General features: G+C 38.2%; 1 protein-coding gene across 1 annotated transcript; it reads right to left on the bottom strand.

Moving 5' to 3' along the window:
• Nucleotides 1–12,038: 12,038 nt before the first annotated feature.
• LOC139309900 (vomeronasal type-2 receptor 26-like) lies at nt 12,039–60,497 on the bottom strand. The gene is made up of 8 exons (XM_070934087.1): nt 60,222–60,497; nt 55,323–55,532; nt 53,036–53,088; nt 28,852–29,125; nt 27,425–28,219; nt 24,411–24,623; nt 23,233–23,359; nt 12,039–12,949 (listed from the first exon to the last, which is right to left on the bottom strand). Exons 1-8 carry the CDS (start codon nt 60,495–60,497, stop codon nt 12,039–12,041), a joined length of 2,859 nt encoding a protein of 952 aa, XP_070790188.1.
• Between the last annotated feature and the right edge of the window lie 1,368 nt (nt 60,498–61,865).

Below are 61,865 nucleotides of genomic sequence, written 5' to 3' on the forward strand. Positions count from 1 at the left end.
ACTGTAACGCTCTCTACATGGGGCTCCCCTTGAGGAGCACTCGGAGGCTCCAACTGGCGCAGAGTGCAGCTGCGCGGGTGGTGATGGGAGCGACGTGGCGCTCCCATGTAACGCCCCTCCTGCGCGAGCTGCACTGGCTCCCGGTGGTCTTCCGAGTGCGCTTCAAGGTTTTGGTTATCACCTTTAGAGCGCTCCATGGCTTAGGACCTGGTTATCTACGGGACCGCCTGCTACCACCAATAGCCTCCCACCGACCAGTACGCTCCCATAGAGAGGGGCTCCTCCGGGTGCCGTCGGCCAAACAATGTCGACTGGCGGCCCCCAGGGGGAGAGCCTTCTCTGTGGGGGCACCTACTATCTGGAACGAGCTCCCCCCCGAGATACGGAGGATTCCGGATCTGCGTACCTTCCGTCGCACGCTTAAGACGTTCCTATTCCAGCAAGCCGGCCTGACCTAAACTTCTCCGCTTTTAAATGGGAATTTTAAATTTGGTTTTAAATTATTGGGGTTTTAAATATGGTTCAGCCAAATTTATTTAATTTGTTTTATCTCTATTTTAAATTTTGTATTTCCATGTTTTATTTTTATGGCTGTTCACCGCCCTGAGTCCTTCGGGAGTAGGGCGGTATACAAATTCAATAAATACAAATACAAATACAAATCCCAAAATCACGGCATTGCAGAGATCTGCCACTTTCCTCAAGATAGTATTAAACGATAATTCGCCTCCAATATCTTTTCACATATTCATTTATTTTTTAAAATCCCTGGCTTCACTGTTGCTTGGTTTAGAAACTACTATTTCTACGAGATCTGTTTCTTTTCTTTTTCTTTTGCGGGTTGCATTTCCATCCAGATTTCCTTCCTGCAAGTTGTATATCAGCTGATCGGTTGTCATTCTGCTTTATAAATTGATCTTGTTGGTTTTGTTTTATTATCTCATATGTCTTTTCCATCACTTGTATATCAACTAGTTGATTTACGCACTTGTCTGTAACTTGATAATTCATCACATTAGAATCAGATGACACTGCTCTCAAATTTGTAGACAGTCCAGCTGGGGTATCCAAGGAGTCCGAAGACAGTTTATCTACCACAGCCTCTGTAATTTGATGTTTTCCCTTTATTTCCAGCTCCTTTTGCTTGTCCTGTGTTATGCCTAAAGATGTTAAATTTATTTTTAAAATTTTTTGATAAAATTCTTCTGCTTTTTCGACAGTATTCAGTTGGTATCTTACTCCTTGGTATCTCAATATTAAACCAACTGGGACGTCCCACCTAAATAGAATATTCCTTTTTTTTAACTCATTCACTAGAAAACCAAATTTCTTCCTCTCCATTAACATCTTGGGCGGGAGTTCCTTAAAAATCCAAATCTTTCTTCCACGAAGTTGCAAAGTAGAATTATAAGAATTCTGCACAATATTATTTCTAATTTCTTTGTCTGTAAAATAAATCACCACATCTCTAGGCAGTTGCCTTTGTTTTGCCAACCAGGAGTTTATTCTATAAATTCTGTCAATCCTGCAAAACACTTCATCAGGTTGAACCTTTAAAATCCCAGCCAGAATTTCAGAAGATATCTTCCTTAAATCATCTCTGTCATTTTCCTGCAGACCTCTCAGTCTAATTGCATATTCTGTAAAATTGTGTTGGATCATTAAAACTTCTCTTTCAATCCTCTGTTGTACAATTTCTTCATTACCAGTCTTTTGATCAGCCTCCATTTTAAGTTTGTCTTCTGAACTATTATCCTGAATGTTTGCCAAATCCTTTTTAATTTTTTGGATCTTGTCATCCAAATTCTCCTCAGTTTCTTTCATTTTAGACTCTGATAATTTAGTATTTGCTTCCAACTGAATCACAGTCTCTATGAGTTTCTATGTAGACTTTAAGAAAGATAATCCACTGGGATTCTTTTCATGAATCTAGGATATATTACTATTGAATAAAAATATTATTTTGGCTAAAATAATCTACAAAACAAGAGCTTTCTATCATTGCTTCATTTTCCTTTTGCACAGAAGACAATTTGACTAGACACAGAGCCTCTGGTAACTTTCACAAACGTGTAGCAGAAACCATCAAAGCAATGGGGATGGTGTCATGAGAGGATATGACTGCTTTGATCTTTCCTCACTCTGGATCCTAAGCCATAGCAATGGCATCTGAAATGGCCACAGTGAAAAGCAATACTTGAATTCAATAATTGCTTTCATGGTGTGGAGACAATAACTTCATCCTTAACACCAATAAGTCTTTCTATAACTGTCTGGTTTGGTTCTTCAACCCAACAAGACAGACACAGACTTCAGAGGATAATTAGAACTGCAGAAAAAACAATTGCTACCAACCTGCCTTCCATTGAGGACCTGTATACTGTACGAGTCAAAAAGAACACTGTGAAAATATTTACAGACCCCTCGCATCTTGGACACAAACTGTTTTAACTCCGATCCTCAAAAGAACGTTATAGAGCACTGCACACCAAAACAACTAGACACAAGAACAGTTTTCCCCCAAAACGCTATCACTCTGCAAACCAAATAATTCCCTCAACACTATCAAACTAGTTACTAAGTCTGCATTACTATTACTATTACTATTAATCTTCTCATCGTTCCTATCACCCACCTCCTCCCACTTATGACTGTATGACTGTAACCTTGTTGCTGGTATCCTTAAGATTCCTAATAGGATTTGTTGCTTATTTGTTCCCTATGACTATCATTAAGAGTTGTAAATTATGATTCTGCTGAATGTATCTTTTCTTTTATGTACAAGGAGAGCATATGCACATTCCTTGTGTGTCCAATCACACTTGGCCAATAAAGAATTCTTCAACTTCACCTTCTTCAATAAGACTAAGGAGCTTATATAGGCCAGTTTTAAGTTTTTGGGGGTTATCATAAAAGAGGACATGACCTCGGACGCTCATATTGCAGCACTGGTCAAAAGCACTGGTGAAAAATTGATGGTGACCTCCTACTGCTGCACGGTAAAGAGTATTTTTTTTTTCAAAAATAAAAGATTTTTATTGAATATTTTACATTTTTAAAACCAAAAATATAATAGAAAAAGACAAAAGACAAAAAAAGAAAAAGAAAAAGAAATCTATACATACACCAAACGGTAAAATACAAAAGATAAATAACAACATTATATAATATTTTACAACTTTCTGCATCAACAGAAAGATAGAGAGTATTTTCACCTACTGCACCTGTGTATGGTTTGCCAATTGCACAGTGGCAGATAGGACAGCGCTCCAGAGGGTTAGCATCATTGGTTGCTCTCTCTCCTCTTTGGAAGAGCTTTATAGCTCCCGCTGCATTAAGAAAGTTCAAAACATTCTTAAAGATCCATCTCATCCTTGGCTCCCTTTTTTTTTTGAACTATAACCATCTGGCAGATGGTACAGGATAATAAAAACAAGGGCAAATAGGCTGAAAAACAGCTTCTATCCCAGAGCAGTAACTATATTGATTTCTACTGTATAGTGTTATACTAATGCAGTACAAGTGGATTTCAATTCAATTGTATAGAATGTGAAGGATGTGTGTTTTTGTTTTATTTTTATAGTTTTCTTATCTATGATAAACACTGAAGATGGCATTTAATTTCATTCTACGAGGCGCAATGAAAATAAAGTAAACAGAAAAAAGGGGCTTCCGGTTTGCTCTTCGTAGCCACCAGACGGTCTCTCGGGACCGCCAGCCCCTTCGCCTGTAAAGAGCCGCCTGTACAGCGCAAAGGCGGCTCGAAAAACCCCATTTCCAGGAGGAAATGTGGGATAGAGCAGGTGAGTGTAGGTAGAGCTCTCCGTAGCCCCCAGGGTTTTTTTTTTTTTTACTCTTGGGGGCGGGTGGAGGAAGCTCCCTATAGCACTCGCCGCCCGCTCCGGGTGTTGGGAGACTTCTGCCTTTTTGCAGAACAAGGCTACGAAGACAAGCTTCTTTATTATTATTATTATTATTATTATTTATTAAATTTCTATACCGCCCTTCTCCAAATAGGACTCAGGGCGGTGCACAGCCAAGATAAAAACAAAGATAAATACAAAATTTAAGAACAATATTAAAATAATTAAATGTTTTGGCCGAAATTAAGATAACCCAATTTAAAATCAATTTAAAATTTAACTCAGGCCAGCCCAGCTTGTTGAAATAAATAGGTTTTCAGGGCCCGACGAAAAATCCGGAGGTCTGTTATTATACGTAACTCTGGGGGAAGGTTGTTCCAGAGGGTGGGCGCCGCCACAGAGAAGGCTCTCCCCCTGGGGGTCGCCAGCCGACATTGTCTGGCGGACGGCACCCTGAGGAGGCCCACTCTGTGCGAGCGTACTGGCCGGTGGGAGGCTAAATATCTTCTTAAGATATTTAACAGATTAACTAAAGATGATGAGATTTGGATCTGGACCTGTGACCCTAAATTGCAAGTATTAATACTTAGTTCGCAAAGGATATTCAACAAAGTAAAAAAGACCTTTTAAAATGGCGATTGCCGAAACTGGAGCAGGGAAGCTGAAAAGAGAAAGTCCTTCCATTTCTTATTAAGTTACAAAGTAGCAGAATAAATGCTCCTGGTTACATTTGAAGGGATTTGAGCTGGACCTGTGACCCTGAATTGCAAGTATCTCACTTATTTTATAACAATTATTGAAGAAGGAAAAGGAAAAGGAAAAAAGAATCTTTAAAAAGGGCGATTGCCGAGGCTTGAGAAGGGGCTGAAAGGGAGAGTCCTTCCGTTTCCTATTGAGATACAAAGTAGCTGAATAAATATTTTTGGCTACACTTGAAAATAAAGCTCTACTTTTGTGTTTTTTCTCTTCCTGGAGATTTGATATTGATCTTGGTTGGAAAGAAGTTTTTTTTTTTTTCCTCTGCTGCCTCTCTTTTCTTTTTTTTAAAAAAAATAGTTTGTCTGTGTTGAAACATGGCATTAAAGCCGGACAAACAAGCAATGGGGGGGGGATTCCCCCATTAACAAATTACGTGACCAAGTTTTAAAGCTCCAGTCTCAGAAAACTGATTTTAATATAATTGAATTTCTTTTGGAGGAGATTGTAAGAAGGGATGAGATTGTGAATCAGAACTTTGAAAAATTTAAGCAGGAAATTAAAGAATTAGTGCAATTAAAGTTTGATATTCTGGATCAAAAGATTATAAAAATGGCTAATGGTTTTGTAGGATTTATGACTAAGTTGGATGAAAATACTAACTTATTAGAGTCTAAAGTGGAAGAAATTGAGGACAATTTGGATAATAAAATACAAAAAATTGAAAATGATTTGACAAATATTCAAGACAATAACTCAGAAGAAAAATCTAAAATGGAGGTTGAACAAAAGTCTTGTAATGCAGAAAATTTACAACAACGGATTGAAAGAGAGGTCCTAATGGTGCATTACAATTTTACAGAATATGCGATCAGACTCAGAGGTTTGCAGGAAAATAACAGAGATGATTTAAGGAAAATATCTTCTGAAGTTCTGGCTGGGATTTTAAAGGTTCAACCTGAGGAAGTGTTTTGTAGGATTGACAGAGTGTACAGAATAAACTCCTGGATTGCAAAGCAAAGGCAATTGCCTAGAGATGTGGTGATTTACTTTACAGATAAGGAAATTAGGAATAATATTGTGCAAAATTCCTTCAATTCTACTTTGCAATTGTATGGAAGAAAGATATGGATCTACAAAGAGCTCCCCCCCAAGATGTTAATGGAAAGGAAGAAATTTGGTTTTCTGGTGACTGAGTTAAAATACAGAAATATTCCATTTAGGTGGGATGCCCCAGTTGGCATAATATTGAGATATCAAGGAGAAAGATACCAATTAGATACTGTTGAAAAAGCGGAAGAATTTTATCAAAAAATTTTGAAAATGAACTTAACATCTATAGGCACAATACAGGATAAGCAGAAGGAGTTGGAAATAAAGGGAAAACATCGAATTACAGAGGTTGCGGTAGACAAATTGTCTTTGGATTCTCTCGATACTCCAGCTGGATTATCTACAAATATGAGAGAAGCGGCATCTGATTTCAACGTGATGATTCACCAAGTTAAAGACAAGTATGGAAATCAATTAGCTGATATGCAATTGGCAAAAAAGAAATATGAGATACAAAAACAAAACCAACAAGATCAACTTATAAAGCAGAATGAAAACCGATCAGTTGATATACAACTTGTAGAAAGGAAAACAGGATGGAAATTAAACCCACAAAAAGAAAAGAAAAAAAGAAATAGGTCTCATAAAAACAGAAATTTCTAAATTAAGCAACGGTGAAGCCAGTGATTTTAAAAAAATGAATGAATATGTGAAAAGATAGTGGAGGCGAAGTATTGGTTAATATCATCCTGAGGACAGTGACAGACCTCTGCAATGCCGTAATTTGGGGATGTGAAAAGAGCCTTAAACTGTTGGATTTGAATTATCTATTTTGGATTTTTTTTCTTGTATTGATAAATATATTATAACTATTCTGAGCTATAAGGCAAGAGAGCTACGTTGGGGCATGCAGAAGATCTGGTTGTTACCCATTACGATGATGGGAATTAATAATCCTGATGAAAGCCACAATTACAACTATATGGAATACAATCATAATGTCACTCGGGTGGTTGTTTTTACTTTTATATATATATGAGGATATTCATTACTGATGGGGGCAGATGATGACTGAAGACTTTGAACAAACTGTTGCACCAGGATGCTACGTTACCCAATTATGGATGAGGGACTCAACAATCCAGTGGAAGGACATCAAAGAAGATATTATATGGATTATAAATTTAAAGTTATTGTCTTTTTTTTTTTTTTAAATAACGGAATATATACATATATATATATATATATATATATATATATTAGCAGAGTGGGCAGTGGATTGAAGATATTAAGAATTGTTGTGCATGATAATTTTGTAGGAAAGTGGGTGGAAATATGTTAGTCTACTGATGGATTAGCTTAAGAAAAGGGATGTTTAAGTGATATATTTAGGGTAGTGGAGGAAATGGATAGAGTTGAATAAATGTTAAATTAGGATTTATGGGGAAGGCTGCTTTGAAATGTTATATTAATATACACAAAGAATAAATGTTAAAGTAGAATCTATTATACAGTCTTAAAGTGGAAGGTTGCTTTGAAATGTTGTAATAATACATAGATATAAGTTTTGGGGAGGACAAAAAGGGCAGATTATTGCTAAATTGGGAGTTATAATAATATTATGCTAAACTAGAAGTTATCATACAATGTTATAGCAGACTGCTTTTTTTTTTTTTTGAAATGTATGGTAAAAGGGGAAAGTAACAATATTAATAATATTTTTAGTAAGTAAGGGTCAGTATATAGAGGAGGGAGTAAGGCGATGGTAAAATATTATGTAATCTGTTATGAATTAGGTTTTTGGTGTGAAGAAGTCACGGGGGGGATGGGTGGCGAGGGGGGGTTAGGGAGGAGGGGGGGAAGGAAAAAAGGGGAAAAAAATTGTATTTGAAAACTTTTTCAATAAAAAAAAAAGAAAATAAAGTAAACTAACTAATATAAACAAAATGGTTGGATCTATTGTTCCATTCACTTGACCAGATAGAGAAACACAAACACACACACAAACCTGTGCCACTTTGTAGGTGCCTACTAAGGTTGACATCTGGATGGAGATATCACTGGCAGCTGCATCAACAAGAGCCAAAAGGTTGTCCTTCCTTCCACAGCTGTAATTGGGAACATTGGCATCTCCGGTAGAGAGCATGTCCAGCAAAGCTTCTGAAGTGCCAATTGTGTTAAAATAGTCATTCTGGATGTTGTAGCCAAGGGTGACATTTTGCAGGTATCGTTGAGTCTTGATGACCTCTTCAATGGTCATAATGAAGCGGAGGATTCTATCCATATCATTAAATGTCTTACTGTAAAACAACGTTCAAGTTTATTTATTTCTCTTTGGATCCTCACGCTAATACTGGTCCATAACAATGGGCAAATAATAGTCACCCATTTTATTATTGTTCAGAAGATGGAATTGAGATTAACAACCACCAGGGTTAAAAGTTACAAATATATCATTTTTGTAGTAGTGCTGACTTTCATTTCTCCAATAACTCAGTTTCAAACTAATTGAATCATTAGAGTAGAACCACCATAAAAAGAAGAGGCTTTTTCATAGATGCCCAGGAAAAGCGATTCTGCAAAGAACTCATCCTCTCTTTCTATAAGAATCAGGGAACGGCTATCAATGAGATGTTATCAAAGTATGGAAAAGGGTTGGGCAGAGGAAACTACAGCTCTTTCCATCATTATTTTAAAGAAAAACTAGCATTCAAGTGATAAACTCTGCATTGGACGGGGGGGGGGCAATATGGAATTCTTACAGGTATTTTCTTTGCCTCATCTCTGGACTTGAGTCTCTTCCGCAAAAGAAGACAAAAGAGGGAAGCCGTGGAAATCAAAAGGATTCAGAAAATTAGAAAGGTCCTGTAACATAAGAGTTAGGGAAATAAAAAGAACAGAAGTGTAAATGGAGGGAATGTAAATCCATCACACACATTAATGACTTACGAGTGAGACTTTTTATTTGGAGCCATGTTGAAAGACAACATTTCACGCAATATTCTCGTGGCACAGAGGACTACACCAATCAGATGGTCTCCTTGTCTATAATAGCTCCATGGATAGGTTTCATCCCGGTGCTCCAAACTCAGTGGGCACTTCAGTCTAAGCTTCCCGGAGACTTGCTGGGGCACCAGAAACATCAGAAGGATAAAAAAGAGGTCCATAATTCACAGGGATGAATCAACCCCTTTCCTATTTCTAAACAAGAACATGAAGAGTTAGAAGTACACTCTACAAGATGGAAATGTCAGGGGCTTTCCCAATATAGATAGAGACAAACTGGCTTTTGTCTTGAAAGGAAAGCAGTGTACATTCAAAAGCATAGTCTCTGCCTGTCCCAAAACTTGTGCCACACAGCCTGTGATTTGATGCATATATTCTTTCCTGATGCAAGACTTTGCATGTTGCTTCAGTCTAATGTTTACATCAAAGGTAGTCACTGGAGAAGCAGCAGCAGATGTTCCAAACTCAGAATTATGATCATTACACTGAGAAACAACTTCTCCTCTTGGGATCCTAAACTACTTCACGGTCCCATCTGCAGAGGAGAAGCTGGAGAAAAGGATGTTAATGAAAAATCCCAGATATGTTGTAAATCAGAGGTCCAGGCTTTTGCTCTGTTTCATGAAGTCTCCCAAGATGTCTCTAAGATGTCTCTAAGATGTCTCTCCCGACTTCGTAGAGAACTTTATTTTTTATACAGTTTTACACAAGCAGATAAAAGGTAGCACAGTAACAGTATTCTGATTGGATAGAAGTTATTCACCCCCCTCTCAAGTTGCCATTTTCTCTAGCTTATATCAGATCATCCACATCCGAGCCAGTAATAAAGTAACGCAGTAAGCAGGAAAGACCCACAGATCACCAGCCGGCAGTGTGCTGCTACAGCCTGGTACCGTGACCCTTGACCCACTGACCTACACAGATACACCCTTGGAGACCCTGATCTCTAGTGGTTATCCTTCCTGTCACGACTCATCCAGAAAATAGATGAAGATATATCAGCAACCAGGTAACTTTTGCTGTCCTTCAAGATGGTCTCTCCTCCAAAGTCTCTTGGGCAAAGTCATCCAGAGCTATGGAGGCACTCAGTCCCTTGAACCCTGTCTAAAGTTAAGACTAGGGCCTCTTTGTGATTTTCTTTTATTTTAAATCTTTGTTTATACATCTTAAATTGGAGCTGATTTTAAAATTCCTGAAGTATCTGAAGTGAAATTCCATTTCCCATCTGTTCTAGAAATAGAACAGATCAGAAATGTCAGATTTTGGATGAGAGGTGACTAAAAGACAGGAAAGTGATATCTTGTATCATTGAGTAAATAGGGAGAAAGTTAAATAAAGTTAAAGGAGGGATTTAAAGTTTCTTTTTTCCCTTGACACTCTCTGTGTTGTCTTTCCCTATTCATGTAAGACACTAAAATCCTCTATATTTTGAAGTTTCTTGGTTTGTCAAATAAAGAGTGGGCTGTGAGGTCTGCAGGTGAGATGGTGGCAGTGCCTAAAGTGTAGCCCACATCCACCCAGAAGCTAGTTTGAGGGGACCAATTATGATTAATGGTGATCTAAGTGATATCTAGAAGGGGACAAGAGAAGGTTTTTCTTTGTCTTGAACTGTTGACTTGTCATGGGCAGGATGAAGTAGAGCAGAAGGGAGGTTCCGTTAGGTTAGTTGCCTAGCAACAGAACAAAGATCCCGATCAGTGACAGTTGGCTGCAGCAACTGTCAACTTGGAATCTAACCTGGCAGCAGCCATTTTTTTTTCTATTCCACATGGAAGATTCAGAAAAATTCAGCCCTGCCCACCATGGAGGAATTGGTTGGTGAAATGGACAGAATTTGTTGAGATGGGCAAATGGATTTCTTTTACAGGTAATCCTCAATTTACGACCTCAATTGAGCCCAAAAGGTATGTCGCTGAGTGAGAAATTGGTTAAGTGAGCTTTGCCCCATTTTATGACTTTTCTTGCCACATGGCTAAGGGAATCACAGTCAGTTGTCAAGCATCCGAATGTAAATCAAAATGTGTGTTCAAATGCTGCAAAGATCATAAGTGTGAAAAATGGCCATAAGTCACTTTTTTTCAATGCCATTGTAACTTTGAATTGTCATTAAGTGTTGTAAATCAAGGACTACCTGAATGAAAGGGCGATGTACCTTTATTGGTGACTGAAACACCTTTAGTGTCTTTTTGCATAAAAAGTCCACAAAAATCCTCGTACGACTTATTCTTTTAATGATTGGACAGGATAGACTATAAAAAGAAGTTAGTTACAATGTAACAAGAGAGAGAGAAAGAGAGAGAGAGAGAAGTTAAAATATAATTGTACTTATAATTACTGTGAAGAATATTGGAAGTTACTTCTTTATATTTCTATAGCTTTATTTATATCATTCTGTTTTTTTTTTAAACCAGAATTTTTTTCTTGGTGCGCTTTTAGCTTTTATTTGTTTTTTTTCTCTCTGTTTCTTTTTGGTTCTATTCTAATCAGTTCACATTAGCTTTTATTAGGAGAGCTCCACCCAGTGCTGCAAAGACCTCTACTTCTTTTTTGCCATCCAAGAGATCAACCAGCATTTCCACCTCCTTCCAAATGTCCACCTGGGTTAAATTCTTCATGACAATTATTTGAACCCCAGAAGGACTTGGGATGCTGTGCTGGACCTGCTCTCTGCTGGGGAGGTCAAGGTTCCTAACTTTAGCTGTAGAAGGCAGAAAGAGCTTTTTATTGTCCTTGAAGGGACCGAGACTGACACCTTCTCTCAGATTGCAGCCCTGTTTGCCACCTACAAAATCCTACAGGTATGTGGGATTAACATTAAGTTCTGTGTCCTACATGGCACAGGGATCGGTAGAAAGAGGTGCAATGACAGATCAGAATGAGCAGATAAGCACTCCCACCGCCCACATTTCTATCTGCAAGAGGAGAAATCATTTGCTTCTTCATAACATCTACCATCTTTATAGTAATTTATAATAATGAGCCATGATGGCACAGTGGATAGAATGCAGTATTATGTTGATGGTGCTGAGATCTTGGGTCCAATAGGAAAAAGAATCCCAACTGCAGATAAATTAGCATACAACTAAAATAATGACATTTTTACAGCCCCCACTGCATTTATACAATTATTTCTGCCATATCAACAAGGTTCCCATTGTACAAACGTCATGTTTAAAATATTTTGGTGGGGGCATTTTCAGGGCTCAGCTAAGGGCACAGGATAGATCTGATGATTCAACTACTCAAAAGAGCTAAGTCTCCATCTTGCAATTAGCTGGAAAAGGAAGGAGGACACTATTTTCTGACTGGCCTTTAATTTTTCCAAGCAAAATCATTGGTCCACTCATGTATGGATAACATCTTGCATCATATTCAAGGTTTCAACTCTTGGAAAATTTTGAGAGCAAAAATTCTTATGTTTCACATTTCTGCATTTGTTTTGGCCATAAGCTGCTTCTTTGTATTCAAGTCTGGCCTCAGAATGATAATGTAGCACTTGGGGATGAAGATGCAGCCCAGCAGACCAGCACTGGAGGACAAGATGGAGAAGACCTGAACGGCCACCATGTATTTCCCTTTGGTGCTCAGATAAGTGGGCACAAAAGTCATCCAGACACTGCAGAAGACCAGCATGCTGAAGGTGATCAGTTTGGCTTCGTTGAAAGCTCCAGGCAGATTCCTGGCTAGGAAAGCCAGTGTAAAGCAGATGGCAGCCAGGAAGCCCAGATAACTGAGGGTAGTGTAGAACATGACAACAGACCCTTCGTTGCATTGCAGGATGATCACTCCAGGCTGGGAGTGAAAGTCAGAGTCAGGAAATGGAGGAAAAGCTCCAAGCCAGATGGAGCAGATGATAATTTGCAGAGCAGCGGAAGAAAGGATGATGGAGTTGGCCCAGCTCTTCTTCAACCACCTTTTAAAGCGGTTTCCTGGTTTTGTGGCCAGGAAAACAAACACAACTGTGATTGTTTTGGCCAAAAGAGAAGAAATAGCCACTGAGAAGATGATGCTGAAAACCATTTGTCGGAGAAGGCAGGTGGCTTTCCTTGGTTGACCCATGAAGAGAAAAGGCGTCAAGAAGCAAAGCAGGAGGGAGACCAGGAGGGTGTAAGAGAGGTCCCGGTTGTTGGCTTTGACAATGGGAGTTTCTCGGTATTTCATGAATAAGATTAAAACAAGGCCTGTAGTTAGGAACAAGAGTAGGGCAACAGAGATGAGGATGAAGCCCAAATATTCTTTATAAGACAAGAAGGTTGTTACTTTGAGGAGACATTGAACTCGGACCTCATTTGGATATTGATCATCTGAACACTTGGTGCATTTTTCTGTATCTGAGAAAATAAAAAGACAATACTTCCTTAAATTTCTGTCCTTTACATTTCAAGGAATACCTTCTTGAGAGAACAGCAGCATTTTCCAAGATGTATTTCTTAATATCTCCTCAGGAAGAAGGTAGGAAGAACATCATTTTCTAAAACATATAAAGCTAAGGTTCTATGAAATTGGGGAAAATCTTATGACTTTTTCTTTGCTTTCCTGTGCAATCTGCAGACTTTTCATAGTAAACCAGATTATTACAGGTAAATAATCAATTATAAACAATCATATTATTTTACGGCACACTTTTGGGGTCCTTCCAGATGGTACTTCTTAGTACTCTGAGCACTGGGCTTAGAGTATGTCTATCTTCTGAAATGTAATTGGCTGGCAGAGAAAGCTAATCCTGCAAATTATCTGGAATGACTATGGGACCAGAGGTAATATTGGTGTAACGAGATGCATCAGTAATTGTCCACACCACCTCATTATGAATCAGTGATACCTTCCAGTGATCCAAAAGGGGAGGCTTATTGAAAGAGCATTGCAATAATCCTTTCAGGAAATGGACCTAAGACAATTCTCTCAGTTTCTATAAATGTTCATAGAAAGATAAATGTGGAAAGGCAGATCCAAACTAAAAAATGGAAGAGGTATTTTGTTTGGCAATAACAAAACTTGTCCAATATGCCATATTCTCCAATCCTTATCAAGGTCTCTACTATTTTTCATTTTGATAAAAAAAAGTTGTGCAATTTCAAAATATACAAAAAAATCAGTTGAAGTTAATTTTATCCTTTAACTTTGACTTTAGTGAAAATTGTGAATCCACTTCCACAAGGGCTGTCCTTTCCTCCAGTGTCACCCACCTTCCTGAGTGGAGATGGTCCCCTCCGGACAAGGAACACAGTCATAACAGCAAAATGGCTCTCCTTCTCGCTTCTGCTTGACAAATCCAAGATGACATTTTTCCACACATTTGGACTGAGGAAGAGACTAAATAGAAAAACAATGAATTCCAAAGAAAATATGTTAGCACTAACCATCCTGACATGCTGACATGCTCTTGAAATAAGAGTAAAAGTGACTGCTCAGTTTCTTGTACTGTAGTGATGTGAGATAGAGGCCTCAGAAAATGTAAATCAGGAATCTTTTGCTGCAGCACATATGAGCCACATGTGGGAATGTCTAAGGCCCAGCTAGGTATCCAAGATAAGATCCTTTCTGCTGAAGAACTACAATTAGGTAACAACAACTGCCATAGAAGAACAAAATCATATTTGTTATTAATTAAATTTGGAGCCTCCATTCCCCCCTCCCAGTGATTTAAGGTAGTTAACAAAATCAACAATTGTATTCAAGGGGTTGTAATGGGTAACTCTGGTCAGGTCTGGGTTGCTTAAAAATGTCTTTCCTTGCTGTTTAATGGGACACTGACCCAATCATTGCAAAATTCCAAAGTTTATTTCTTACTGGAACCAAAACCATTCAGTCTAAACCTGAACTCAGGGACTGGTCAACAAATATGCCTTCTTGTTTGGTATTTGAGGACAAGGAAGAAGCAAACCATAATCCCTAGCATTTGAAAGCATCTCTTATCATTTTCATGCAGCTTCTCCATTTCAATACTTATTTATTTATTTGTAATTAAATTTATATTATATTATATAGCTACAGTACATAGGCTTAGCCCAATTAAATGGGCTAAAGGGTCAAAACCCTTTGGAAAATAGAGAAAAGACATCAATATTTCTTCTACCCTGTTGTGCAACTTTAGCCATGACATATGATCTTGGTTGATAATAATTCTCTGCCTTTCCAAAGTCACCAGTTGGTCTTTCATGAGATTCTTCTTACGAAGAAACACCCAGCTAATGAGCTTCAGATCAGCCTTTACATCAACATTTTGGTCCAAGTACAATTTGAAATTGGAAAAATTGCAGAACTCATTCTTCTTCAGATAGGGATGAAACTAGAATGGGAATATCAAAGAATTTCAAAAGCAACAATTTTGGTAACTGATCACTTTTTTGTCTGTTCTAAACGGAATCTTTTTTTTACAGTCATCTAATTTCCAAATATTCTTAGTAGGGAGAACACATTGCTATCTTCAAAAAATGGAAAACCAGCAAAGTTTGTCAATTATATTTTGTCAATATATGTTCTGAAAACAATATAATTGACAAAATTTGTCAATCATAGGAAACTTTCTGAATCAGGTCACAAATAAATTGCACAAACATAATAATTATGAATTCCATGGGAACAAGCAATTAGCCTACATTAAGAGAATATCTATCTATCTATCTATCTATCTATCTATCTATCTATCTATCTATCTATCTATCATCTATCTATCTAATCTATTTATCTATCATCAAATTTGTATGCTTCTCATCTTGCAATGCAAGACAATCATGCATATCTGAAAGTACAAATATCCCATCAACTCTTTTTACACTTGAGAAGTTATGGTGGATCCTGTCTGAGTTTCCATCTCGGCCTATTATTCAGTTGTGGGCTCCTCTTCCCCTTCTATGGTTACACATTTTTAAAATATTGTGAGAATGCTGGTGATGTAACTTGATTTTAGCAAAGGATTAATGAACTAATTTGTGATGTGATAATTAGAAACCTACTTAAATGAGGAATTGATGGTATAATAGATGGTTTAACAATTAAGTGACTAAAACTGACTTTGAAATTATATTCTTTTAAAAAAGATGAAGCTTTCAAAGAAACCTTTATGATTTTGTGATAGAGAAAAGTACATAAGTAAAATCCAGTAGAAAAATATCTTATTTCAGCAACTACAACAGACTTGAGCACCTCATATAAGAACAAAGCTGAAGATAGGAGCTACAATGTTGACCTTTTATTAGCATTTCATTTGAACTTTTCCCATATAGTTAAATACATATAGTGGTCACTGATCATAATAAATTAGAATTGGTAATATATTAATTTGATTTGATAAAAATCATATAATTAATTTCACGATAATGTCATTCATGATTTTGATGAAAGGGAATTGAAAGGCTAACAATTGATAGCTGATATTAAATTTGGTGTCTAAATGTATAACTTAGAAACAGATATAAAATGATGTTATCAAAATGACCTGAAAAATAATAATCCCTGAATGGAATAGAAAGATAAATGTGGAGGGACTTCCGGCGGCGATCTCAGCGCGTTAGGGACGAAAGGGGCGACCTCCGCTCCTGAGTTCCTAACAATCCCGCATCTGGAGCCGAAATAGGCGCTATTGATCTCGTAGTGATCAATAGTTTAAAGGGGAACATCTTAGGACCTCAGAGGAGATCGCAACTTCTCTGAAGGTACAAGATTAAGCCCTTAATCCAGTGTGAGGAAAAACCAGCCTTACGGGACTGGCCAGAGGCGCTGATAACTGTATAAGAGGGAAGCGAAGATTGAAAACTATAAGAGGTCATCAACAGAAGACTATTATCTAGAAAAACCCAAAAAACTACCTGATAATAAGAAGCAGCGCTGGTGGAAGAGAAACCCGAAAAAAGAAAGAGGATAAGCGGCGACGGAAGATAGATCGGAACGGAGCCATTTTGAAAGTAAAGTGACAGCGCAAAAATCTGAACAGCTGAGTGTACAGTGAGAGCGGAAGAACGGAAATCTCTATGAGCACTGCGACGAGAATAGTGAATAATTTTAAAAGATTTTGATACTATTATTGGACTTTATGAGTGTGGACTGGATTGAGCGGAGACAGTTGGACAAATAAGAACAGAACGCGCAGCATTGGAGCGAGCGGAGAGAGCGTGTGCAGTGTGGAGCGCCGGAGATCGAAGGAGAGGAGAGGAACCTGGACGGATCTCTACAAATTGATTTTACCGATGTGGAGTGGCCAGAGTGGATTTATAAATTAATCGTATTGGACTTTACTGATGTGGAGTGGCCAGAGTGGATTGAATTAGATAATTCGACGAAGGAAAAGTTTGTGGGAGAGTGCGGAGAGTTGGGACAAACCTCGGTAAAACTTGGAGTGGATTTATACAAACTATCTTTTAGTAATATTTCTTGCGAAGATTAGGACACAAAACTGATACAAAGTGTGAGGGACTTTGATTATTTGACTACTAGAGACTGAACTGTTTGGATTGAATAATTTAAATATTGACTAATACCTGATGAACCAGATGATAAGGACTTAAATAGAGGATATAACATTACACTCTTGGGATTGGACTCTAACAACAGGAATACAGAGGACTACAGATTAAATTGGATCGTGGAATAATTAAAGTGAATAGGGTGACTCAGACCTTTGGAACCGTATTTGGTTGGAAGAAAGATAAGTTTACATAACACTAAGAAAGATAAGAGACTATAATCAATGGACAATATATATATGCTTAGCTCGATTTAAGTCTATTCTATTATATATCATAAGATACTAGACTCGGAAAATAACCTTTAATAACTTATTAGTTTTCTCTGAAGTAGCTTGTCTAATTTGTCTATTTGAAATTAATTAAACAATTATAGCATATTATCTTTAATTATATTTAATCAATTTATTCATATACAGTAAATGACTTTAAATAATTAGATAGAATTATAATAATTAAATTGATATTGATACTATTTTAGAACTATTATAATAAAATATATTTTATTTTGTAAGTAATTGAAGAATAAGGTAATCAATGAATTGTTAGAAGTTTACTTTTTCCCCGTTGTTTCCCCCTTCTCTTGCTTCCCCCCCCCCGCCTTCCTTTTTGCTGCTTTCCCAATATTGTATTACTAATCAGAAATACTCTGAAAAAATCTTGTAAAAATAATCCTGCATCCAGGTTATAAACTTTAGACGTGAGAATTTTATGAAATTGTGGGCAAAAATAATAAGCAAAATAGATATGGCAACCTCAAACATACCAACTACTATTAAATCAACCAAGAAAATACCCCCAACCCAAACACTATTGGTGGCTTCCCCGGTCCAACAGAAGACAGGGGAAACAACAGATAAAGAAAAGACCAACATAGGTATTCAAAACATCCAAGCTGCCCTTGCAATGATTCAGGAGGGAATGAAAAGGATGGAAGATAAGATGACCCTGAATCATGATGAAATGAAAAAGAACCATGAACAAATGCGATTGGATGTAGGGGAAATTAAAGATGAGATTAGAAATATAGATGAAAAAATAGAGAAAATTCAACAAAATATAACCGAAAACGAACAGAGAATCCATAAAGTTGAGGAGAAGGCGGAAGCCACAGCTACCAGGTTGGAACAGATGGAGAACCAACAAGCAACAAGAAGTCGAGACACAGAAGATGCACTGACATTTCTCGAAATGGAAAAGGCATCTTTCTACTTAAGATTTCAAAATATAGAAGAACAGAGAGAGGAAGACTTGGGTGAAATTATGGTTGGAATCTTGGCAGAGGCGACACATAAGGATAAAGATGAAATAAGAGGTGGTATTGACGAAATTTACAGGGCCTTCACAAACTATGCCAGAAGAAACAAACTCCCTAAAGAAGTACACATCAGATTTACAAAAAAAACAATGAAAGAAGAAATATACCGAAAGATGAGAGAGGAGACAGTCATGTATAAAGGGAGGGAAGTTCTGACGCTAAAACAAGTACCGAGAAGGGCCAGGGATAGGAGAAGAGAATATAACTTCTTAACCCGACAGTTGAATAAACTCAAGATTAAATTTAGATGGCTTATACCAGAAGGAGTACTCGTTTCTTGGGAAGGAAGAAAATTTCGAATCGACACCATAGAAAAAGCCCAGGACTTCGCAGACCAACATTTAGGATATGAAGGAGAACAGGAGAGCAGAGGAGGCAGAGAAGATTCAAACCCCAGTGACCAAGAAGAGCAACCAATAAATAAGGAGGACAAGGAACGGAAGAAGGGAAAGCTGGGGAAGGAGGAAATGACGGGGATCACACAAAGAGTCACAAGAAACACATCAAAACTCAAAATAACAGACAAATAAACAACACCAGGAATGGAAGAAGAACTAAAACTCATCTCTATAAATATAAATGGACTAAATTCACCAAGCAAAAGACATCAGATATTCACTAAACTGCAAAAATTAGGAGCAGATATAATCACCTTACAAGAGGTACACATAAAAAAACAACAGAAAAAATTACTCGAAAATAAAAAATTAGGAGTAATGTACACATCCTTAGGTGACTGTAAAAAAAGGGGAGTGGTAATATATGTTAGAGACCATATAAGAACAAAGCCGATATATGTGGACAAAGAGGGTCGAGTCTTAATAATAGAAGTGAAACTGGAAACAAAAACAATATTGTTAGTAGCCATTTACGCCCCAAATGGAAACCAAATAGATTTTTATAAAAAATTACACGATAAATTAAAAGAACTGGATTATGAAAATATCTGCATTGTCGGTGATTTTAATGCAATTGTCAACACACGAGAAGACTATTATAGTAACAGGAAGAACAAAATCAAAAGGAAGACACTGCCACAAACATTTAAGAACTTGGTACAGGAAATGAGTCTACATGACACCTGGCGAGAATTAAATACTACAACCAAACAGTACACATACTTTTCTGGCCCACATCAATCGTGGTCAAGATTGGATATGGCATGGATGACACCCCAACTAAGTAAAGAAATACATGACATAGAAATTATGCCTAACACATGGGCTGACCATAACCCTATCAAAATAATTTGGAAAGGCTCCCGAAAACAGAAAAGATGGAAAATGGATACAAGTATTATAAAGGAAAAAGAGTATCTACAAATGATGGAAAAAGAGATTAAGATATTTTTCCAAATTAACACAAAGGACCATATGTCGTTACAAAATTTATGGGACACGACGAAAGCATATATTAGGGGCCTAACCATTGCATACGTGGCAAAGAGGAAAAAAGAGAAACAAAGAATCAGGAATGACTTATTGGAAGAAATCAAGATAGAAGAAACTAAATTACAACAGCACCCTAATAATAGGATAGCACAGCAAAAACTTAATTTGGCTAAACACAAATTGAATTTGACCACAAAAGTTGATTTGGCACAAAAAATAAAAATGGCAAAACAGACCAACTTCGAACACGCAAACAAAACTGGACGCTGGTTAGCCCATAAGTTAAAAAAGCAAACAGACAAAAGAATTATACACCAACTCCAGGACGAATCAGGAACTTTATTCCATACACACGTAGATAAGAAAAACATAGTCAAAACATTTTTTCAGAATCTCTATCGGCAGGAAGATGTCCCCGAAGACCAAATTCGAAAATATCTTAGTAAAGTGAATATCACACAATTTGAAGAAGACCATAGAGAGACCCTGAATCGCCCCATAACAATGACTGAATTGATTGAAGCTCGTAAAAAACAAAAGAACAATAAAACTCCAGGACCAGATGGAATTCCTACTGAATTTTATAAACACTCCCAACAAGAAATAGACGAAATATTGCTACAAGTCTTCAACGCAGCACTATTGACAGCTGAAATCCCAAAATCATGGACAGAAACTATTATTACGTTAATACACAAAGAAGATTTAGACCGGACCCAAGTTAGGAATTACAGACCCATCTCATTACTCAATGTAGACTACAAACTATTCATGTCAATATTAGCGCAGAGACTTAAAACAATAATTCATAAATATATACATACAGACCAAAACGGCTTCATACCCAGGAGGCAGATTAAAAATAACTTGAGAACGATCATAGATATACTGGAATACTACGATAAGAAAATAGATAAGGAAATAGCTTTAATATCTCTCGACGCCCAGAAGGCCTTTGATAATTTAAATTGGTCATTTCTTACATCACAACTTGAATTAATGAATTGCGGAGAGAAATTCCTTAAATTGATAAGAAAGATTTACTCCTGTCAAACAGCCAAAATTGCAATAAATGGTGACATGACGCAAACTTTTGACATCCAGAAAGGCGTACGACAAGGTTGTCCCATGTCACCTCTATTATTTATAATCGCACTGGAAGTTTTATTAACGGAAATTAGGAAGGAAGAAGACGTGGAAGGCCTTAAGATTCGGGGAGAGGAGTATAAATTGCTTGCCTTTGCAGACGATGTGATCTTCATATTGGAAAACCCAATACGATCTGGAACCAGGTTGATGACAATGATAGAGGAATACGGGGAAGTTGCGGGCCTCAAAATAAATAAGCAGAAGACGAAAGTATTGACGAAGAATATGACCCAAACACAACAGTCGAAATTAGAACAAGAATTAGGACTTCAAATAGTAAAGAAAATAAAATACCTAGGTATTTGGCTGACAGCAAAAGCAACTACAATTAAAGAAGATAATTACACCAAATTGTTAAAACAAATTAAAAAAGACTTAGAAATTTGGAGTAGATTACAACTCTCGTTGATGGGCAGAATTGCCTCAATAAAAATGAACATATTACCAAGAATACTATATTTATATCAAGTGATCCCAATACACCCCGGAAGAGATTTCTTTAAGAACCTCAACAAAACAACAATGAACTACATATGGCAGGGAAAGAAGGCCAGAATTAAAATCAAAGCTCTACAGGATTCACGGGACAAAGGAGGCCTAGCAACACCAGATTGGGAACTCTACTATAAGGCATCAGGATTGACCTGGATTAAAGAATGGATGAAACTGGACAACAAAAGAACTTTATATTTAGAAGGCTTTGACTTAATAAGAGGATGGCACGCTTTCTTATGGGACGGATCGGATAAGAGACACATGTACTTCCAAGGTCATATAATTCGAGCTTCATTATTCAAGATCTGGCAGGATATCAAGAGAACTCACTATACTAAAATACCAAAATGGTGGTCCCCGATGGAAGCATTGATATATCCCAACACTCTCGAAATAGGAAAAATGATGAGATACCAAGACTTATTGAACCATGAAGGCGAACTCATCTCAAGACAGCAACTCCAAAACTCCGGCATAAATATCGATTGGTGGCCCTATACTCAAATACACTCAAGACACATAGCAGATAAAAAGCAATATGGAATCTCGAATAATTTGAACGAATTGGATAAGATTTTACAAGGCCCAGAACAAAAAATGATAACCAAATTATATAACTTCTTACTTAGATATAAATTACTGGAAGAAACAGTAAAAGAAAATATGATAAGATGGGCCAGGGACATAGGGCACAACATCCAACTGGCAAACTGGGAGAAATTGTGGAAACAGAACATCAAAATGACAAGAGCCATACCCTACAAAGAAAACCTCATAAAAATGTTTTACAGATGGCATCTAACACCAGCCAGACTAGCCAAAATATATCCAAACACCTCCCCACGCTGTTGGAAGTGCAAAATAAAAAAGGGGACATACTACCATGCCTGGTGGAAATGTACAAAGGCCCAACAATACTGGAAGGACACAAAGAATATCATTGAAGAAATAATAAACCAACAAGTAGAAAACACTCCAGAATTTTTTCTATTTGGAATGATAACAACACAACACAACAAAGAGACAAAATACCTCATCATACATATTTTGACAGCAGCACGACTACTGTTTGCGCAAAACTGGAAATCAGATCAACTCCCAACCAAAGACAAACTAATCTCAAAGATAACAGAATGTGCCGAAATGGATAGACTGACACTAGAACTCCAAGATAAAGAAGAAAGTGAATTCTATCTTGTGTGGCACCAGTGGTATCAATGGCTGGAAAAGAAAATCAGTACAAATATAGATGAAGGAATATAGGGTAGAAAAAATAAAACCGGAAATAAATAAATAAAGAGGAGATGCAAGATTATTTCTAATCTAAAACATCTGAATTGACGATGTATCACGTATATATTATATTATAAAGCAATATATATTTTGATGATGACCAAAGCATATATGTAAAATGTGGTGTGGGTAGGTTGGTGGTGGGAACTTGTTATGTCTTTGTAATGTCTTTTTTGTATTTTTTGTATTGTCTTCATATATATGTTTAAAACTCAATTAAAAAAAAAAAAAAAAAAAGAAAGATAAATGTGGAAAGGCAGATCCAAACTAAAAAATGGAAGAGGTATTTTGTTTGGCAATAACAAAACTTGTCCAATATGCCATATTCTCCAATCCCTATCAAGGTCTCTACTATTTTTCATTTTGATAAAAAAAAGTTGTGCAATTTCAAAATATACAAAAAAATCAGTTGAAGTTAATTTTATCCTTTAACTTTGACTTTAGTGAAAATTGTTCTGGATGAATCCACTTCCACAAAGGCTGTCCTTTCCTCCAGTGTCACCCACCTTCCTGAGTGGAGATGGTCCCCTCCGGACAAGGAACACAGTCATAACAGCAAAATGGCTCTCCTTCTCGCTTCTGCTTGACAAATCCAAGATGACATTTTTCCACACATTTGGACTGAGGAAGAGACTAAATAGAAAAACAATGAATTCCAAAGAAAATATGATAGCACTATCCATCCTGACATGCTGACATGCTCCTGAAATAAGAGTAAAAGTGACTACTTAGTTTCTAGTACTATAGTGATGTGAGATAGAGGTGAGGTTATGAGAACGTGTCCCTCAGAAAGTGTAAATCAGGAATCTTTTGCTGCAGCACATATGAGCCACATGTGGGAATGTCTAAGGCCCAGCTAGGTATCCAAGACAAGGTCCTTTCTGCTGAAGAACTACAATTAGGTAACAACAACTGCCATAGAAGAACAAAATCATATTTGTTATTAATTAAATTTGGAGCCTCCATTCCCCCCTCCCAGTGATTTAAGGTAGCTAATAATTAATATCAACAATTGTATTCAAGGGGTTTTTAGATGAAGTGCCGTCTTACAAGCCAAAGCCCAAATCTAAATAATATTTCCTTTTAAATTGTCCATCATTACTTCAGATATTAGGAAAGGCTTTTCTTTGAGTCAAAATCATGTTTTATTACTTAGTTTCCTGGGTCAGGGCATTATCTCTCAGCAGTCCAATCATTTTGACACCATGTTGACAAAAAAATTCTTGGACGTCCTTCATAGGAGCAGAAGGCCTATTTTGCTATCTCAGAGAAGTGAGAGATTGTAATGGGTAACTCTGGGCAGGTCTGGGTTGCTTAAAAATGTCTTTCCTTGCTGTTTATTGGGACACTGACCCAATCAGTGCAAGGTAAATCCTAATTCCAAAGTTTATTTCTTACTGGAACCAAAACCATTCAGTCTAAACCTGAACTCAGGGACTGGTCAACAAATATGCCTTCTTGTTTGGTATTTGAGGACAAGGAAGAAGCAAACCATAATCCCTAGCATTTGAAAGCATCTCTTATCATTTTCATGCAGCTTCTCCATTTCAATACTTATTTATTTATTTGTAATTAAATTTATATTATATTATATAGCTACAGTACATAGGCTTAGCCCAATTAAATGGGCTAAAGGGTCAAAACCCTTTGGAAAATAGAGAAAAGACATCAATATTTCTTCTACCCTGTTGTGCAACTTTAGCCATGACATATGATCTTGGTTGATAATAATTCTCTGCCTTTCCAAAGTCACCAGTTGGTCTTTCATGAGATTCTTCTTACGAAGAAACACCCAGCTAATGAGCTTCAGATCAGCCTTTACATCAACATTTTGGTCCAAGTACAATTTGAAATTGGAAAAATTGCAGAACTCATTCTTCTTCAGATAGGGATGAAACTAGAATGGGAATATCAAAGAATTTCAAAAGCAACAATTTTGGTAACTGATCACTTTTTTGTCTGTTCTAAACGGAATCTTTTTTTTACAGTCATCTAATTTCCAAATATTCTTAGTAGGGAGAACACATTGCTATCTTCAAAAAATGGAAAACCAGCAAAGTTTGTCAATTATATTTTGTCAATATATGTTCTGAAAACAATATAATTGACAAAATTTGTCAATCATAGGAAACTTTCTGAATCAGGTCACAAATAAATTGCACAAACATAATAATTATGAATTCCATGGGAACAAGCAATTAGCCTACATTAAGAGAATATCTATCTATCTATCTATCTATCTATCTATCTATCTATCTATCTATCTATCATCTATCTATCTAATCTATTTATCTATCATCAAATTTGTATGCTTCTCATCTTGCAATGCAAGACAATCATGCATATCTGAAAGTACAAATATCCCATCAACTCTTTTTACACTTGAGAAGTTATGGTGGATCCTGTCTGAGTTTCCATCTCGGCCTATTATTCAGTTGTGGGCTCCTCTTCCCCTTCTATGGTTACACATTTTTAAAATATTGTGAGAATGCTGGTGATGTAACTTGATTTTAGCAAAGGATTAATGAACTAATTTGTGATGTGATAATTAGAAACCTACTTAAATGAGGAATTGATGGTATAATAGATGGTTTAACAATTAAGTGACTAAAACTGACTTTGAAATTATATTCTTTTAAAAAAGATGAAGCTTTCAAAGAAACCTTTATGATTTTGTGATAGAGAAAAGTACATAAGTAAAATCCAGTAGAAAAATATCTTATTTCAGCAACTACAACAGACTTGAGCACCTCATATAAGAACAAAGCTGAAGATAGGAGCTACAATGTTGACCTTTTATTAGCATTTCATTTGAACTTTTCCCATATAGTTAAATACATATAGTGGTCACTGATCATAATAAATTAGAATTGGTAATATATTAATTTGATTTGATAAAAATCATATAATTAATTTCACGATAATGTCATTCATGATTTTGATGAAAGGGAATTGAAAGGCTAACAATTGATAGCTGATATTAAATTTGGTGTCTAAATGTATAACTTAGAAACAGATATAAAATGATGTTATCAAAATGACCTGAAAAATAATAATCCCTGAATGGAATTTAAAAGAGAAACAAGTACAAAGTCTTCAACATAGAAGAAGAAAAATGTGGTTTTACATTATATTCTGTAAACCACCTTGAGTTGCCATGGGCGAATAGCCGGCAATATAAAGTCAATAAATAAGTAAGTAAGTATGTGCATAAGTAAACAAATAAACAAACAAACAAACAAACAATAAATAGAAATGTAGAGCAAGAATGATGAATTATTTACGAGACCACCTTCTGCCTCCGATAACCTCCCACCGGCCAACACGCTCCCACAGAGAGGGTCTCCTCGGGGTGCCGTCTGTCAGGCAATGTCGGCTGGCGACCCCCCGGGGAAGAGCCTTCTCTGTGGGGGCACCCGCCCTCTGGAATGAGCTGCCCCCAGGGATACGACTAATCCCGGATCTCCGGACCTTCCGCCGGGCCCTGAAGACGTTTTTATTTCAGCAAGCCGGGCTGGGTTAAAAATTTTTAATTGGTGAATTTTATGGGTAACGGGGTTTTAAATTGGAGAAGCCTAAGATAATTTAATTCTGTTTTAATGTATTTTAATATTTGTATTGTGTGTTTTTAATTTTGGCTGTTCACCGCCCCGAGTCCTTCGGGAGAGGGGGCGGTATAAAAATTTAATAAATAAATAAATAAAATAAAATGAACAATATCAAACTTGATAAAAATATTTATGAAAATGATCTCAGAATAGTAGTTGATTACAAATGTAAATGTGAATCAGCATGTGATGTTAATGGAAAGAAAGCAAATGCCTCCATGAGTATATCAGGAAGTGAATGTTGGGTTTTTGGGGAGAGATGGATGGAAACTAATCAAGGAAAGGAGCAATCTCAAATTAAGGAGAAACTTCCTAACAGTGAGGACAATTAACCACAACTTCAGAAGTTGGGGATGCTTCATCACTGGAGGTTTTTAAGAAAAGACTGGACAACCATCCGTCTGAAATGGTATAAGATTTCCTGCTTGACCATGGGGTTGGACTACAAAATCTCCAAGGTCCCTTCCAGCTCTATTCTGATTGATTAATTGATTGTTTGATTGATTTTCCAACTAATAGAAGCTCTTAGGTGGAGAATAACTGAAAGATGTTACACAAACACTTAAGATCCATTCAATGTTATTTTAGACAGGGGTATGGAAAAAATGAATTAGGTTACAAGAGACAAGATTATGACTGAATAAGAGGGAAAAAGTCTTAAAAGAAGTGAAGTTTTACTGTTGAGCCAGAGAAGCAGAGAAATTCAGCCATCTCTTCACTGAATTTCTTAATGGAAGGACCGAGCAGCCATGAGTCAGAAAAGATTTAACTGGAATTTCTGCAGGGAAAAGAGGTTGGATTAGATGATCTAAGGGGCTCCTTCAGATTTATTAAGGTAAAATTCTATGATGCTAATCACAAACCCATACATGCAGGAATTTATTTAAAAATGTACACATCATTTAAATATTAGTAGTGCTTAATATCAATCTATTTGTCATAGTTCCCATTCTTGTGAACATTATTGCCTGAGTGATTAGATTGGCAAAACATGTTGGAGTCCTGTAACACAATTAGATTGATATGGTCTCCATCTTTTCCTTTTGAATTCCTTTACCAAAGGAACTAAGTCCTTGTTGGAAACCCATACCTGCCATGGCTGCAGCCTTGGAGTCCCCAAACTCCCTTTGCCCTCCTCCCTTCTCCTCCTGGATCTGGAGGAATACGCTGCATTCAAGGCATGGTCCAGAGTCTTAATGGCACTGTAAAAATGGTGAAAATTCGTGCCCCACACCATGTTCTTTTTCTTTTGGGTCCCCAGTGGTGATTTCTCAGTGCATCTTTTCCGGCCTTTGACAGAAAAGACATGTTTTGAAAAAGAACAGACATATGACTGATGCCCAGAGGGTGGATCCAGATAGAAACCACGTATAAAGGAATCCTTTATTGGCTGCTTTTTTCCCTCAAAATAAACAGTCCAGATACTATTCACGTATTTGAGAGCACTGTGGTCTCTCAGTGGATGTAGTCCAATGAGTGTTGTGATCCAGACTTTCCCTTCAATATGTCCTGGCAAACGCCTAAGTATTAAGTGAAAAGGAAGAATTCTTTCCAAAACGGCACCATATTCCATGTAGTGAATGTAGACATTGACTTGTCTCCATTTAGAGAGGGCATTGCCATGGAGTGCTGTAAGTCGGGTTGTTGAGATATATTGTGATATAACAACACAGATTCCATTCTTGACAAGCAAAGGAGTAAAGATCCTCATGAAATTCTCTCCATTTTCTGTGTCTGAAGCAAAGAGACCAACCAGAGTCCATTTGAAATAGAGGAGCACTTGGACAATTCCTGGGTAGAGGATCCCTTTTTTGGGAAAAAGCTGGTGATAAAAGGGCAATTGACTCTTATCATGCAGCGAATCTGAAAATAATTCAAAATTGATCTGAAAAAGCAATGAAGAATTGGTACATTTGGGGTGAGATCAGTTCCAAAATATTAGCTTTAAACAAATCCAACTTGGTTCTCATAAACTTATTAGAATAGTTTATTATTGATTAGTCATTAACCCATATGAAAATAAAGAATAAAAACAATATAACATTAGGAAGACTGTGTATAACCGTGATGGTCCACCTATGGAACGTGTGCCAGAAGGGGCACATAGAGCCCTCTCTGGGGGCATGAACGCCATCTCCAGATGCTCTTCTGGTTTCCAGCGCATATGTGGTTTCTGGCATGGATTTCTGGCCAGCTGGTCTTCAGAAAATGGCCTGAAAACAGCCCGAAAAATGGCCTGAAAATGGCCTGAAAACAGCCCCCCAAACACCCAAAAAACAGGCAAGTGCATGCCGGCCAGCTAGTCTTCAGTTTTCCAGGATATTTTTTGAATAGTTCAGCTGAAAAAAAATCTTTCACAATGGTTTTATTTCTCTTCAAGCTATTTATGATGAATTTCTTCAATGGCCATGGTGAAAAAGAGTTCTTCAGTTCCAAAATGAAAATATGCTTGGATCTATCACATATCAACCCACCACCCCATTCAATTTACAAAAAATAAAACATAAACTTACAAACCTGAGGGACTTTGTAGATGTTTCCTAATGTTGACATCTGGATGGAGATGTCATCAGCAGCGGTATCAACAAGAGCCAAAATGTTGTCCTTCCTTCCACAGCTGTAGTTGGGAACATTGGCTTCTCCAGTAGAGAGCATATCCATCAAGGCATCTGAACTCAGAAGTGTGTTCAAATAGTTGTCATGGATGTTGTAGCCAAGTGTGAGATTGTGCAGAAGCCTGGAAGTATTGTTGATCACTTGAATATTAAAAATGTAGCGTAGTGCTTTAAAACTATCAAAAGATAAACTGAAGTAAAAAATGTTCATGTTAGCATCAACATCATTAATAGCAATTACAAAAATGCTTTTCCAGTTTAATCATTTTTGTCTTCACAAGCCTTCTGAGTTTTAAGCCAACACTGATCCAAAATCAAATACAAATGACAGTCACCCATCACCATTTCATTTTAATGAGTGCTGGGGAGATGAGAGGGAGATTATACATGTAACAATCACAAAGAAAGCAGCAGTTCCAAGCTTCATCTGCTGAATAACTAGCATGTCACATGTAAATGCCTTATTCTCTAATATGTAAATAGTGTATGAACGGGGTATCAGGGGTTAATTTATTCTTCACTTCTTAATGTATTCATACTTTACCACTCCCACATCTAGCTCCACCCATTGTATATATAAGGAGCTGCACGCACCCATTCCTGGCTTCTATCTGTGAATATTCAGTGAATATAGAATGCCTAGTGTAAATAAAGAGAGATATATTTGAACTCTTAACTCTTACTAGATTTATTGAGTCTGATCCTGAAAATATTGCAACAAGCTGGTAGCAGAGGATGGTTGATTGACTCAATAAAAAATTTAAATATGTCTAAGAGAGATAGGCCCAACACCAGGGCATACAGCAAAGAAATGGAAACGGATCAAGAAATAATCGATGAATCCACAAACGCGATTTCGAGAGAATCTGAAGAATACACCACTGAAGACGAAGAAATAATAAATGAAAATGATGACCGAGAGGAAATCAAAATAGAAAACAACGAACTCAGGTCAGAGATATTAAAACTATTAAAAAGCCAGAAGAATGATGAAAGCCTCATCGCGAACCTCCAAGATATGCTGAAAAACAGCGGAGCAGCGAAAGAGAAGCACATCACTACTGAAAAGCCAAAAGATTCAAAAATAGTGAGTGATATGATTACAAAAAAAAAATACCATGAAGAAGAAAAACGGTGATCCCGCGCAAAATTTTGAATGGCAGCCATCTTGGTTTCAACAGACCTCCAGGGTGAGCGAAGCAGAGCCAATCAGAAAACTCGATTCAAAATTTCTGGCGCGAAAAACATTACTAGACAGTGAAAACGAAAAAGAAAAGTCAAACATCTCAGAAGAATCAGAATCGGAAAGTGAAGGTGATTCAACAGATACTCAAATAAAATCAGCAATGAAAACGCTTTTTGCTGCATTTGGGCCGAAACTAAAAATTACCAAAAAGTCAACTAGAAAGCAAGCGAGCAAGCCAACGCCTCAAAATCTACCCGCTCCCATCCTGACAACGAGAACACCGACGCCTGAACCCAGAGAGCCCTGCAGATACCGCCCCACGCCACAGACCGATGTAAGCACCAACGCTCTCAAAAGAAGAAAAAGAACAGCCGCCATCGTCAGGACTCCCAAGATCGAGCCAGAGACCGATTCGTCTGAGGAGGAGCAGAACGAGCGAGCCGCAACGACGAGAACCTCTCACGACGACTCCAGGGACGAAATGGACAACGCGCATGCGCAAGACTACGCAGACGGCCCAGGAAGACATGAGTTGCTGAGAGGACCGTGCAGGCTCGTTGCGAGCATTCCCACGCCATTTTGTAATTTCCAGCATTTACGAGATCACGGACTACCTCAGGTTGTAAGTAATGGACCCAATAATATCGGAAATTTGCCCAGTGACTTCCCAAAGCTGAGGATAGATGGCATTAATTTACAAGAATGGTATCAGCAGCTCCAGGTTGTCTTTATGAAAGAAAACTTACTGTTTTTTATCACTAGTCCCCCAAAAAGACCTTGGACTCTAAAATTAGACTGCTTACACCATAGAGCATTTTTCTTATTAATTTCTAGTGTATCTCCTGCTATGTATCACAGCATTAAGCAAAATCTGACTGTTTCAGAAATTATTCAATGCATGTTCAATTTATTTCACAGTGACAGTGTAGCTACTACCACAAGAATGTCTAAAGATTTCTTTTCCTCTAGGATAAAACCAGGGGTTTCCATAAGTGAACATTTAATATCTTTAAACAAAATAAGAGCTGAACTGCATTTAAGGGGGGAGGTGATTTCAGATCAAACAATGAAAAGTGTTATCATCAACTCACTTGACCCATCATGGGATAATTATATGTCACATTTAGACACAATCAATCTAGGATACTTATCCATAGAAAGTCTATCCAATAAGTTAATAGCTGAAGACAATTCAAGGAGGAATCGCTCTAACAACCACATAGAACACAAACCATATAGAAAAGTAGCTTTTCAAGAAAGATATAATGAAACATTTAGATGCCACAACTGTGGATCCAGGGAACACAATAGAAGAGAGTGCCCCAAAATTTCAAAAGAAAGACATAGGTCAGAACACAGAAACAAATACAATTATAGACAGTCTTCCATTGATAGACATAGATATAGAAGCCCACCAAATTACAGAGAGCATAGAGGGGGCAGAGATAATTCAAAGGATAGAAAATCTGGTTCACTGAATGGACTAAATAAACAAGACAACACTAACATACAGCAAACTGAGAACAATAATTGGCTTATTGATTCTGGAGCAACTAATCACACCACTAATAACAAAAGTATATTATCTTCATTTGTAGAAGATAAATTTGTAATAAAGGTAGCTAACCAAGAAAAGGTTCAAGTATTAGGCAGAGGGAATGTAACCTTACCCGGCCTAGGAAAAATAGAGGGGGTATTACTAATACCTGAAATACCTCATAACATACTAAGTGCCATAAAACTAAGCAGAGATTCTGATATTAATATTGTTTTCTCAAAAGGAAAAGCGACCTTGGAGAAAAATAAAATAGATATAGATACAGTAATGATTAAAGGAGGCCTACCTTATTTAATAACAAAAGAAAAATGGTTACACAACATTGATTCAAATATGGAAGATTGTATTGAACTAGATGATGGAAACATTAGCAACAGTGACAATGATGAATGTAAAGTAGCTCATGATCACAAGGATGCACATAATGAAAAAAAACCAAAAATAGGTAAGCCAATTCATGATGAGTGTGCTCATATTTTGCATAGGAAGTTAGGACATGCCAGTTTTCCTGTAGTACAAAAAATGACTGAACACGCAGAAGGTGTTAAAATAAAAAATTGTGAAAACTATTTGGAATGCTCAGTATGTAAATCTACAAAACTAAAAACTAGCCCCAGGCCTAGAAAATCAACTAGGTCAACCAATAAAATTTTTGATTTAGTACACATGGATTTAGTTGGTCCACTAACTCCATCAATCACTTATAGAAAACGTTACTTCTTAACCATAGTGGACGATTATAGTCGCTATGGATTTGTTTATACATTAAAACACAAAGATGAAACTTTCCAGAAATTTAAAGAATTTTATAAACGCGTAGAAACGCAACACAATATCAAAATAAAACAAATCATGACAGATAGGGGATGTGAATTCATGTCTAAGGAATTCTCCCAATGGCTAAAGGACAAAGGAATGTTACATTACACATCTAGCCCATTTTCTGCGTTTCAGAACGGGATTGTAGAGAGGAAGAACTCAACATTACAAACCATGATTAGATGCACATTGGAAGATGCTGGCTTAAGCAAACAATTCTGGTCAGAAGCCCTACATTATTCCAATTACACACAGAATAGAACCTGGTCCAGCATTGTAAATAAGACACCATATGAAGTGATGTATAATAGGAAACCAAAATTAGCACACATGCACATATTTGGAGTCACTGCAGACGTACACATACCTAAACAATTAAGAAGAAAGGGAGAAAATGTGTCTAGAAGACTCAGATTTATGGGATATGAGACAGGCACAAAAGGATACAGATTCATTGATAATAATAACAAATTTATAGTTTCCAGAACAGCTGTGTTCCATGAACAGGCCAACTGGTCTAAAATACATCTTAATGAAATATTCCCAAGTAACAACAAAGATACGAAATCCCAAGAGAAAAAGACTATAGAAAAGCTAAATGATAACAATCATAGAATCAAAACTAAAACATGGACAAATAGTCAACACAAAATAAAGACAGACACACTAACAAAAAAGGAAGCAAGATATTTGCATGATAACAATAGTAAACCTGAAAAAACAATTAGAAACACCAGAAATCAAATGCCAAATAAATACAAGGATTATATAATGCACATGGATGGAGAACCAACGACACCTAATACATATGAGGAAGTGTTAAAACTTCCTCGTAAAGAAAAGGAAAAATGGGAATTAGCAATGAAAAAAGAGATGGAAAGTTTACAAGGATTAAATGTATTTACACCTGCAATTGCACCAAAAGACAAAACCATTATTGGTACTAGGTGGATATATAAAATTAAAAATTTAGAGGGAGGCAATACCCTATACAAAGCTAGATTAGTTGCACAGGGTTATGCACAGAAATATCCAGAGGACTATACTGACACTTACTCCCCCACAGTAAGAACTGAGAGTGTCAAAACAGCTCTAGTAGTAGCATCAGAACTCAATCTCGATGTATTCCAATATGACATACAGACTGCGTATCTACACGCAAAACTAGATAAGGAAATATATGTAAGAGCACCTCACAGTCAATACACAAACAAGGATGAGACTTGGTTATTAAACAAGAGTTTATACGGGTTAAAACAATCTGGTAAACGATGGTATGATTGTTTAGTAAAAGTACTTAAAACTATGGATTTCAATGCTACTACTGCTGATAACTGTTTCTTTGTCAAAAAAGGTGATGATTACATAGAATTTGTATTGATCTATGTGGATGACATTTTGTACATAGGTAAACATAAAGAAAGAAGAGAAACATTTGTATCTAAGCTAAATGAACATTTCTCATTGAAATCTTTAGGCAAAGTAAATAAGTATCTTGGTGTTCAAATTAATAAGACTAAAAGAGGATTCAAACTTACTCAGAGAGATAAGATCATAGAGCTCTTGAACAAATGCAATCTAAGTGATGCCAAACCCTGTGACACTCCTATGCAGACTGACTTCCTAAGAAATGCTGATGAATCATCCCCTGAATTCAAAGATAACACGTTCTATAGATCAATCATAGGTTCACTTCTTTACATTTCTAATTGGACAAGACCTGATATCGCTTTACCCCTCAATTTATTGTCCAGACATGTCAGCAAACCAACAATGTATCATTGGGAAGCTGTTAAAAGGATATTAAGATATTTAAAAAATACTTTAGATTTTTGTTTGATATTAGAACCTAATAATGTTAAGGAACCAAACCTCACATGTTACGCAGATGCGGATTGGGCTGGAGACACTTCATGCAGAAAAAGTACATCCGGTTATGTATTCCTCCTAAATGATTGTCCAGTTTACTGGTACACTGGCAAACAAGACTTAGTGGCCACTTCAACGACAGAAGCAGAATATGTTTGTTTATCTAAAGCGGCAAATAACCTTGTATGGTTTAATGATTTAATTTCTGATGTTTGGAAGAAACCTGTCTTACCTTTTGTCATGCATGAAGATAATAAAGCGGCTATCGAAATATCTAGATCTGATGCCATTGGACAAAGGTCCAGGCATATAGACATAAAATTTAAACATGTGAGACAATTATCTCAGGATGGATTTATTAAAGCAGTGCATTGTGAGACATCAGAACAATTAGCTGACATATTGACAAAGCCTTTACCTTCTAAGCAGCATAAATACTTGACTTCCAAGTTATATGTTTTGTATTGTCCTGAATCTGAATGTAACTGGTGTAGCATACCGAATCGGCATTTAGAGGGGGATTTGTCACATGTAAATGCCTTATTCTCTAATATGTAAATAGTGTATGAACGGGGTATCAGGGGTTAATTTATTCTTCACTTCTTAATGTATTCATACTTTACCACTCCCACATCTAGCTCCACCCATTGTATATATAAGGAGCTGCACGCACCCATTCCTGGCTTCTATCTGTGAATATTCAGTGAATATAGAATGCCTAGTGTAAATAAAGAGAGATATATTTGAACTCTTAACTCTTACTAGATTTATTGAGTCTGATCCTGAAAATATTGCAACATAGCAGTTTCAATTATTAAAGTAGAACCATCATAATATGAAGAGGCTGTTTCATATGTGATCCGAAAAAGCAATTCTAAAATCAAGCCATTCTCCATTCCTATAAAGATCATTAACTGAATATGAATGAGAGGTTATAAAAATATAGAAATGGGCTGGGTAGAGGCAACTACAACCCATTCAATAACCACTTTAAACTTTAAAACAAAGTTGGCATTCAAGTCATAAAACAGGATTAGAGCAGGAAAGTGATAGAATCTGGATATCTTCAGCAGGTTTTTTCTGTCCCATTTTTGGATTTGAAATTTTCCCGTCCACAAAATAAAAGAGAAGCAATGGAAATCAAAATTATTCAAGAAATTAGACAGGTTCTACAATACAGGCATGAGCAAAATAAGAAGAAATGAACGAGAGTGTTAGAACTGCAAATAGAGGGAATGCAACTCCATCACACTGAATGACTTACGAGTCAAAGTGACAACGAGGAGCTGTGTTGAAAGGCAATGTTGTTTTATGCAATATTTTTCTTCCAGTGTTGATGATACTAATGAGATGGTCTCCAGGCCTGTAATAGCTCCATGGTTTTTCTCCATCCTGGTGCTCGAAATTCAGTGGACACTTCATTCTAAGGTTCCCAGAGACTGGCTGGGACACCAGCAGGATCAACAACAGAAGCAGAAGATCCATAATTTATGGAGCTGAATCAATCCCCTTCCCGTTCCTGAAAAAAGAACAAGAGGAATTAGACGAATTCAAAGCACCTTCACAATATCGAAATAGTGGCTTTCCTGATTCAGACAAACCAAGATTCACCTGGAAGAGAAAGTACATTCAAGAGCACATCTCCTGTCTGTCCCAAAACATGTGCCATAATGTGTGTGACTGAGGCATTTATCCTTTTCTGAGGCAAGATCCCTTCCATGTTGTTTCAGTCTGATGTTTACCTCAGACGAGGTCTCAAAGACCAGAATTTTGAAAATTACAGCAAGAAGCAATTTCTCCTCTGGGAATCATAAATTCTCCATTTGCTGAGGAGTAGCTGGATAAAAACATTAGTGAAAAATAACAAATCCACCCCCAAGGTCCCTGTTCTTTAATGGTTGCGATCCTTCCTGTTAGGTCTTGTCCAGAAAGTGATGCTGGATGAAGTTAGTTCAATACCCAGATAATGACTCCTGCTGTCCTTCAATATAGTAACTTGTCTCCAGAGAACATTGGGGAAGGACATACAGAGCTAGATAGTTTGGTGACATTCTAGATTAGTGACACTTAACTCTAGAGCTGCCTGTCTTCTCTTGGCAAGGAATCAATCAGTACCCTTGAGCCTGTCTCATTTAAGTTTGGTTGGACTTGTTTATGATTTTCTTTTCTATTGCATCTCCATGTATGAATCCTGATTGGAGCTGATTTCAAAATTGCTTGTGACCGGAGTGAAATTTTATTTCCCATCTTTTTAAGAAATACCCATTTTTGGATGAGAGTTGATTAAGAGCAGGAAAATGACAGTCTGTGGACTATACCATTTGCTTAATAGAGGAAAAGAATAGATTGAACTTTTTATTTTTTTCTCTTGATGGTCTCTCTGTTGTCCTTCTATATCCATGTTATATATTGAGAAGCTTTATGTTTTGAACTTTGTTATTTTACTAAACATACAGAAGGCTGTGAGGTCTACAGCTGTGGTGTTTATGGAGAATCTTAGTCATCCAGGTCATGGTTATCCCAAAGATGCTTTTTCAAGAGGTAACTGGACTTTCTGGTTTTTCTTTGAAGTTGTTTTGCTTCTCATCGAAGAAGCTTCTTCAGCTCTGAAGTTTCTTGGATGAGAAGTAAAACGTCTTCAAAGAAAAACCATGAAGTCCAGTTGCCTCTTGAAAAAAAGCACTTTGGGGACATTAATTGCAATGTAATATGTAATGTCAGAAACAAAAGTTCTTGGCCCTTTATTCTGTGTCCTAAAAATTCATCACTCTTTTCCATGTTTTGAGATGTCGATCTCCCCCCCACCCCCACTGTGATCTTTTTCTCTCTTAGATCATTAAGGATTTAAAAATTTCTAAATAATTCAAATAATTTTTATTTTTTTTTCAATTGAAAAGGAATTTGAAAAATTGAAAAAAGAATTTAAAATTGAAAAATTGAAAAAAAGGATTTTAAAACATTGAAAAAAGAATTTTAAAACATTGAAAAAAATTAACAATTAAAAAAATAAAATTAAAAAATTTGAAAACATTTTTTTTTTAAATTTAGAGATTTTAAAAATATAACCTTAATTCTTAGCTCTTAACTCTTTACTCCCTGGCTTGAAAATTTATCATTTTCCTCCCTGCTTTCTTGCCCTAAAAATGGTTTCCTTTCCTCTGTCAACCACCAGAAGACATACGTGAACCAAAGTTTACATTTTCTCCAAGAAACTAGGAACACTGATAGGCTAGGTAGTGCTAGGGAAGATAGAGCTAGGGCAGTCAGTTAGCTGACAAGTGACAAAGGGGATGGCTTGCCAACACTGTCAGGAAAGCATCGTCTATAACAATGTTTGTTTCAGGAGATTCCTCAGCAGAAGTCAGAAATTCCGTTCAGCATCTCAGCCCAGAGAAACTGGAACTGGAGGCTAAGAGAGAAGAAGCCACATGAAGGATGCAACTTGATCTGTGAGTTAAATGAATGGAGACTGCTCAGAAAGAGAACATCAGGAGAACAAGGAGCACCAACATCATTTAGAGTTGTTGAAGTTGCAACATCACTTCCTTCTCACTTACCATTCTCCTCCCGGTACAATCCAAACCTCAGAGAAATGAAAATATTGATTCCAAAAGAACTATGAAAGCGATGACATTGAGACCTTTGTAACTTATGTTAAAGAAATCTGTCAAACTCTTGGGATTCCAATGGCCAGGACATGGCTCATATTTGTCCTATTTTGAATGGTTGCTTAAGCCAAATATTGGCTAACTCTCACGCTGAGGAAAATATGGACTACCAACGGCTAAAAACCATAAATATTAATTATTAATTCATTTATTCTATTGTTTGATATGATCTTAGATTTTAATTTCCTTAGTCTTACACTGTTCATAATTTTATCTAGTTTTAAAAACATAAATTGTCAAACGTATCTGGATCCGTTCCAGTCGGGCTTCAGGCCCGGGTACAGCACGGATACGGCATTGGTCGCGTTGGTTGATGATCTCTGGAGGGCTCGGGACAGGGGGTGCTCCTCTGTCCTGGTCTTGTTAGGCCTCTCAGCAGCTTTTGATACCATCGACCATGGTATCATGCTGCACCGGTTGGAAGAGTTAGGGGTGGGAGGCACTGTGTTGCGGTGGTTCTCCTCCTTTCTCTTTGACCGGTCGCAGTCTGTGTTGACAGGGGGACAGAGGTCGACCGCGAGGCCCCTCATATGTGGGGTGCCGCAAGGGTCGGTCCTCTCGCCTCTCCTGTTCAACATTTATGTGAAGCCGCTGGGCGAGATCATCTGTGGTTTCGGGGTGGAGTACCATCAGTACGCTGACGACACCCAGCTGTACATCTCCACCCCGGATCACCCCAACGATGCCCTTGAAGTGATGTCCTGGTGCCTGGAGGCCATACGGATCTGGATGGGGAGGAACAGGCTCAGGCTCAACCCATCCAAGACCGAGTGGCTGTGGTTTCCGACGTCCCGATATAGTCAGTTGACGCCATCACTGACTATTGGGGGTGAATCATTGGCCCCCATGGAGAGAGCTCGCAACTTGGGCGTCCTCCTGGATTCATGGCTGTCTTTAGAAGAGCACTTGACAGCCGTGACCGGGAGGATTTTTCATCAGGTTTGCCTGATTCGCCAGTTGCATCCCTTTCTGGATCGGGACTCATTACACACGGTCACTCATGCCCTTGTCACCTCCTGCCTGGACTATTGCAACGCTCTCTACATGGGGCTCCCCTTGAGGAGCACCCGGAGGCTCCAACTGGCGCAGAGTGCGGCCGCGCGGGTGGTAATGGGAGTGACATGGCGTTCCCATATAACACCCCTCCTGCGCAAGCTGCACTGGCTCCCGGTGGTCTTCCGGGTGCGCTTCAAGGTTTTGGTTACCACCTTTAAAGCGCTCCATGGCTTAGGACCTGGGTACTTGCGGGACCGCCTACTACCACCAATAGCCTCCCACCGGCCGGTACGCTCCCATAGAGAGGGGCTCCTCCGGGTGCCATCAGCCAAACAATGCTGACTGGCGGCCCCCAGGGGGAGAGCCTTCTCTGTGGGGGCACCTACTATCTGGAACGAGCTCCCCCCAGAGATACGGAGGATCCCAGATCTGCGCACCTTCCGCTGCGCTTTAAAGACCTTACTATTTCACCAGGCCGGCCTGGCCTAATTTTCCCCCTCTTTTATAAAAGATTTTTAATTTTTAAATATCTTTTAGTATTTTATACATTCAATTTTAAATTGGTTTTAAAAGTTTGGGGTTTTAAATTTGTCGGGGCCAAAATTATTTAATTTGATTTTATTCTACTTTTAAATTTTGTATGTATGTGTTTTATTGTTTGGCTGTGCACCGCCCTGAGTCCTTCGGGAGTAGGGCGGTATAGAAATCAAATCAAATAAAATAAAATAAATAAGTTGCAAAGGAAGCAGATAAATACAATAATAATGAATAAGTAAATATTATAAGCCTTAGAAATCATTTCACAACTTTTATCATTAGATGCTCCTTAGTGTTTAGATCTGGTTTCAGGAGACAATGAAGCAGTTGGGGAAGAAGATGCAGCCCAGAAGCCCAGCACCAGAGGCCAAGATGGAGAAAACCTGCATGGCCAACAAGGACTTTCCTTTGTTGCTTAACTTTTTTTTGATCCTTGACTTTTTATTTGGAGCCGTGTTGAAAGGCAACGTTTCATGCTAGAGAAAGGGATGTTAGTGAAAAAATCACAGATATACCCTTGGAGGCCCTGTTCTCTAGTGGTTATCCTTCCTGTCAGGACTCATCCAGAAAATAGATGAAGATATATCAACAACCAGGTAACCTTTGCTGTCCTTCAAGATGGTCTCTCCTCCAAAATCTCTTGGGTAAGGTCACCCAGAGCTATGGAGGCAATCAGTTTCTTGAACCCTGTCTAAAGTTAAGACTAGGGCCTGTTTGTGATTTTCTTTTCTTTTAAATCTTGGTTTATGTACCTTAAATTGGAGCCAATTTTAAAATTCCTGAAGTATCTGAAGTGCAATTTCATTTCCAATCTGTTCTAGAAATAGAATAGTTCAGGAATATCAGAGTTTGAATGAGAGGTGACTAAAAGACAGGAAAGTGATAGCTTGTATCATTGAGTAAATTTGGAGAAAGGTAAAGGAGGGATTGAAAGTTATTTTTTCCTTGACACTCTCTGTGTTGTCTTATGTGTAAGACACTGAAATCCTCTATATTTTGAAGTTTTTTGGTTTGTTAAATAAAGAATGGGCCATGAGGTCCGCAGGGGAGATGGTGGCAGTGCCCACAGTGTGGTAGATGGTGAGACGTGATTTCTTCCCACATCCACCCAGAAGCTAGTTTGAGGGGACCTGGGATTTGAATTGGTCTTTTTTACTTAAAGTTCTGGAAGATATGAACTTTGCTGAGAATTTTATTCAAGGAATTTAGTGTCAGAAATCTCCAATCATGATTAATGATGATCTAAGTAAACCATGTGGTATCTAGAAGGAGACAAGACAAGGTGTTCCTTTGTCCTCTTTGCTGTTTTTTTGGGCTCTTGAAGTGTTGACTTGTCATGGCCCAGGATGAAGGAGAGCAGAAGGGAGGTTCCGTTAGGTCACTGATGGCTAACCTTTTTGCCCCCCAAAAGTGGGATGAGTGCAGGGGGTCGCACGTGTGTGTGCCCACACTCTTAATTCTATGCGCCCTGCCCCCGTGCATGCGCACACAACCCCCCTGCACTCCCCCCGCTTTTGGCACACGGCACTGTGGGCCCGGTAGGCCCATTTTTCGCTCTCCCCAGGCTCCAGAGCCTTTCTAGGAACCTGGGGAGGGTGAAAAAGGCCTTCCCCACACCCCTGGAGGCCCTCCAGAGGCCGGAAATAGCATGTTTCTTGACTTCCGGTGGGTCCAGAAAGTCCAAAAATCACCTGGCTGGATCACGTGCCCACCAATATGGCTCTGTGTGCCACCTGTGGCTCACGTGCCATAGGTTCGCCATCATGGCGTTAGGTTATTTGCCTAGCAACAGAACAAAGATCCCGATCAGTGACAGTTGGCTGCAGCAACTGTCAACTTTGAATCTAACCTGACAGCAGCCATTTTTTTTCTATTCCACATGGAAGATTCAGAAAAATTCAGCCCTGCCCACCATGGAGGAATTGGTTGGTGAAATGGATAGAATTTGCTGAAATGGGCAAATAGATTTCTTTTACAGGTAGTCCTCAACTTACGACCACAATTAAGCCCAAAATGTATGTCGCTGAGTGAGAAATTGTTAAGTGAGCTTTTCGCCATTTTATGACTTTTCTTGCTACATTGGTTAAGGGAATCACTATCGTCATTAAATTAATACCATTAATTTTATTAAGTGAACATTAACTTAATTAACTTAATTAACATTAAGTGAATCTGGTTTCCCCATTGACTTTGCTAGTCAGAAGGTTGCAAAAGGCGATCACATGACCCCGGGTCCCTTCAACCGTCATAAATGTGAGTCAGTTGTCAAGCATCCGAATGTAAATCAAAATGTATGTTCAAATGCTACAAAGATCATAAGTGTGAAAAATGGCCATAAGTCACTTTTTTTCAGTGCCATTTTAACTTTGAATTGTCATTAAGTGTACTGTTGTAAGTCAAGGACTATGTGAATTAAAGGGCAATGTACCTTTATTGGTGACTGAAACACCCTTAGTGTCTTTTTGCATAAAAAGTCCACAAAAATTGTCATATGACTTATCCTTTTATTGATTGGAAGCTCCTCTTTGAAAGCTTTTTCAAAGCTCCTTTTTCAAAACTCTTTTGCAAGCTCCTCTTTGAAAAACAGTTTGGCAGGGAAGCCCAGGCTTGGTTTGACACTTTTAGGTATGTATCATTAGAAGGAAAGTCTGGTTCAGATCCAGGCTGGGTCTCCCAAAGAGCACCACTGTGCAAATGGCTTGAGGCAGAGGCGGAGTTCATTTGACACGGTCGCTTTTATAGAGCAAGTTTTCTACTGTCCCCAGAAAGCACATGAACTCATCCGGCCTTCTGGGGTTACTGGAGGGCACAAAGGATCCAGTAGAGAGGAAGACATGACTTCAGTCCTGGGGGAGGTTTAATATTTACCTTTTGTCAGTCAGTAGCGGTGACCACAAGGATGGGGAGATTATGTGAGGAAAGTTTATGTCATTTGAATGAGGAACTTGTAATACCTAAAGAGGATAAATATCCATTTCCTTCCAGTACTACACAGACCTCAGGGGAATGGGAATACTGATTCCCATAGAGCTATTAAGGAGACACGTTTGAGACCATCCAACCCCGGCCCCCCGGAGGCCCTCCTGAGGCCAGAAATGGTCCATTTCCCAACTTCAAGTGGGCCCGGAAGGCCTGTTTTTTGCTCTCCTCAGGCTCCATAGGCTTTCTTGGAGCCTGACAAGGGTGAAAACGGACTTCCCCATCCCCCTGATGGGGGCCCTCCAGAGGCTGAAAGCAGTCCATTTCCCGACTACTGGTGGGACCGGTGGGGCCTGTTTTTTTTTCACCCTCCCCAGGCCCCAGAGGCTTTCTAAGAGCCTAGGGAGGGCGAAAACGGGCCTTCCCCACCCATCCGGAAGCCCTCTGCAGGCTGGAAACGGCCCATTTCCCAACTTCCAGTGGGCCTGGAAGGTCTGTTTTTTGCTCTCTCTAGGCTCCAGAGTCTTTCTTGGAGCCTGGCAAGGGTGAAAATAGCCTTCCCCACCACCCACCCCCGGATGCCCTCCAGAGACTGGAAATGGCCCATTTCCCAACTTCCAGTGGGACTGGTGGGACCAGTTTTTTGCCCTCCCAGGCTCTAGAGGCTTTCTAGGAGCTTGGGGAGAGCAAAAATGGCCTCCTTGCCCCCCAGAGGCTGGAAACAGCCCATTTCCTGACTTCTGGTGGGCCCGGAAGGTCAAAAATCAGCTTTGGATGTGGCAAAGCCAGTTCTCCTCTAGGCAGCTCCTGGAGACGGTGGACTCTCCCTGCAGCTCCCTAGTTAAGTCAGGATAGTGACATTTCAGGAATATCCTCCTGATATCATATATCTAGCATATATTCTTTTCCCATTCACATAGTACAATGCAGAAAGCTATCTATTTTGAGGACTAGAGTATCAGGTGGCTTCTTTGGATAAGAGACCAATCTGGTATGAGGATGTTTTCTCTGTCTTCCCTGGATCAAATATTCACAGAAGCTATTCAGCTTTCCAGATGCTGTTTTGCTGTTGGATCATTACTTTTCAGTTATGTTCAGAAAGGCTGTTAGAGCAGTGATGTCGCAAGACCAAGTCCTGAAATTCTGAGGTCCAAATTCTATAACGGAATCTAACACCTGCAACTTAACTAGTGTAGGTCATTTAGAGTGTTGCAACTGGGGAGGGGTGGGTGACATCTGGTGTACTTAACATCTAGATTTACTGCCCTCATCTACTTTCAAGAACAGGAGAGGGAGGGAGGGAGGGAGGGAGGGAGGAAGGGAAGGAGAGAAAGTGTTCAAAGATTTAGGTTTCCATATTCATTTCATCTTAGGCAACATATACTTTCTCACTTTCTTTTGGGAAACGTGTCTCATGTTAAAATAACTTATTTTTTATTATTTTATTATTTCTTTCTCTGTCCATCTCTGGCTGAATGAAAATTTGAATTATTCAGTTATTTTACTGTTTGAAGATTATATTGTATTTTAATTTGATTACTCTTTTTTTTTTTTTATTGCAAAAGTTTTACAATTACATTTTCACCCCTTTTTTTCACCCCCCCACCTCCCTCCCCAAACTTCCCGTCCTCCCTAACCCTCCCTAATCCTCCCCCCCAGACTTCCCTATTATGTACTCATAACTAATAACACTGATATATAAACCTGAACCCATCCCTCCCCCTATATAATTTTTCCTCTTTTTCTCTTTACATTAAGATATTTCTAATACATTATTTTCAAATAAAAGCTATTTGATACTTTCTAGTTTGGTATTTGTTCTGAACATATTCTATCCACCTTTTCCATTCCCATTCATAAGTCTCTTGTGAACAATCCTTTAAGTATGCTGAAATCTTCGCCATCTCTGCAAAACTAGCCATCTTCAAAGTCCATTCCTCGATAGTAGGCAAAGCTTCATTCTTCCAATATTTACCTATCAACAATCTTGCTGCAGTTATCATATACAATATTAGTTTTATTTCACCCCGTGTAAAACCCTTAACTATACCCAATAAAAACAATTGTGGAGAGAATTGAATTTTTTTCTTCAAAACATTCTGCATAACCCACCATATTTTTATCCAAAAAGCCTTAACTTTCCTACAGGTCCACCAAACATGATAATACGTAGCATCCAAACATTCGCATCTCCAACATTTTGGCTGAACATTAGGGTACATACATGACAACTTTTTAGGATCTAAATGCCATCTATAAAACATTTTATAAAAGTTTTCCCTCAGGTTCTGCGACTGTGTAAATTTAACATTCTGAACCCAAATTTTTTCCCATGTTTCCAACATCACTGGTTCTTCAAAATTTTGTGCCCACTTAATCATACAATCTTTAACTAATTCAGTTTCTGAATCCCTTTCTAGCAAAACATTATAAAGCCTTTTAATATGCATTGGACCTTTCTCTCTTATATGTCTAACCAATTCTTCCTCATGCAACATAATACCAGTTTTTTGGTCCTCTTTCCATCTCAATTGTAGTTGATTATATTGTAACCAAGTTAAATTAATTCCTTCATCCAACAGTGTCTGTAATGTCTTCAGCTGCCATCTGCCCGCATCTGTAAAAAGAACCTCTTTATATAACCCCCCCCCCGAGTGACATTATATTTGTATTCCACATAGTATGACCAAGATCCAGCCATAACGGTATTTTGTAATCCCATTTGAGTCGGTGCTTCTTCCAAACTCTCATCAAAGATTCTCTAAGTATATGACTTTTAAATACTTTGTCTACTTTGTCGTCATAGAATAAATAAGCATGCCATCCAAATTCAAGATCAAAACTTTCTGCATTCAGTATTCCAGTCTTTTTACTTCCCAACCAATCACTTATTAAAGTTAAAGCTGCTGCATCATAATATAACTGTAGGTTTGGGAGTTTAAGGCCTCCTCTTTCTGGAACATCTTGCATAATTTTCAATTTCACTCTCGGCTTCTTCTCATTCCAGACAAACTTATTCACACCAGACTGCCAAACTTTCAGTTGTTTGTCACTTTTAAGCACCGGAATCATTTGAAACAAAAACAGAAATCTTGGCAAAATGTTCATCTTAACTGCTGCTATTCTTCCAAGTAAAGACAGTTGCAGCTTTTTCCAAATCTCCATGTCTTTCTGGACCTCTCGCCACAACACCTCATAATTATTTTGGAACAATTTCATGTTTGATTCTGCAACCTGAACTCCAAGATATTTTACCTTAGGTACAATTTCAAAACCTGCCCTCCTTTCAAGCTCATGTTTACGATCTTGTGTCATATTTTTAACTATCATTTTAGTCTTTTTTGAATTCAGTCTGAAACCTGAAACTCTACCATAGTCTTGTATAATGTCGTTCATCAAGATTATTGATTCCATTGGTTGTGATAGGGTAACCACCAGATCATCTGCAAATGCCTTTATTCTATAATCCTCTTGCCTTATCATTATACCTTTCAAAATTTTAGAGTCCCGTATTGTATTTAGCAAGACTTCCAATGTTAAAATAAATAAAAGTGGGGACAACGGACATCCCTGTCTTGTTCCTTTTTCAATTTTAAACTCAGTCGTCAGACTTCCATTAATAATAATCTGTGCTTTTTGCTCTTGATAAATTGCTGAAATCGCCTGTATAAATTGGTCCCCAAAGCCCATCTTTTTTAAAGTCTTTAGTAGAAAATTCCAATCCACTCTATCAAAGGCCTTCTCTGCATCCAGAAAAACCAGCACTGCAGGGATCTGTTTATTCTTATCAAGATATTCCAATAAGTCTATTACTTGCCTTACATTGTCCTTCATATATCTGCCCTCAATAAATCCCGCTTGGTCCTCATGAATCACCTTTTGAATTACTGGCATCAACCTGTTGGCTAATACCTTCGCATAAATTTTATAGTCTGTGTTCAAAAGAGATATTGGTCTGTAATTCTCTGGTTTTTTAGGACCAACTTGTTCTTTTGGTATCAAAGATATATAAGCAGTTGTCCAAGATGGGGGTATTTTACCCCCTTGTTGAATATTGCAAAATAAATCTCTAAGTTGTCCCACCATTTCAGCTTGTAAAGTTTTATAATACACTGCAGTCAAACCATCCGTGCCAGGAGCTTTGGCTGTTTTTAACTGTTTAATTGCTGCTGTTATCTCCTCCTCTGTTATAGGATAATTCATTCTTTCCTTTTGTTGATCAGTAATTTTTGTAACTCTCTTATCATTTAAATATTTTTCTATAAGTCCATTCTGCACCTCTTCTTTGGCATATAGTTTAGTATAATAGTCCACAAAAGCTTCTTTAATTAAATTTTGTTGAAAAATTTCTTTCCCTCCAATATCAATACTATCAATAGTCCGTGTACTTTGTTTTTTCTTCAATGTATAAGCCAACCATCTGCCCGGTTTGTTAGCGTTGCAAAATGTATTATGCTTCGCGTATTGTAGGCTTGTTGCAACTTGTTCCGCCATAAGCATTTGAAATTGGTCTTTCAAAAGTTTTATAGCACTTCGTATTCTTTCATCTGTTAGATTTTTAATAAGTAACTGTTCTTTATTCTTTATTTCCATTTCCAACTCAGATCTTTTCTTTTGTCGGAACAGTCTATGTTTAGAATTCATGTAGATAAGTACCCCTCTCATATAAGCTTTACTTGCGTCCCAAACAATTTCAATTGGGGTACCTTTATTCAAATTTATTTCAAAAAATTCTTTCAAATGCTTTTTAAGTTCTATTGTATTTTTTTCATATCTAAACAAGTTCTCATTTAATCTCCAAGAACGTCTCTCAACCTTGTCCATCTCAATTTCTATCCATACAGGGCTATGGTCAGTCAAAGTTCTTGGAAAAATCTTTGTTCTTTTTGTTTTAACAAGTAGATCATTTGACAACAGGATAAAATCAATCCTAGAAAAGGATCTGTGTCTATCAGAAAAGAAAGTGTAATCCAATTCATTTGGATTATGTATTCTCCAAACATCTTTTAGTTCCATATCTTCTTTCATATCAAAAAAAGTCTGTGGTAGTCTAATTCTAGACTTTGCCAAGCTCTTTTTATCTAGTTTAGAATCAATTACTCCGTTCCAGTCTCCCATAATTAAAATAGATCTATAGTCCCATTGCAATATTTTAGTATGTAACATCTTATAAAAATAGTCCTGTTGTTGGTTGGGAGCATAAATTCCAATCAAAAGAATTTGACCATTTGCTGTGAGCAATTCAATTGCTACAAACCTACCATCTTGATCTACTTCTATAACTTTCGCTGTTAATTTTTTATTTACATAAATAACCACACCATTCTTTTTCTGCGAAGTTGAAGATATATAATGTGCTCCTAGTTTTGAGTTTATCAAATATTTTTGATCTTGAGTTGTAATATGCGTTTCTTGTAAACATATTATATCATTATTAAATTGTTTCAAATATGTAAATAATTTCTTCCTTTTCTGTGCTGAATTCAACCCATTGACATTCCAAGATAGACACTTAAAGGTCATCAGCCTCTTTCTGGAGCGCAGAGCAAAATATTTGAAGTTCATCCGAGAGCTTCGATCTCGCTCCTCCCATAGCGCCACTCTCTTGTATGATACTCTTAACTGCCTTCTTGTCTTGTCTTTCCTGTTGTTGTTGTTGCTTTTGTTTAAATAGCTTGGATTGAGCTCTAGTTATACGTTGATCTTTAACTTCAGTCAACTGAATCAAATCCAGAATTGGAGAAGAATCCAACAAGGGCTCACTCAGAAAACCTCCTTCTGCACCTTGCACTATTTCTAATTCCTGCTTAGACTGTTCTTTCAATTGCCTCTCTTCACTCTCCTTAATCTCCAAAACTGTAGATGTACGTGGAGATGGTGTTCTTTCCTTAAGAATAGTACTGTAAAAGTGTTGTGCCTTCTCCACGGTATTCAACTGATATCCTTCTCCCTTATATCTAAAAATTATCCCAGCTGGTGCGTCCCACCGGAAGGGTATCTGTAAATTTTTCAATTCCTTAACAAGAAAACCAAATTCTTTTCTAGCTTTCAGCATTTTAGGAGGTAATTCTTTAAAAATTTCAAGTCGTGAACCCCCCACTTGTACAGAAGTGTGAAAAGATTTTTGCAGGATATCATTTCTAATTTCTCTATCAGTAAAGTATATGACCACATCTCTGGGCAGTTGTCTTTGTCTGGCCACCCAAGAGTTCACTCTGTATATTTTATCTATTTTATGAAATACCAAATCAGGATTAGCTTGTAAAATCTTAGCCAAGGCTTCAGAGCAAACTTGTCTCAAATCCTGTCTCTCCTCCTCTCGAATTCCCCAAAGCCGTATGGCGAATTCCATCGCCCGGAATTGTATCATAACAATCTCATCTTCAATTCTCTGCATTTTATTGTCAACCTCATCAATTTTATAATCATTGTCTTTCATCTTAACATTAACTTCTGATTTAAATTCTTCAACTTTAAAATCAACTGTCCCAATAAATTCTGCCAGGCCAGACGCCACTTCTGAAATTTTTTTGGTCACCTTATTTTGATTCTGTTTCACCATGTCTTTAACTTCATTAATTTCCTGCATAAATTCCTGATGTGATTTTTGAAGTTTATCATCTATCTCCTGTTGAGATTTTTGAAATTTATCATCCAAAGTTTTAGAAATAAATTCTTTTAAATCTCCCACATCAAATTCTTTTTTCTGAGTTTGTAGCTGTTGAGCAGGGGGAAGTTGCGTTTCATGTTTGTGTGTGGGGGATCCCCCCCCTAATGCCTTCCCTTCCTGCTTCTTTGAAGCCATCCTGGCTCGTGATCTAGTTTTTCTAAAGAGGGAAGTTCCTTTTCCTTTCCCTCCTGCACAAAGACTTCTAAAAAAGTCCCCCAGATTTGATCAAATAAGGGTTAAAATAAAGCAAAGTCCAATATTGAAAAGGGAAAAATTTCCCAGTTGTTTCTCTTATAACAAGCAAGGCAACTTTGTAGCAACTTGGAAACTTTGTAACAAAGCAAAGTAACTTCACCAATCCACACTCGCTGGCTCGTTAACTCTGAGGCTAGGCGCCATGTTTTTTCAAAGCACTTTCACTCACTCGCATTTTCTCAGATTGAAAAGTCAACAAAGTGCTAATACTTGCGTTTCCAAATTTCAGGATTCAGTAGTTTCGCTGTTTATTAAAGCTGGTTCTTTCGCTTTAAGTTTCCTGCAGCCGGCTTGTTCTGCAAAAGCAGAATCGTCCCACGTCGCCCGGAGTTTCAGCAGGTTGGGAGGGAGCCACGCCTGTTCTCTCCCCAGAAACTTCCCTGGGGGGTTACAGGGGCTCAACCTGTGCCCTGCGATCTCTCCTTCTTCAATCCTGTGGATTTAGAAGTTTTCGAGCCGCTTCTTCGTCTCGAAGCGGCTCTACAGGCGGCGGGGCTGGCGGAGCTTCAAAGAGCGCCGCCGTCGCCGAAGACAAGGAAACCGGAAGTCCTAATTTGATTACTCTTAAACGCATCATATTTTTATTCATTTGTTTTTTAATAACCTTTATTGTCCAATTTATGCAAAGGAACAATACAAGCACACTAAAAACGGCAATGAAAAGTAAAACGTCATGAGCCTAAAAACAGTTTCACTATTATTTCTCTACTTTTGTCATTAGATGTTCCTTTGTATTTAGATCTGGCCTCAGGAGGATGATGTAGCATTTGGGAAAGAAGATGCAGCCCAGCAGCCCAGCACTGGAGGCCAAAATGGAGAAGATCTGCACGACTACCATAGACTTTCCTTTGGTGCTCAGGTAGGTGGGCAGGAAGGAGACCCAGACACTGCAGAAAACCAGCATGCTGAAAGTGATCAGCTTAGCTTCATTGAAGGCCCCAGGCAGGTTCCTTGCCAAAAAAGCTACAGTGAAGCAAATGGTGGCTAGGAAACACATATAGCCAAGGACAACATAAAACATGGTGATGGAGCCTTCATTGCATTGAAGGATGATCACCTCAGGCTGGGAGTGGAGGTCAGAGTCAGGGAATGGGGGAGAAATTCCCAGCCACAAGGCACAGATGACAACCTGGACACCAGAACCAGAAAGGATGATGGAGTTGGCCAAGCTCTTCCCCAACCACCTTCTCAACCTATTTCCTGGTTTTGAAGCCAGGAAGGCCAATACCACTGTGATCGTTTTGGCCAACACAGAAGACACAGCTATTGAGAAGACAATGCTGAACACTGCTTGTCGGAGAAGGCAGGAGGCTTTCCTTGGTCGGCCAATAAAGAACAAGGAGGATAAGAAGCAAAGCAGGAGGGAGACCAGGAGGATGTAGGAGAGGTCCCGGTTGTTGGCTTTGACAATGGGAGTTTCTAGGTATTGAAGGAATATGAGTAAAACAAAACCTGTGGTTAGGAACAAGATTAGGGCAAAGGAGATCAGGATGATGCTGAGAGTTTCTTTATAGGACAGGAAGGTTATTCTTTTGGGGATACATTGGATTCGGTTCTCAGTTGGATATTGATCATCTGGGCACTGGGTGCATTTTTCAGTATCTGACAAAACAGAAAGTAATATTGCTTTTATAGTCTCTCCTTTCACATCTCAAGAAAGACCTTCTTTGGATGACAGCAGGATACTGAGAGACAGGAACTCCATAGCAAATCGTAAATAGGAGGCTGCATACATATATAAAACATTCGTCTGGCTGACCGTTTTAAAGTAAACTTTCTTTACATGCTTTAGGTTGGTTTTTTAAAATGTTCCATTATTGGTTTAACTGCATTTTGCCCAAAGTCACTTCATATCAAAATGATTTGATGTAAAAAAAAAATATATTCCTGAACTAATACATGAACAGAAACTGAGATTGTGATCTCTTTCTGAAATGACTTCAGCTTCTAAAAATGAAAAGATGAATTAATCTATTTCCATACTCTCTAGATTTAATAATACTTTTAAAGACTTAATGAACTTCACATTGATATAAATGCATATTATGTAGATTGTTCTTTATTAATTCTCTTTTCCTCTTCCTTTCTATTTTATCTGATTGCTTTTAATCCCAAAAGTGAATTTAAAGCTTTTTTTCCTTTTAGAATCACAACTGGATTTCGTGTGTGTGTATGTGTGTGTGTGCGCATGTGTGTGTGCGCGTGTGTGTTTGTGTGTGTTTAATTGTTTGTATTCCACTGTTTAATATCCAATAAAATTGTAACTATAAGATGGACAGGCTTAGTAGGGATCCTACTAATGAATCTATTATGATGGTTTTGTTGAATCTGGGAGGGTTGAACTGGGCTATAAACAATATTTGTCTTTTAATTCTTAAATCACAAGTGAAAGTATTTGTGAGGAAAGAGGCAGATTTTATGCCTAATAATGGTAAATTTAGTTTACATCTCTCCTCTCACACTGATATCCTCTTGATGGATTTTATGGTGAATCCTCCATTTGGTTTTCTCTTGTTTCTTCAACCCAAAAGCTCTCCCTCTGTGATCCTCCCAATTAGTTCTTTCTGGTTATGTGGCCCTATGAACTTAATAAAGATCGACTGATGGATTAATTGATTGAAATATTGGTTGCATGATTGATTGATGTATCATTGGCCTATGAAGTAAAGTTAGCTTGGATGAGAAAAAGCCATTCATCTGAAACAGGAGTGGGATCCTACCGGTTTAACAACTGGTTCGCTGAGCACGCACTGCGCTCGACTGCTTTGCTGTGTATGTGTGCGCAGTAGGTAGAAGAGTGAACTTCCGTGTTGCTGAGAGCAAGGAAAACAGCTGAGGAGCGGCAATCCACTCTGCCTCCCTGATCAGCTAGGCTTCGGAAGCAGAAATATAGGTGAGTATAAAGCAGGGGCGGGTGGGTGGGTCAATTCCAAAGAAAGAGAGAACTGGTTCGCTCATGGCTGAAAGTTGGAGCTAACAGTTCGCCCGAACCGGTCCGAACCAGTAGAATCCCACCACTAATCTGAAACCATTTCTCACAGAATTCAGATGTTCCTAGTAAAAGTAAGATGACAGGAGACTTCTAAACTGACAAGTAGAAGAGAGATTTTCCCTGGCATAAGTAACCTTGCAGAATCCACCATGTCCTCCTATCTCTTCCAATCTCATCCTTCAAGATCTTTTTCTTATTCCTCCCATTATGGAAGAAAAACAGCTACGTATTCTAAATTAAATGTGTCTTCAACATGCACCTCGATCTAGATGGTCTTGACGAATCCAGCATTCTTCTTCCAGAGTTACCCACCTTCCTGAGTGGAGATGGTCCCCTTTGGACAAGGAATGCAGTCGTAGCAGCAAACCGGCTCTCCTTCTCGAGCCTGCTTGACAAATCCAGGATGACAATTTTCCACACATTTGGATTGAGGGAAACTCTAAAGCAGGCAAATAAGGAATGCCAAAGAAAACATGTCAGGACTGACCATCCATGGAGAATAGAGGTCAATGTAAACATTAGTCCAGTACACTATGGGCCTCACTTATATGAATATAAAAGTTCTAACTAATTCCAAATGACCGTTAGAATGACCGTTTCTTCATTTAGTTCCTCACCTTTGCTTCTGGTAGATCCCTTTGGAATAAGGTACTTTTCTACTTAATGAAGTCTGGAAAGATTGAATTGAAAAAATATTTAAGCATTAAATGACAACCAGTGGCTTCCTCCTTATAGCCATCTGAACATGCATTCCTCTATTCTTCAGGTATCCATGACATTCAAGTATGATTAGCTATTCATATTAAATTGTATTTAATTTAACTGTAAATTTTCATCATTAAATTTAGCATTTTTGCTACCACAGTGCCATGCATTTCCATCTGCCGTCCTGTACGGCAAGTATAAAAGGATACCATTGATGGAAAGTCTCTGTTCCTGCAACTCAGGACTGTGGGTCACATGCTCCTTAGATTTTCTTTTTATACAGCAATTAGGAAAAAGCATATTCTGCCAATACCTGCTACTGGTAGGTATCCTGGCTGTTCCGATTCTACCTATCTTCAGTGGCTGCTTAAGGATGAACATAACTACAGCGCATATACATATATTTACTGAACGTTTTTATTTGTTCTGGTCTCTGGTCTAAGACTGTAATAAATTGATTGATTCTAAATTTAAATTAAATTTATAAATGTATTAAAATTTTTACTCCATTAGATTGTTTTCCAAAAAGAAAAACTGTGATTAAAAAAATCCAACTTCTCACTAGTAGGAGCTGCAAAAAATTCTTAAAGACTATATAAAACATTGTAAAGCCCTTCGAAACAGTTTTCTACTAAAGCTACAAAGCAAAAGGTGCTTCCAAATAAGAAGGGAACCTTAAAGGGAATATTATTTGTTTTTTTATATACAGTATTTATTTCCTCAAGTCATGTGGCTGCCATGCTAGTGAAATAAGACTAAAACTGCCTAATTTCTGGAACTGTTGTGATGTAAGATCAGGGGTGGGCTGCAGGGGGTTTGCAGGACTTTGGGAGAACCTCTAACTAAGATTCTGTGCAGTTCAGAGACCCCCCAAATCCCACTCCTGGCTGGCCCCACCCACCCCATTCCACCACTCCCAGGAGTCCCCATGGGCCCTCTTTGGGATGCAGGTAAGTGCAGGGCATTCACGAAGGCTCGGGGAGGGTGAAAAATGGGCCTCCGGAGCCTGGTTAGGCCATTTTTGCCCTCCTGGAGGATCGAAGAAAGTCCCCCCTGCTGTGGTTCAGAAGGCTGACTAGGCCACGATCACCACAATCACACCCACCCAGCAACCAGGCAGAGAACCTCTTGCTAAAACTTTTGAAGCCCACCCCTGTGTAAGATGGACATGAGATCATGAGAAGGTGAGCCTCAAACAGGGTAAGTCAAGTATCTTTTGCTGCTGGAAGTAGGAAATGAGCCTGACTCTAAGGCTCAGCTAGAGATCCCAAAAAAAACAAAACCAACCCTTTTTGTTTAATAACTTCAATTTGGTGACACCAACTGGCATGGAAAGACTAACCTATGATTATTATGCATTAAATTTGGATCCTCCTTTTTTTGCCCAGTGAGACTTTAATATCCAACAATCAAGATAAAAATTGCATTCAAGAACTTTTCAGATGGAAGTGCCTTCTTACAAGCCAAAGGCCAAATCTAAGTACTGGTAACATTTCCTTTCAAATTGTCACTCATGACTTCTGATATGAGGAAGAACTTTTCTTTGGATCAAAGTCTTATTTCAATTCTTCTGGGTAAGGGCATTATCTCATATCACAACAGTCATTATGATTTCATGTGAACTGAAAGCTTTGGACCCCCCTTTTAGGAACAGAAGTCAGGTTGCTCTATCCATGTGTGGGGAAAGAGAGGAATGCATCACTCTGGATAACTCTGGGGTGCTTAAAACATTACTGTTGTGGCCTATTGGCCGCTGGCCCCTCCAGCAGGCAAATTAGAGGAGGAGGAGGTGTGGGAGTTAGGGTCAGCATCAAGGCAGCCTGAGGGCTCCAAGGGGGAAGAAGAAATGGAGCTGGCAAAGAGAAAGAGATAGACAGAGGCAGAGCCTGGGCTGTCCATTGGTTCTAAGAGGGAGAGTCAGCAGCCCCCAGGTCTGGAGGTAGCTGCTGCTGCTGCTGATGAGTAGATGTTTACAGTGCCTGATGCATGGATGCAAAATGGTGAGCGGCCACTGGCTGGGCATGGGTGGGGCTAAGAAGGTGTAATTACTACCGGTTCGGCAAACCAATGCCAATAATCCCTCTCATCAGTTTCATGTGGCTTCATTTCACCATTAAGCCATGGTGACTATGCTTAGCTTGCTTGAAAACTGTGTTACATCTTTGGACAATAGAGAAAAGACACCAATATTTTTCTCACCTGGTTGAGCGACGTTAGCTGTTGAAGAGCATCTTGGTTGACAAAAAGTCCCTTTTTTTCAAAACTCCCCAGTTTGCCTTTGATGAGGTAATCTTTGGATCTAAACCCACTAACGATGTCCAGATCTGCAGCTATATCTCCATTTTGATCCACGTACAGTTTCCAAATGGAAAGATTACAAAATACACTCTTCTTCATAAAGGGATGAAGCTAGAATGGAAAAGTCCATGAATTTTAAAAGCAGAAACCTTGGTTTCTTATCCTATATCGGGGATGTCAATCTCGATCGTGTCACGTGATGTATCGTGACATATCATGACATTTTTTGCCTTTGCTGAGCTGGTGTGTGTGTGTGGCCTGTATGTGATGGACACTCCTGTCCTACATGGTCTATTCACATTTGAATCTTTACAATTTTACCAGTTGCAAATATGGTTAATTAGAACAGGTGTTATTTCCACAAGTGAACAACAACAACAACAACAACAACAAAAACATTCAGCAAAATTTGTCAATCACAGACTGACAAAATATTATTGAGAAAATATACTTAACAGAATTGGCCAATTATAGGGAAGATTCTAGAGTAAATGACAAATAACACGGGGGTGGGGGGAGACATTGTTGTGGCCTGTCAGCCACCGGCCCCTCCAGCAGCCGAATCAGAGGAGGAGGAAGCGTGAGAGTCAAGGTCAGCATCAAGGCAACCTGAGAGCCCCAAAGGGGAAGAAAATTTTCAGTCTGTAATATCAAGATATATTTGCCCTCATTTTTGCTGTTGGGAACTTTATGCTCCAAGCAATTAGAGTGGCCAAAACTGCCAATCTTTTGTGGCACAAGGAGGTTGAGATGATTCCCTCCCCTCTTCCTTTGAGCTCCTTCGCCAGAGGAACCAAGATCCTTGTTGGGATCCAATACCTGCCATGGCTGCAGCCTTGAAGCCCTCAACTTCTCTTTGTCCTTCTTTCTTCTCCTCCTGGATATGGAGGCATATGCAGCATTCAAGGTGTGGGTCAGAGTCCTCACGATACTGAAAACTTTTACTTTAGTTATAATGTTCATACCGCTTATTTTGTTCTCCATTGGTGCTTTCTGGGTGCATCTTCTACGACCTTTGACAGAAAAGGCATGCTTTGAAAAAGAACAGTGCAAAGACCGATCTCGATATTGGGGTTCTACATAGTGGTAGGGATATACGGCATTATCTTTTGTCACTTTTTTTTCCTGTAAAGAAAAAATCCATATACTATGAATGTACTTTAAAACTCTTTTCCTTTGCATGTTATATTTCTCCAAAACTGTGAGGATCCAGACTTTCCCTTCTATAGGTCCAGACAACTGTTTAAATGTTAAATGGAAAGGAATAATTCTTTCCAAAATAGGAACATGTTCGATGGAGTGAAGAAAGACATTGACTTGTCTCCACTTAGAGACGGCATTCTCTAAGGGGGTGAGGGGTGCTGTAAGTCGAGTTGTTGAGAATCGTTGTGATATAACAACACAAATCCCATTCCTGACAAGCATCCGAGTAAAAATCCTCATGAAATTCTCTCCATTTTCTGTGTCAGAAGCAAAGAGACCAATCAAGGTCCATCTGAAATGGAGGAGCAGTTGGACAATGCCGGGATATTGGATCCCTTCTTTGGGGAACATCGGGTGGAAAAAGGGGAACTGACTTTTATCACTCAGAGCCTCTGAAACAATTTCATAACTGGTCTGAAAAAAAGTTATGAAGAATTCTGTATTATATTTGGAGTCAGATCAACTCTAAATGATAGCTTTTAATCCATCCAACTTGGTTCTTATGACCATATAGAAATAGTATGTGGTTGATCAGTTATTAGACCCCATATGAAGATACATAATATAATAAGCAGAACCTTATATAAAATAGAATAAAAACAAATTAATAAGAATAAAAGAAAAGAATACAGACTACAAATAATATTTCTGTATCATCACTACAAGCTACCACCATGAGATCCACATATGGGAATACCAGCTAAACTCTTTTGTTCAACTATAGTTTCATATTATAAATATGTTTTAAAATTCTGATTGCAAAGGAAATATATTGGTTTAATGTATAGATTCCAAAAGGTCCTTCATCTAATGTGCGGTTTAAGATACTGATCTCTCTTTTTCATATACATATTAATATAAATATAGTATATTTCATATATTAGAACTACACCGCTTAGTACAGAATATTATCCGCTACAAAATTCTACCTGTCAATGACTACTTCAGCTTCAACCACAACAATACACGAGCACAAACTCAAGGAACCTGCTCTAAACTCGATTGCAGAAAATACGACTTCAGCAACAGAGTGGTCAATGCCTGGAATGCACTACCTGACTCTGTTGTTACATCCTCAATCCCCCATAACTTTAACCTTAAACTGTCTATTGTTGACCTCACCCCATTTCTAAGAGGTCTGTAAGGGGTGTGCATAAGCGCACCAGCATGCCTTCCGTCCCTGTCCTACTGTCCCCATTAATTCATTCCCATTTCCTGTATTAATATAAACGTTCATACTTATTCCTGTTATGTCGTACATGTTTGACAAACTAATAAAATAAAATAAATATATAAACTATTAACATTCAGATAATAGATATTTTACATCTTTTATCTCTGGAGCTCCACAAATAAAAGTCTGTGGGGTTATAAGGTACTTATTTAACCATTATTCCAGGTGCTGAAATTTTCTTGAGTAAATATCACCAATTGGGATACTTCTTGAATAGTCCAGACAATAGGAGGTTCTAGTGAAGTCTCTTTGAGACTTCTGTGATAGATTATATCATCAATAGGTTGCGGGAGGGGCGGGGAAGCAAGAGCAATAACACCGCTTCACAGTGCTTTACAGCTCTGTGACAATCAAATTGCCAAATTGCAGTCAGCCATCAGTCAGTAGAAGTAGCCTGCAGTACTGCATTGTAACCACTGAGCCACCATGGCTCTTACCATTTTGGCTAACGTGTTTGCAGTGTTTTAATAAAGTGGTTAGTTAATGCTAGTGGTCTCTATGAGTTTCTATGTAGACTGTAAGAAAAATAATCCACTGGGGTTCTTTTCATGAATCTAGGATATATTACTATTGAAAAAAAATATTATTTTGGCTAAAATAATCTACAAAACAAGAGCTTTCTATCATTGCTTCATTTTCCTTTTGCACAGAAGACAATTTGACTAGACACAGAGCCTCTGGTAACTTTCACAAACGTGTAGCAGAAACCATCAAAGCAATGGGGATGGTGTCATGAGAGGATATGACTGCTTTGATCTTTCCTCACACTGGATCCTAAGCCATAGCAGTGGCATCTGAAATGGCCACAGTGAAAAGCAATACTTGAATTCAATAATTGCTTTCATGGTGTGGAGACAATAACTTCATCCTTAACACCAATAAGTCTTTCTATAACTGTCTGGTTTGGTTCTTCAACCCAACAAGACAGACACAGACTTCAGAGGATAATTAGAACTGCAGAAAAAACAATTGCTACCAACCTGCCTTCCATTGAGGACCTGTACACTGTACGAGTCAAAAAGAAGACTGTGAAAATATTTACAGACCCCTCACATCCTGGACACAATCTGTTTCAACTCCGACCCTAAAAACGACATTATAGAGCACTGCACACCAAAACAACTAGACACAAGAACAGTTTTCCCCCAAAACGCTTTCACTCTGCAAACCAAATAATTCCCTCAACACTATCAAACTAGTTACTAAGTCTGCATTACTATTACTATTACTATTAATCTTCTCATCGTTTCTATCACCAACCTCCTCCCACTTATGACTGTATGACTGTAACCTTGTTGCTGGTATCCTTAAGATTCCTAATAGGATTTGTTGCTTATTTGTTCCCTATGACTATCATTAAGAGTTGTAAATTATGATTCTGCCGAATGTATCTTTTCTTTTATGTACAAGGAGAGCATATGCACCAAGACAAATTCCTTGTGTGTCCAATCACACTTGGCCAATAAAGAATTCTTCAACTTCACCTTCTTCAATAAGACTAAGGAGCTTATATAGGCCAGTTTTAAGTTTTTGGGTGTTATCATAAAAGAGGACATGACCTCGGACGCTCATATTGCAGCACTGGTCAAAAGCACTGGTGAAAAATTGATGGTGACCTCCTACTGCTGCACGGTAAAGAGTATTTTTTTTTTCAAAAATAAAAGATTTTTATTGAATATTTTACATTTTTAAAACCAAAAATATAATAGAAAATGACAAAAAACAAAAAAAGAAAAAGAAACCTACACATACACCAAACGGTAAAATACAAAAGATAAATAACAACATTATATAATATTTTACAACTTTCTGCATCGACAGAAAGATAGAGAGTATTTTCACCTACTGCACCTGTGTATGGTTTGCCAATTGCACAGTGGCAGATAGGACAGCGCTCCAGAGGGTTAGCATCATTGGTTGCTCTCTCTCCTCTTTGGAAGAGCTTTCTAGCTCCCGCTGCCTTAAGAAAGTTCAAAACATTCTTAAAGATCCATCTCATCCTGGGCACCCTTTTTTTTTTGAACTATAACCATCTGGCAGATGGTACAGGATAATAAAAACAAGGGCAAATAGGCTGAAAAACAGCTTCTATCCCAGAGCAGTAACTATATTGATTTCTACTGTATAGTGTTATACTAATGAAGTACAAGTGGATTTCAATTCAATTGTATAGAATGTGAAGGATGTGTGTTTTTGTTTTATTTTTATAGTTTTCTTATGTATGATAAACACTGAAGACGGCATTTAGTTTCATTGAACAAAGTGCAATGGCAATAAAGTAAACTAACTGACATAAACAAAATGGTTGGATCTATTGTTCCATTCACTTGACCAGATAGAGAAACACAAACACACACACATACCTGTGCCACTTTGTAGGTGCCTACTAAGGTTGACATCTGGATGGAGATATCACTGGCAGCTGCATCAACAAGAGCCAAAAGGTTGTCCTTCCTTCCACAGCTGTAATTGGGAACATTGGCATCTCCGGTAGAGAGCATGTCCAGCAAAGCTTCTGAAGTGCCAATTGTGTTAAAATAGTCATCCTGGATGTTGTAACCCACGGTGACATTTTGCAGGTATCGTTGAGTCTTGATGACCTCTTCAATGGTCATAATGAAGCGGATGATTCTATGCATATCATTAAATGTCTTACTGTAAAATAATGTTCAAGTTTATTTATTTCTCTTTGGATCCTCACGCTAATACTGGTCCATAACAATGGGCAAATAATAGTCACCCATTTTATTATTGTTCAGAAGATGGAATTGAGATTAACAACCACCAGGGTTAAAAGTTACAAATATATCATTTTGTAGTAGTGCTGACTTTCATTTCTCCAATAACTCAGTTTCAAACTAATTGAATCATTAGAGTAGAACCACCATAAAAAGAAGAGGCTTTTTCATAGATGCCCAGGAAAAGCGATTCTGCAAAGAACTCATCCTTTCTTTCTATAAGAATGAAGGAACGGCTATCAATGAGATGTTATCAAAGTATGGAAAAGGGTTGGGCAGAGGAAACTACAGCTCTTTCCATCATTATTTTAAAGAAAAACTAGCATTCAAGTGATAAACTCTGCATTGGACGGGGGGGGGGGGGGACAATATGGAATTCTTACAGGTATTTTCTTTGCCTCATCTCTGGACTTGAGTCTCTTCCGCAAAAGAAGACAAAAGAGGGAAGCCATGGAAATCAAAAGGATTCAGAAAATTAGAAAGGTCCTGTAACATAAGAGTTAGGGAAATAAAAAGAACAGAAGTGTAAATGGAGGGAATGTAAATCCATCACACACATTAATGACTTACGAGTGAGACTTTTTATTTGGAGCCATGTTGAAAGACAACATTTCACGCAGTATTCTCGTGGCACAGAGGACTACATCAATCAGATGGTCTCCTTGTCTATAATAGCTCCATGGATAGGTTTCATCCCGGTGCTCCAAACTCAGTGGGCACTTCAGTCTAAGCTTCCCGGAGACTTGCTGGGGCACCAGAAACATCAGAAGCATAAAAAAGGGGTCCATAATTCACAGGGATGAATCAACCCCTTTCCTATTTCTAAACAAGAACATGAAGAGTTAGAAGTACACTCTACAAGATGGAAATGTCAGGGGCTTTCCCAATATAGATAGAGACAAACTGGCTTTTGTCTTGAAAGGAAAGCAGTGTACATTCAAAAGCATAGTCCCTGCCTGTCCCAAAACTTGTGCCACACAGCCTGTGATTTGATGCATATATTCTTTCCTGATGCAAGACTTTGCATGTTGCTTGAGTCTAATGTTTACATCAAAGGTAGTCACTGGAGAAGCAGCAGCAGATGTCCCAAACCCAGAATTATGATCATTACACTGAGAAACAACTTCTCCTCTTGGGATCCTAAACTACTTCATGGTCCCATCTGCATAGGAGAAGCTGGAGAAAAGGATGTTAATGAAAAATCCCAGATATGTTGTAAATCAGAGGTCCAGGCTTTTCCTCTGTTTCATGATGTCTCCCAAGATGTCT

Source organism: Pituophis catenifer, unplaced genomic scaffold (genome assembly GCF_029215685.1).
Source record: "Pituophis catenifer annectens isolate HBS135680 unplaced genomic scaffold, rPitCat1.0.hap2 SCAF_2, whole genome shotgun sequence".
In the NCBI taxonomy this organism is placed as follows: Eukaryota; Metazoa; Chordata; class Lepidosauria; order Squamata; family Colubridae; genus Pituophis; species Pituophis catenifer.

Excerpts from the sequence above, each read along its gene's own strand:
- LOC139309900 (XM_070934087.1), bottom strand. The coding sequence starts at position 60,497 with ATGCATAGAATCATCCGCTTCATTATGACCATTGAAGAGGTCATCAAG. Across the intron at positions 53,089-55,322 it reads AGCTAACGTCGCTCAACCAG|ACTTCATTAAGTAGAAAAGT; the intron begins GTGAGAAAAATA and ends CAATCTTTCCAG. Across the intron at positions 29,126-53,035 it reads GGGATCTACCAGAAGCAAAG|TTTTAAAGCACTACGCTACA; the intron begins GTGAGGAACTAA and ends ATCTTTTGATAG.